The 70557-nt window shown below is 42.5% G+C and overlaps 1 protein-coding gene across 1 annotated transcript; it reads right to left on the minus strand.

The window, feature by feature from the left end:
• Positions 1-5416: 5416 nt before the first annotated feature.
• znf469 (zinc finger protein 469) lies at positions 5417-48668 on the minus strand. The gene is made up of 2 exons (XM_010797639.1): positions 48496-48668; positions 5417-18804 (listed from the first exon to the last, which is right to left on the minus strand). Exon 2 carries the CDS (start codon positions 18613-18615, stop codon positions 6859-6861), a length of 11757 nt encoding a protein of 3918 aa, XP_010795941.1. The 5' UTR covers positions 18616-18804; positions 48496-48668; the 3' UTR covers positions 5417-6858.
• Positions 48669-70557: the final 21889 nt, after the last annotated feature.

The following is a 70557-nucleotide window of genomic DNA, read 5'->3' on the forward strand; positions in this document are numbered from 1 at the left end:
CACACACACACACACACACACACACACACACACACACACACACACACACACACACACACACACACACACACACACACACACACACACACACCCAGAGACGCACACACACACATAAAGCAGAAGTGGAAAGTTTTTAATGAAGAGGAAACTGCTGTATCCAGTCCTCTGGGGAGAAAAACAGCTCTAATTATTCAAATCCAAATCAGATTAGGGGTCCCGAGAGCAGAGGGTATGACAGAGATTTTGGGATTAGAGTGTGGGGATTTTGTGCAAAGATAACCCATCACATGGTGACTTTTTCTTTTGTCTGTGGCGTCATTGTTACAGAGCTCTTTCTCTGTCTGCATAAGGGATTTGAGTTAAGCAAAGCCTTCTGGGTGACTGGTGGTCAGACAGGTGACATAGCTGTGGTGAGTCATCCTCTAACATCTGTACCCACCACCTCTGTCTCACACTTTAGATTACAGGTCTTTTAGCATGGGGATTTACGTCCACCGTCACATAAGTGCAGCCAGTCTTTAATACATGTCAAATTGATTTTATATTGCTTGGATGAGCTCTAATTGTCACAGGCGATCAGACAAAAAGCACATGCAGGGTCACATTCAATAGGCAACAAGAAGAGATGACATTGACAAAGGATAAAATGTGTCTTTGTATTAGAGAATCCTGCATAGCGAGGACCGTGTGTGTGTGTGTGTGTGTGTGTGTGTGTGTGTGTGTGTGTGTGTGTGTGTGTGTGTGTGTGTGTGTGTGTGTGTGTGTGTGTGTGTGTGTGTGTGTGTGTGTGTGTGTGTGTGTGTGTGTGTGTGTGTGTGTGTGTGTATGTGTGTGTGTGTGTGTGTGTGTGTGTCATTTCTCTTCTCTGTCTAATGAACTAGCAGGCCATCAGCCAAAAGAGAGGAGCAGGTCACAGACACATTTCACCATCCATTTACACACTCTGGCTGCTGGCATGCCACTCAATTAGTCACAGCGTGGACTACACTCCACGAGGGGCTCGGGGAGAGAATCACACTGGAAATCCAATTTTGTGCCACATCAAATGTCAGGGTAGATCCTTCACATTCTCTGTGATAACTGCAGAGACAGCGAGAGGGGAAGCTGAAGGAGCGCGCTGTGGAGGTGGAGGAGGGGAGAGGATGAAGGTTGGTGGAGTAAGAGTGAGAAAAGGGCGGTGAAGGAGGGGTGGGGGGACTCAGTGTAATGAGAAGCCTCCCTACTGGCCAGCAGCTCCTGCTACGAATATAAAGGGTCATTTGGTTGGTCTATGAAATTCTCATATGCATGATTGCATTTCGGTCCATTTTAAAATGTCATGCCAGGAAGAGCAATTTGAGATAAGACTTTCTACCTGCTGATTTTCTCTGTAGTCTGTAATTGAAAGACAGGATTTCCCTCCAAATACGCAGAGAAGGGAAATGGATCTGTATGAAAGGTATGGATATAATTGATTTTGGCTGCATGATTTGAAAATTAAACTTGCCAGCTGAACTAAGTATGTGTAAGAAAGTTTAAAGCAGCTGTGAGTCATGTTTAAGGCCGGCCGCTCTGAAGACACCTGCTGTCGGGCGGGGTGTTCCAGCCACTGCAGACACTCACCGGCAGCCTTTAATGTGTTTGCATAGCCCCTGCAGAGCAACCCCATTTATTCCTGTAAACCTGGAACATCAAACAGGTACTTTCAGCCATTGCGTACAGCCTGTTCCCTCTCTGGTGCCGACTGGATGGCAAATGGTTGAGCAGATAACGGCTCTGTTGGAAGCAAGGGACGGCAGCTTCCTGCTGAGAGGCCATTCATTAGGGAATCCAAAGGGGGCATGACTTTACTTTAATGACTCGTCTTCTTATTATCCTTTCCCCACTATGATTTATTTGTATCTGCTAATTAACTTAGGAATTCATTTTGATGTTACTATTGCCCCAGTTCCTTTGACTCCTATTTCATGTGCCAGTCGTGGGGGAATGAGGTTTACCTGTGTCGTTTTTTATCTACAAGCACGCTGCCATTAAAGTAAAGAATGCGGTAGGCAGTGTGTTTGATGGCTGACAGGAAAAATTGGTTTGATGTCTTGATTTCATAAGATTTCTTTGACCTCTTTGTTCACACCGGGGGAACGTGTTTACATTGAATTATTCATACACATTCTCACTGTCGAACACAAATTATTTCAGATATCATCCCATTGGAAATTCATCACGATCTCCCCCCTGTGTGTGCAGAGAGGGATGCTCAGTCATTCCTTCCCCTTCATGCGACAAATCCCTCCCCATCCATCTATCTAGTTATCTCCCTCCGTGGTGGCTGAAGCATCCCATTCCCCAAAGAGGTGACCTCAGTGGCCCCTCAGCCTGTGTGTCATTACCGCTGACCAGTAGCCCATCTCTATCTGACCGTGATCCCCCGACCTCCCTGAGAGCAGCAAACAGCACGCTCCACAGCGAGCGGGGGGGGAAGCAGAGGGTGAGGGGAGAGAGGAGATAGGAAGGGAGGAAAAACAAGGGGAGGAGGGTCGGGTGGGAAGGTGAGAGGGCAACAGGGAGGGATGGAAGAAGATAAATGAAAGGTGGAGAGAAACAGGGTGATATGGAAGGGAAGGGGGAGGGAAATAAGCAGGTGAATAACACAGATAAAAGGTGAGAGAGGAAAATGGGCCGAGGCAAAAAAGCAGGAGTAGGAAATTGATGGAGAAAGCAGGAGGGTAGAACACCTAGACGAAGAGAAGAAAGTAAAAGATCAGATGAGACTCGAGTGAGAGGAGACGCTATTTCAAGACCATACTTACTGATAATGTCACTCTACTTCAAAGTGCAAAGCGCTGCTGTCATGCTCCTGTATGACTGTGACTCTCTCCTCATCGATCAGAAGGATGCATGACAGGGGGGTGCGGGGGGCTCCTTCTCACACTGTGTGACACATTCTGGGTTAAATTGTGACAAAAAATAAACAAATATGACAATTCTGCTTTCATTTTCAACACACAGATGCTGCCCAGAGGACCTGGACACAATTTTAATATGCAGCGAGACCACCCACCCAAAGAGGATCAGGTAAAAGACCAAGGAGAAGTTATCGGCTGTCATTTTTGCAATAGATGACCAGTGCAATATTACACACATCGAGGAATTAAAATCTGCATAAGGAAATAATTAACTGGCAACATTTTAAATATATAACAGTACGTGTCTCTTACACTTGGCTTCTGTTATGACTGTTCTATTTGAAATGTTAATCACAGGCATTTCATTTACATTTCAAACGTCCCTGAAGTGATCAATCATTCGGCTCTCAGGCATCACACTCATCAATAAATCCTTGACCTGCAGAGATTCCTGCAGTGTTACTAATTTCATCTGGGCTAGCGAATAGACCATGGATCCTCTGTCGAACTGAATATTCAATAACACTTCATTGTGTAATGTTCACATAGAAACTCTAAATACAGTTTAGCTTTGGCATATCGTTAGACTCTAGCTACATACAGTACATTTTCTACTAAGAAGATTAGCTCCTTTTTATTCTTCACATTTTTGTGTGTACAATAAAGCACATTGTAATTATCAGTAAGTGTTATTTGAATGTTGATGCAACTGCCATTGGATCCAACAACAACAGATGGTCCTCCATCCTCCCACTGTGGCTCTTTTTTTGGTTTATGTGAATCTACAAATGTGAGGAGATTATTTTCATTATATGCTTTGATTATCATTTTGTGACCCTCTCTGATATTTCCCTGTTGAATCTCAACTATAAAGCGGTAGACATTCTCAGTAACAAAATGTCTCAGCGGGTATCACTGAGGTATTTAAAGCGATTTACCAATCTTTAGCAAATGACATGCAATCTTTACACTGCCAATCAAGGATGTCAGCACCTCATTTTAGCCGACAAATGGTCACAATCGATGCAACGTATACTGTATATATGCAAAAGAGAAAAGCTGTGAACTCTGCATACATTAACAGAACAACTAAATATTATTTTTATTCAATATCATGTGCATGCTCCATATAAATTCATATGCAACAAAAAAAGAAAAGGCTAGACTTATCAACACCATGACTATTTTGTACATCTCCAATTTTAACAGTGTACTATATTGTATAACTGTGTAGGTCATATGAGGCTAGGCAAGCATATTTCTATGGCACCTTTCAACACAAGGCCATTCAAGGTGCTTTAATATATGGGCATGCAAAGGATGTTCAAATCAAGAATACAGTAAAGTAGATCATGAACAATATTTCTTTCTATGAAACCCAAATCTAAAACAGATACCTGAATAAATTATACGTTAAAAATTATTTTAAATGTTTTATAAAATAAAAAAGATTCTACAAAAGGTGATTCCTCTAAACAAAATATAATAGTTGTAGAGTTATTAGCTTGCCAAAAGAGCTTTGTGACATCCCCTTGTCTTCCTCTCTAAAACTGAGAGTGAATTGAAATCCTAATCATGCTGATCATGGTTTTTTTAAGGACAGTTACAAAGGTCAAGATGTAACACACCCACCTACCTTCATGAATCTGAATGTTCTCCTGCTGAAGAAACTCTGATTCACAGAGAGGAGAGGAATAGAGAAGTAGACTAGTATTCAGTGGCCGTAAAGCTATTTTCAGTTGTCACCAATAAATCCAAAAATATGGTCTCTGCGGCGCTGCCAAACCAGCAGTCCCACTTAATTAATTAGAGAAGTTATTTCAACACTGTGGTTCTGTTTTCTCCACACTTCCTCTGACTGTCTGCCATGGTCTCTAAAGATGGTGTCAGACAACCCACGTTTCTTTTTATACAGCAAACACCAATATGTTCACAACAGTTTATAAACCTTTATCCAATAGGGGCAGCACCATTTTTAGCGTGTTAATTATTATGGACATGCTGTAGTTATAAGCCAATTAAATGCATTACAAAGCATTATAGCAACTTCATATGTATTTTGAGTGTTATCTTGTATATTCAATTATATATAATGCTTTTCCGATAACAACATTGAAAATGCCACATTTATATGTAGTATTTATATTTATTACAGACTGATGAATTTAGGCCTGCTGATTGTTCTTCCGGTGTCTGGCGTCAAAATGAATCTCAGTTTCACTAAGTCCATTGTATACCAAGATAAATGGTTCACAATAGTTGGTTATAAAAAGCTGTTTGATTTAGCTTTAAGTGGACAGATAAAATAACCCTTTTTTTCTTTTACTCTCTCCCCAATCTGTCATCCTCCCCTTTTCCCCTACACCTTTTTTCTCAGGTTTCATCGTCCTTCAGTGGACAGTGTGAGAACATCGCTCCTCCCAGCGTTTTACTACGTGTATGCCAATGTGTACTATGGCTTTTTATTCCTATGTGATGATGAAACATGTTCGTGTAGGGATAGAAGCCATTTTACACGGGGTGAGAGAGCTCCATGACAGAAGTGAGGGCCTCTCCTGAAGACTAGCATACGGCTGGATGAATGCGACTGTCTTCGGCTGAATGTTTCCCTGTAGTAAAGATACATTTACGCTCCTCGTTCAGTTGATGAGTGAGCTCATTTAAGTGCTGATCCGAACCATAGACTGTATATATAGATCTGAACACATCAAATGAAGACAGACTTTGTTGTATGTGCACCTGTTTTTCGTCTGCAGGCACAAGCTTCCCCTGCTACCACTGTTTGATGCATGTGGTGACAGCTGCAGTCCGCTGGGATGGAAGTTGGAACATTTGCAAAACAAGTCATGAACAAAAGAAGAAAAGAGCAAGTAGAGACCAATACAGATCTTTAATAACCATCTATAAAAGAGGCACTTAGTGAACCACTTTACATATTTTAGAGGCACTGCAATCCCCTTTCATCTCTCTCTGATTCTTTTGCACATTATTAAAATAAAACTTTGACATGAAGCATGACACCAAAAACAACAATCTACCTACAATATTATACAATATAAGATACATACAGTATAAACAAGATAAAGCACCTTTGTTGTAGTAGTAAATACTATTCATAATTAAACAGTTGGAGTTACAGACACGTTGATTGAGTTTGTGATTTGTGTGTGATTATCAGTGCATGGGAAGAACTCCGAATACAGGTCTTGGGACTGTAATGTCCTTGTATGCACCTGAAATTATACAATGGAAGCTTTCCTAATCTTGCCTTCTTTGCCTACGTATGAAGTATTTGAATGCTTTGCACAGTATCTTTAAAAAACAACAGAGAACCAGTAAAGACAGTCGGATGGATGAAGTGTAACTGCTACAGATCTTATGTTCCCTTTTGAGGACATTTTGCATTCACATTACAATTAAACACAATGCAGCACCAGAGGGTTTATACAAAAGGCTAGTATGATGAATGTCAATGCAGTACAGTAAAGTAAAAAATTAATACAAAATGAATATGTTGGAAGCATGTACAAAAGGTGCACAGACAAAGGTCCAGGAAAGTTACGATGTCATTTGGTCCTTTTTGCAGAAAGGCTTAATCTGATAAGATCCAATGCAAAATGAACATGCATTTCTTAGAAGAAAACATTTGACCATATGTTCAAGTAATTGTTCCCGTCCTTTAGGTAAATGACATATAATATCTAAAACAGATAATAGCCAACAAAGGAAAAGCAGAAAAGGAGTTCAATGATTTTCCCAACTAACATATTCATTTTTGACCCAAAATTCATATACGCCGTTCGTCCTCGCATTTGTGTAACAAAAACACATGTACAAAGAAGACATAAAGTGACTACGTAAGTATTTAAAGATAGCATTTCACAGAAAAAAGGCTGTGCAATCTCATTCACCATAATGAATTATATCTTAAACATTTATAACTGTGTCTCTTATTCACGGATCCCTCACGCCCCTCTCAGTTAATAGTTTCTGATGTGTCCTTCCTTAAAGGAATCTTAAAGCTAGTGAGTTTTTGGCCAAACAGCTGGCTTAAGAGGTGATTCTGGGACTCTGCTGTCCTGTAGGAATGGCTCTCTATTGACCTAACCCCCATCTTTGGCCTAGATTTATTCAAAGAATTGTTCATGGGAACTGAGGACACTTTTGAAATCGGGGGATGCAAAGGCCGCCCCAGAGGTCCCTTTTTGGCTTTGTAATCTCCGTTAAGAGGAATCTCAGCTTTCTTCTGTGTACAGCCGTCAAGCAAGTTTCTTTTTGACTGCAACCCCAAGTTTGAAGTCTTGCACTTGGAAACAATTTTATTGCTAACGACGTCGTCCCGCACTGAGGACAGCACGGGGTAGTCGTTGGGTCCATCTGCCTTCCTTTGCAGAGACTGATTTGCACACTTGCTGGGGCGACATTTTTTCTTGGCCCGAGAGTCAACACCAAAGTTCTCCTGTGTGGCTGGAGAGGAAACCCTCTGCAGGCTGTGGGGGGATTTCATGTCTTTCCTCTTCTTCTGTTGTCTCAACGGGTCTTTGTCCTCAACCTTGGAGTTGATGACGGGTGTGCTGTCTGTAGCCTTCATGCTGCCAGTTCTGTTTTTAGTGTTCTCCGTTGTTTTGGCAGGCGAGGCTTTGTCTTTCATGAGACTGCTACCTTCCGGCTCAGCACCTTGGGATAATGTTAGCTGTTTGCTGTCATTATTTGAAGCCTTCTGAGAGTGCTCATCATCACTCTGTTGATCCATCACAACAGCAGCTGATTCACGCTTCGCCTCAAGTGTCTTTGAAATAATTGGATTTTCTTTTAAGCTGACAAAAGAGTCTTTGCTAAGTGGAAGTGAATCTGTTTCCTTTTCAGTCTCAGTTGTGTCCCCTTCAGCAGAGCTATCCTCAGCTTTAACAGTGTCCTCCCCCACACTACTACTTTCTTTAGACGCTGACCATGAGGTTGTTTCTGCTCTAATGCAGACTGACACATTCTCTTCTTTCACGTCACATGGATCACTAATTGATTTCCCATTAGTGTCTTTATCAGGAAGAGGTGAGTTGGCTGTGTCAAGTTCTTCTTTCTTCGTTGCATCAGACTCTGGTGAGCCCATATGAATACATTTCTCCAGCTCTACAAGTAGATCCGAGTAGTCCTCAGCAACGTCCTCAGTCTTTACATTTGTGTGGTTTGTGTCACTGTGGTATTCATTTGTGATTGTCTGTGTGGAGTCGTCCGATGTGGACACGGAGGGTTTTGAAGACTCTGAGTTTTGATTTAAGTGCAGTGAGCTTACACTGGCGATGCCGCTGTCTGAGCTGTTTTCCTGCAGACTGTCAGAGAGAATTCTCCTCTTTTTACTCGCAGGCGAATCACATTCATCTTCTTTGGGAGCCGACGCTTTGACAGGTCTGAGAACACCTCGGAATTTGAAGATTTTGTTTCCCCCTGACAGGTGCTTTTCCATGTGACGATCAAACTGCTCCTTCTTTGAAAAGGTGTAGTTGCAGGTGCTGCAGATGAAAGATTTTTTAATCACATGCATGACATCCGCGCAGAGCTCACAGGTGTAGAGGGTGGTGTGTTTGGAATCCGGCTCATCCACCTCCTCATGTTCTCTCTTCAGGTGACCTTTGAGCTCTTGGGCCTCCTGATAAGAGACGGGGCATTTGTGACACAGGAAGATCTTCTCCAGATTGTGAACCACTAAATGTCTCTGCAGTTTGAATGGCTTGGGGAATTGTTTTCCGCAGTGGTGGCAGTCTCTTGAGGGGTCTTTGCAGTTTGGATGCATCTCCACACTTTTAGGTGTCTCTATTTTGTGGAGGACCTCGAGCGGGGTTAATGTGCTCTGCTTCCCACCTGCTCCACTGCTACTTTTAGTTTTGTGAACTTTTGGCTCAGCCCCCTCAGAGCTTTTCCCCTCTCCCACAGCGCTGTCTGCAGTGACAGCTTTTTCCTGTTCTTTAGTGGCTTTGCTGGATTCTCTGCTGGCTTTGCTGGGGCGGTGCTGCATGATGGAAGTGATAAAGTTCTTCACAGCTGTCTCCTGCATGAAGCAGCCTGGAATGCCTAACATGGAGCCTTGAGTCTGACCCCTCCGAGCGAACTGAGTGGCATGCTCTCGTAAATGTTCATTGTACATCCACACGTCCGAAATCTCCTTCAAGCACATTCCACAGGTCCAGATACCCGTCTTGTTCTTGGCGTGTTTCTCCCTCAGATGGTCTCTCAGCTGCTCCCTGGAGCTGAACTTACGCTGGACACACATGTAGCAGGTTGGAGGGGGGGAGGGGTTGTGGGAGAGTTTATGAAAGTTCAGCTCTCCCAGGGTGAGGAACCAGGTGAAGCACACTTTGCACTTGTACTGCTTATCTTTGACCTTTATTCCGCCGTCTTTCCGTTTCCTGCCTCGCCTCTCCATCACTTTCTTGGACTTTTCATCATCTCTGTTTTCCACGTCGACAGCTGCAATCGGAGGAGCCACTGACATATCTTTTTTCGGATCGAAGAACTTAATCTCAGGAAGTTGAAAGGTGGTGTTGATGTTTTGGATGTCAATTCTTTGGAAGGTTTGGATACTCTTTGTGACACATGGGTCTACGGTGTGGGGGGCCGAGGGCGGGGGCGAAGGGCTGGGTGGAGTTGGCTCCTCTGCTTTACAGCTGCTGGGGTCAGAGGTCACCGTTGAGCCTGCGTCCAAGCCACTGGAGCCACTCCATTCAATTGAAGATTCATCAACGGTGCTCTCGAGTGGATTCAAGGGGCTGTTGCAGACCTCTTTAACGTCCTCAAGAACATCCTGCTGATCACTTTGTTTAGCATCTGACACCTCCTTGACATCAGTCTTTAACGTGCTGTTGTGGCACATGTTCAACATGATGGCATCATCAATAGATATTGTCTCATATTCACAGCGATTAGTTTGACTCTCAGTGAAAATCTCCTCTGCTTTGTTTTCCGTGAACTGATCTTTACTTTGCATGAGAGTTTCTAAAGGAGGAGATTCCTGAGTAACATTTGTATCGGGCGTTAGCTTTTGTCTTTTGTTTCTTTTGCTGTACACCCTTGGGCACTTTTTCCTTTTTGCCTCGTCATCTCTGGGGAACAGCTGTGAGAATGTGGTGTCGTCGTCAAGTAGTGCCTTCAGATCAGGACTGATGCCGGGAGGACTGACAGGGGAACAACTCAAACAGGAGAGAGGATGTGCTTCGTCTGATGCCACCACTTTTCTGAGAATCTCTTGGGCAAGGCTGTCTTCTGAAGCTTTCTGTTCACACACTTCTTCCACAGCACAGCACAGAGTATTTCTTGGCTCATTGTCTACAGATAAAGCACTTTCCACATTACTATCTGTATAAATGTCATCATTTGCCATCTCCGTCATGCTTGTACATTTCATTTCTTCCGTATTAGTGATTTCATTTTGCTCCACAGTCTCATTTAGTACATTTGGTTCTTTTGTTAGAGATTGGGGTGTGCTGTTGAAGCCAGATTGTGTAGTCACAGCTTGAGGAAATGTTTCTGTTCCATTAACAGTTTTTTCATTGATTTCCATATGCTCTGCTGGAGATTTGCGCATTTCTTGTATTCCACTGCTTTTGAATTCAGGGGTTATAGCTTGAAGTAGGTTTGTTTTTAATATATTCAGAAGCTCATCAGAGAAAGGGTCTGTCTTGATGTTTACATCAGTGATTTTGTTCTTTCTAGCTTTGTTGTTCTTTGCTTTTGATGGTAGCACAGGGTTTTGATGGCCTGCTTCACCCACTGTCACTGCATTTGTCTCTTTTGCCATTTCCTCCGGGACTGAATCAGTCTCTGCTGCTTTAGACACGAGAGTGCTACTTGTTTCAGGCAGCCCGTGTATTTCTGTTGGGTAACAGGTCTGTGAATGATCTTTATGTCCTTTCTCTGTGGTTTGTGATGCTTCACAAATAAGCATAGTCCCCTGATGGCTTGATGTTGTGCTCTGGAGGCCAATGTGTTTTTCACTTCTGACCAAATGTTTCATCGCTTTATGTCTCTTTAACCCAGGCACAGTCCTGAAACACATTAGACAGATTTCACAGAGCTCTTTCCCCTGCTGAGCACTGTTCTGTGTCTTTTTTTGTGTTGTTTCTTTGTGTACTTTTGAATACTGGCCAGTCTGTATTGTGAGTTGCTTCTCTGATGGGTCTGGTGGAGGGGGCATTTGTTCATTTTCACAGATAATGAGTGGCTTAGAAGTGGGCAGACCATCTGAAATGTTGTTTATGAAGAGTGTACTATCTTCAGCAGAAGCCTGCTGAGAGCCTAACATATTTGGTTCATCCTTTCTTAGCGGGTCAATATTCAAAGGCTCAACAGGTCCAACTATTTCATGGTGAACCTGCAAATCTGTCTTTTCATTAACAGTTGAGGAATCACCCAATGGAAAACCTGAGGAGTCCATACCCTGCTGGAGGACCAGTGGTTCATCTGATAAAATGATTTTAGCTGCAGGGTCTGAGTTCAGTGATACCACCGCCTCTACTTCAGCTTTGTTGGAAATCAGTGCGGGGTTTACGCTCAGGTCACATGCTCCACAGTCATCTCTTGGACTCTGCTTGATGTCTGCATTCTCACTGTGTTCACTGGCAGGTGAAATGTAGTCATATTGATTCAGTCGCGGAGGTTCGTCTGAGATGCTGTTGTAGTTGAGAGGGCTGAGCTTGAAATCGCACATCGAATCACTCTTTTCTAGGCAATCTGACACTTCTGCTGGTTCTGCTGAGCTGGTGACTGGAAGTGGAGAAGGAATGCTGATTTCAGAGGTGGGGATTTTACACTCAATTACCCCCAAATCCAGAGTATGTGGGCTTATCAATGAATACTCAATCTCTGCTGTTGTGTGCAGTTCTCTGTCACTGTTCAAAGCCTCGTTCTCGTTGCAGTTTTCTTCTATTTTTATGGGGGACTGTATATTTTGAATCGAGCCTTGATCAACCGACATATCACTGGATTTGCTCTGTGACTGACATGACTCCTCTTCAACGTTCCAGTTTTCCAAGGTTGTTTGATCAGAGGCTGAAGTTAGAGGACTGGTTGGTGTGGCAGTTTGAAGAAAATCACTTTCATCATCCTCTTCTCTGCATGGTGAGTTTTGGTGACTTGCCAGGAAATCAATAGGAAGGTGTTCTTTGATGTCCTGAACATTTAAAATATCATCTTGTTTCTGAAAGCCAAGACCTGTTTCAGGTTCTAATGAATCTTCGAATGGCGAAACTTTGCAGGAAGCTCTCTCAATAAGGGCATCGGACTGTGGAATAATCAAGAGATGTCCCTTCATGGACGCCGTGTCTCTGAAGGGTGAGCAATGACTGGTGCTCTCTGTATTGGGTTCCACAAGTATTGGACTACAGGGCTCGTCTGTAGTGACGATCTCCATCGACAGAGCAGTTGTTGGACTTGCACTGTAAGTCTTAGCAGGGCTGCGGTTCTCACATGGAGATAGTCCAATCAAAGGATCCTGTTCGGCGGTTATTTCCTCGTTTACGCTGTCTGAGCATTCAACTCCTGAAATGACGAATGAACCAATGTCTTCAGTGCTATCTTGGTTTTCGGTGGAATGTTCTTTGTCTGCTGTTTTAATTTGCTCATCAATGTCGAGACCAATGTCAGGTAGAGCTGGTGATGAGGGCTGGCTAAATGATTGATCGGTGATCCCCTTCACTGCCTCTGCCTCCTCATATCCATTTGTGGTCAAATGTTCTGGACTGTTACCACTGTTTTCAAATAAGTGAGTCACATCGTACGCTGCATTACTGTCTCTGTCAGACTCTTCAACCACATGTGGGTCATGTGTCACCGCACTTGAGCAAGGAGCGGACTCAATCAAATGACTATTCTCTGTGATATCCTCCTCTGATGTGAATTTAGTCCCAGCCTTGCTCTCATTGTTTTCTGTGGGTTTACTTGGCTGTAATGAAATTGGCTGTTTTCCATCGACAGTGGGGTCAGTGCTGTTCGAGAGGGATGACAGTGACTCGTTCAGAATGAATTCAATATCGTCCTTCCGCTCATTGATATTTGGAGGTGATAATATATTCTCCTTCCCGGTAATTGCTTCTTTTTCACTGTGATCTTCTCTCTCAACTGCATCAGTTGCCTGACATTCAATTTCTTGACGTTGTTGACTTGTGAGAGTGGTGACATTCGGCTCCTTGTGTTCTGATATAATGGGTTCTTTTTTGAATATAGAGTCGGAAATCACCTCCAGGCTTTTCATGAGGTTTTCTGTGTACCTCTTCTGTTCTAAAATCTCTTCCTTTGTTTCAGTAGGAGGCTCTTTTTCAGCATCCCTCTTCACTGACTCCTGGTCATGGTGGAGCTGTCGGTGTTCAATATGGGAGGCTGTGGTGATGAAACTATCATCCATGTTTTCAGTGAGATGCTCAAGGGCTCCTGGTTCATTGTGCATTGGAGTGTTGGGACTGTGCTGCTCACCCATTAGGTCAAAGTGGAATGGGCTGGACCATGGTTCAGTGAAAGGCTCAGAGGGCAAACTGCTCACTGCTACATTCATGGTTTGCACAGAGCACTTTATATCCAGACCCCCACTCTCTGTCTCATCACTCAGACGTAAAGGTGAAAACTTGCTCATTTTCAGCTGTTTTGTGACATCCTGAGCTAGTAGGGTTGGGTTTTCCAGCTTAGTTGTTTGCAGCTGGTTTTCAAGCTCATTCACTATTCTTTTTATCTCTAACTCATCCTCTGATTCACATCTGTCGAGACTTTCACTGTAGTCAATTATTTTATCAGGCAGAGACAAAGAAACATGATTGTAATCTGTTTTCTTTTCGTTTGGTTTCTCAGAGCTGCTTTTGTACTGAGATATCTCATCTGGCAGTACAGGGCTAACTATAAGGTTCCAGTCTCTCTGTTCCAGAAAGGGAGAGAAGGGTGACACAAACTCTTCTTTTTTATCAGTCGTGTTCTCCATTGAATGGAAACCGTCTTTCTGAATCGGCATATCTGAGTAGAGGCCACTGTCAAATCCTGTAAGATCCCCGAACATTGATGAGGTGTCAAATGAAAGAGGGGATTTCAGGAGCCCCTGGTCCTGATCCAGGGGGTAGTGCATGAGGTGGAGCGTATCCTTTTGTATCAAAGGGCCTTGCCGCTTAGTTGGAGACAGGCACACCTCATCCATCAAAGAGGTGCAGAGGGATGCAGGCTTGTGTGCGTCTAGGTCATTGACTAAATGAATAGCCTCTTTCACCATGCAGACACTGTCACTCTGTTTTTCAAATGTGGTACTGTCTGATAGCTCTGGCTCTGTGGCTTGGGGCCCCTCGCCTTCTGTACCCTTTGTGTATGTGTCAATATTGAAATCAGGTTCTTTGTTGATGGTGTTAGAGTGTGAATCAAACTGTAGTGGTGTGCTATCTGTACTACTACAGTGTAAAGACAGCACGTGTGTTGGTTCTTCTTTGGTGCACGGATTGTCTTCTCTCTGTTGAGCGTTTTTGTCTGGATTTACTGTTTTGCCAGTTTCCTTCCTAGGAGACATTAGCTTCTCTCTTTTCGTATGAGAGCTTCTGCTTTTTTCAAAGTTTTTGATTATGTCTTTTGACCTTTGTGAGGATGACACTTGTTCATCAACTTCCGGATTGGACTGATTCTTTGGATCGTCTGTGCTGTCTGACAGAATGGCTTTGTCGGTATTGTACTTCTTGACAGGTTTAGAGAATGTCAGTGATAGTGTGCTGGAGTCTTTACATAGCTTCTGCGGGGAAGCCCTTTCATACGTTCGCTGCTCTGGGAATTCTTTCTTTTTGACATCTGTCTTTTTCTCACAGTCGGAGTCAGTGCGGTCAATGCTTTTGGGGCTGCTGATACCATCGCTTGAAACACTCACAGATGTGCTTACTTCACTGCTTGTGGATGACCTGCTACCCCTCCTCCTGAGTCTCTGGTGAGAAGCATGTTTCTCAGACGAGAGAGAAACCTCCTCACTCTTTTTAACCTCAAAACACTCCTTGGACTCATGTCGCCATGCTGCCTGGTCCCTCTCACTTCTTGCCCTCCACTTACACTCTTTTGTGTATGTGTATTTACACCGACTGCTTTGATTCAGCCGGCCCTGGCTTGCTATCTTAACAGGCTCACATTCATCGTCTGTGTCCGAGACGTAGTCATATTCTCCAAATGCAGGGTTCTGCACAGTGGGAGTGAGTCTCTCCATCACGAGGGAAAACTGGAGGTTTTTAGTTCCTTTAACATGGAGCTTATGAAGCTTATTTTTCTGTTGAACTATTTTGTGAATAAGTTCTTTGCTCCAGGTGCCCCCTCCAGAGTTTTTCCTCTTGCTCTCTTTCACTGCAGTTCTTGAGGTTGGAGATGTGGAGGCCTGTGCGGGTGTTGACCCTCTAAGTGCAGAGCTTTCCTGAAAGCTTTTAATGCCACAACGCTCAGAAAACTTGCTGGATAAGAGAAACCTTTGTGTACCTGTGTTTTCATCCTCACTCTTGCATAGTTTTCTCGTCTCTTTCAATGTGTTGTCTTGTTCCCTCGTCTTCTCCCTCGAGGCAATTCTTGAATTCTTATGAGAGACTTCCCTTTTTATGTTCATTCTCTCATCTTGTTCCAAATTCAGAGATATTTTCTCAAGCTTGCTTTCTGTGTACTGTTTATCAGCCTCAGGATTCTCAACATCAGAGTCATAAAAATACTTTCCCTGTGAGGAAGACCTGTCATCCTCTGCTGCCTGTTTATTTTTGCTCTCAAAGACCAGGGATTCTTTGGTTTTCAGGCATTGTTTATTTGATGTCGCTTTGACAGTGGTGAGGTCGTCATCAACAAATGCATCAATGAAACTACTGTCTATCTCTGCATTGTCTGATTGATATCCGAGTCCATTCAAAGCTTCTGTAATTAGGCTGTCTAATTTAGCATCCATTTCCAGCTCAGGGAGAGTGACAGGGAGGTGACCAGGTCCAGAGAACAGGTTGAGTTTCATTGGATCATCTTTGCTGTCTCCTTTTGTTTCACTGTCAGATATCAGTTCCCCATTTTTATTGAGGCCCAACAGAGATAGGTGAAGGTCAGATGGGCACCGTGACATCAAAACATTTGATACAGACGACATTGCTTTTGCCGGTTCTGTGTGAAACTTTCTGCTGTCTTCCATCTTTGATATGTCTTTGAGTTCATTTTGTGCAAACGTATGCTGAGCACAATATTGCTTATGGCCCAGAAAGGAAGCTAGGTTGTTGAAATTCTGATCACACTGCTTGCATGTCAGAAGCACATCTAACTGGTCAAGATTTGCTGCGGCTAATGAGGACGCTAACAGCTGATGTGCAGAGTATGGCGGCGGGGGCTGGTGATGCTCCACCCCAAAACTGTCCATGTAACCTTTGTTTCCATCCATATTAGCCTTCGGATGTGTGCTGTTTTGCAGGTAGCTCATCATGTCATCTTTGGCTCGGTCTGGCGCGTAAGGATGGTTTCGTTGAGCATCAGAATGAAACTGATGAGGGTTAGAGTTCAGGTGATCTGAGGGCAACTGTGTTTTGGGTATGGGCTGGTGATAATAAGAGTGAGGGGGGGCTGACTTTGACATTTGACTGTCCTCTGAACTGATGTTTACAGGACTGGTGGACGCTGGGGAGAGGGAGGAGCAGGTACTACTGGACGCAGCATTATGAACTGGTGAGGGCAAAGGAGATTCATAAGGTGACACCATCATTAGTCCCATAGGTGGGACCTGTAGTGGAGGATAGCTGTAGTTTCTCGATGCCGGTGCTGGAAGGGACTGGTTTAGTCCAAAATACACCCCCTTATTTTTGGATTCACATACTTGTGCGTGACTCATCTCAACTTTAAAAGTAGAGACTGTATTATTGCTATGTTTTACAGTCTCCTGTCTTTGGTTTAAAAACCCATCACTGGTTCTGCTGTTTTGAAAAGTGGCTGGGTTTTTCAGTGAGCTATGTTTATGTGATTTACTTTCCTCCTGCCAGTCAGAAGGGGAAACAATATAAGGCAGTTTCTGGTTGCTTATTTGTCTAGATAACTCAATTCTGTTTTGGTTGGGCATGGCAGGGGTTGGCCGTATCTGCTGCCAGGGCATTCTGCTATTTTTAGATGAACTGGACCTTTGGTCTGGTGCTGGCTGGTTCTGAAACTGAAACTTGTCATTCATATCAGTATACTGAATTGTGTTTTGTTCAGCTGGTGAATATGTCTTATTAGGCCCCTCCCATGATTGTGGTAACCTATTTAAAATCTTATTATTGATGTTTTTATCAAAAGGCATGGAGCCTGTGTGAATGTTACTGACTGGAATGTTGTTGAATGTTTTGCTGGGAAAGTGCATTTGGGAGCCTGGACCTGAAATATTTCTTGCATGGTGCACACTTCCTTGAATGTGTGTTCTTTGGTTGGCAGCTGTGTCTTTAGGATGACAGTTCCTCTTACTCCCTGAGGTGATGGCTGCATCCCGACTGTCTTCCAGTGCAATAGTGTCTGTGCTCTCGGGCAGGGCAGTTTTCCCCTGCTCCGACTGCTGTGAGCTGGACCCAGAGCTGTCACTACTGGCTGAGTCCTCGCTCAGATTCCTCGGACACTGGATAGAGGAAGGGACCCCCGGAATAAACTGAGACAGCGGGGGTTGAGGATAAGAGTTTCTATCCTCCGACAGCTGTTCATTACTAAACTGAGTGCTATTGTGAGCAATGTTTTGCCCTTCTCCAGTCGTAAAGGAAAAGGAGTTGTGGGGCACATGAACAGAACCCAGCGAGGAGTCTGTAAAGTCTTGGGTTTGGGGGTTCTGTTCACAGGGAAAAGAGTCAGAGGTTGATTCTTCCAGAAAATTATATCCATATTGAAACTGCCCAGACAAGAAGGCACTTGCCTTATTAGCATCTGTCAGGGAAGTGGATTTTTGTAATGACACCCCATAGTTAGCACCGTTAAAAGTCCTTTCAGGAGACTGCCATACATTAGATCCACTCATCTGAAAGTCAGCAAGGATCAACTGGCTGCCGGGCTGTGTGCTGTTGTTCTCCATTGAGGAAGGCTGCTGCTGCTGCGACAGGGGTGGATGTGGGTGGGATGAAACTCCACCTGAGGAACCCAGTGCCTGTGAGGTATAGCTTTGGGAGGTAAGATTAGATGAGGCCTCCTGGAAGCAGCGGCTATAGTTGAGGTCTTCTTGCTGAAGTTCGGCCTCCCTCTCTGGTATACTGGGAACGTGGAATCTGTAGCTGCCCGAGACTGGGCCCCGATTCGACTCCAACTTCTTGGGTGGCGTGACTTTTTGTTGTGGGTAGGCAATCCCAATGGTGGGGTTCGAGCGTGGATTTGTAATACTCAGTCTGTACAGCTGCTGCGGGTTGCCACGCTCCGTCTTCCCTGCTCGCTTCCCCTTCTCTCGGCTGCGGCCCTTTCCACTCGGGGACTGGGGGCTGCCTTTGCCACTCGACCAAGTCCTGTCAGTGGCAAATTTTGATCGGTTCTGCAGTGAGCTAAAGTCAATCTTCCCTGTCTGCTGTGGCCGTATGACAGCCTCACGCTGCTGAGGAACGTCCCTTGTCTTCTCTAGTTTGGCCCCTCTGCTGGCGGCTCTGGCATCAGTGCCTGTGCTTGAAAAGTGCTCTGAAGAATCCTTTGAGGTTTTGTCACTCTGCTGTTCCAGCGCTGTCCCTTCATCCTGCAGTTTGGACTCAGCGGCCAGCTCTTTAAAAGCATGCATCCGCTGAGTCTCTCCTGCCATGGTGCACAATGCGTGCTGTGAAGGCCTGTTCCTCAGAAGGGCTATCTGGGGGACAGGGGCATCATCCTCTGTGTGGTATGAATCACTAAACGTCCAGTGGCAGGAAGTGCAGGGACAGGGCCGCTCGTTGCAGGTTCATCTCTTCAGTTTCATCGCTGACAGCTGATGAGGCACCAGAGCAAAGCCAACCTGAAAGAAGAAGAGAACAGAGAGGATCAGTTGTCAAACGTTAACTGTTTAAGTTATACAAAATATTAAAAGTGATTATATCATGTGCTTTTCAAATCTTATCTGAAAACTATTAATATAGGCAAGCAAAGCATTAAACCACGTTCGCAAAATACTTCCTTTTTTAATATATCTTTAAAGTAAACCTTAAAAAACCTCATTCATTCTTAAATCCATGTAAGTTAAATAACAATATTCCTAGTTCATACCAGCAGAGAGCACTATTGCAGCATTTCACCGTGGTGCTGTCATTGCACAAAGAGCCAGTGTGATCAGTGGGGAGTTTCAGAATGCTGCCAAACTTATACTCCAAGTCTTGGAGATACTACTAACACTTAAATTCTCTATTCTTGACAACAAATAAGACATTTGAAACCAGTGAAAATAGTTTCTTATATGTCCTGCTTCACATCAGTGAAGTGATGGCTGTAAAAGTATCAGTCCTAATCCTCTACACAAACAGTCACACAAAGAATCCAGTTTGGTCTTGGAATGCTGAAGTTCACGACAGTATAAGGATGAGAAAAACACAGTATATGAATCCAAAATGTTCCGCCAGTAAATGAATCACAGACTCCTCTAGAGCAGGGACACAACAATGCCACAGTGTTCTGTTGCTACAGTTTTAGGTTTTCAGGCTGCAGGTTTAGATCATGGAGGAATATCAGGGATTATTCAGCAAGCCATTTGACAGTGAGAACTGTGGGCACACTGACGTTTTCTTGCCTTTCATCAGGCATCCCAGACACGGCTTCTCAGGTCCAAGTTTACTTTGGCTTGCCACTGCTCCTGCTTTGTTTGCGGTCAGACCAGATGAAACTTGGAGTTAGCACCAAAATGCAATTTCTAGGCCTGGAAAAGTTTCCTTCTATGCCACCTTCTTGTCTGTTCCCCCTGCTTTATCCACGGTATACTATGCTGGAGAGGCAGGGAGTTGGGATATACCATTATTTAGCCCGGAGGATTCAGGTTTAAGCTTCTGTTTTGGCTACCTTCCACACCGCTCAAGTGTCCATGAGCAAGACACATTCCTGACAGTTTAAGGGGTGCTCTTATAGCCTTCTCACGTGGAGTGAAAAATGTACAGTTCCATCCCAGTAGTACTGAATGAATGTGGTACATGTGAGCTTTGTATTGGCCCCCACTATCATCTAGACTGACTAAATAGCAGTAGTGGAGGAAGTATTTAGATCCAAAAAAGCTAATAACACTGTGTAAAAAATGTATTTTACAGGTAGAAGTTTAACATTAACTGTTAACTGAAGTTAATTTTACAATTAAACTAATTAAAAGGAAGCAGTGCATTCTCACATTTGTGAAACTGAAATGAATTTATTTTCAAACTGAATAAACCAAATCAGAATAGTTGCAAATGTATCAACTCATTGTTTCAGCTGTAATTGTAATCATTTGTTTGTATAGTGACTAGTTAGTTTGTTTTACATTGCCAATTGTGTTTGTTGACTTGTGAAGCACTCTGAGACAAATAGGATTTGTGATTTTGGGCTATATAAATAAACTTGAATTTAATTGAATAGTTAATTCATCTGTAAGATAAATATGGTGGGAGTAAAAAGTACATAATTACCCTTTGAAATGTGGCATGAAAAGACAATTATTGAAGTAAAGTGTCTAACATTTGTACTAAGGTAGTTACTTAGTTTCCACAACAGCTAACTAATAGATTGTGAAACACCACTACTGCACAAGGCATTGCTTCTCTGAACTATACATTTTTAGAATAGTTAGTTTAGAATAGAAAGTAGCCAAAATATAAAATACATTTAAATCCAGATTTACCCTCCGAGTCCTATGGATTCATAATTAGCGTAAAGATTAGAAAACAATGTTTTGAGCATGTAGTCTCTCTGCAGAGATGCAGTAAATATATCCACTAAAATCCAATCCTCATTAATCTTTATGGAGATATATTTGGCTCTTTTTGTCATTTTAAGATCAGCAACAGATGTTCCGATTCTGATTGCCTGAGTGCCTCTCTGCTAGTGAAAGGGATTACCCCCTATCAGCTAGTTTATGGTAATGCATTTATTAAATTAAAGGACTTTATTTTACAATAAAATGCTAAAAGAAAATGGTTAGGTAGCATAGTAGCTTTAGAAATCATTCTCTGGTTGCAAAAGACTGTCATGTATTACAACGTGAAAATGTGAAGTACCACCTCAAAGCTAAACATTGCATGCACTACATCTGCTTTTAGACAGGCGTCAGTGAATATGTACTGTAGTGACTGTGTTAACTGACATTAGTTCTCTTTAAAACATAAAGCAGTATATCCTGACTGAAGTTCGCTCTGTAGTTGAGGCTCTATGGTGAAAACACACCTATTGTAAATTCCTTTCATGGAGATCTTATCTGATCATCTCCATGTTGAGGTCATGATAAGATTGTTTGACATACCATTAGTGCTATTATCCGAGAGATGATGACAGACTGCACACAAATGAGGGTGAAAGGACCAAACCAGCTTAAATGATGGTAAATCATAGTCCTAACAATTAGAGACCACTACATGTCTTGTTGCCTTATTAATAATATTAGACTCTAAACTTGATGGTGTGTTGACTGCTTTACAGTGTAAATGAAAGCTCACAGCCGGAGTGCGGTGCACTAAAGAGGCCTGAGGGGCCCTTGCTGCATACATGTCCAAAGAGTACATTTATTCAGTGTATAAAGCCAAATCCCCCTCTCACCGGCAGAGAGATGAGGCCAGAGATATAGAAATCGGATAAGATGGCTTAGCCTATGGCATTGTGTCTTTGGGGCTATGTTTACGTCCACAGAGCAGTAGCCAATGTGTCAAGATATCGCCTGATAAATGGAGTACTGAGATATGACCCTGCTCTTTTACCCAGAGGGATCACTCTCTGCCATGTGTTTCCTTGTCTCATCCTCTGGTAAACCTCCCGGAGGTATTTAGCAGGTTTGGAGTGAGGCCTGAGACTGAGACTTGGCTGAGTTTAGGCCTGGTTGTGAAAAATCACATCCCCTCTATACCTCCATAGAATCTGAAAGCCGGAGTGTCTGCAGCTCTGCCACCAGAGGGGAAACTGGTGTGAATGCCTCTGCCAGCATCTCCACCAGGAAACGCTCGGTCCACAGAGTCAACAGTCACAATCATACAGCATATAGCCTCGACTGTATTTACACAGACTGGCCGTTGAGGTTCAGGCTTGAAGATGAATGCTTCCAGCAACAGATAGAGCAGTATGAGGATCACAAGGGCCTTACAGAAGTAGCACCTAAGCCTGAACTGTCAGTGTACAAAGAGTTAGGGGTTATTAATACCCTAACAAATGCCTTGTCCATTTCCCCTACCACCGAGCAGCTCAATAACTCTTCCCTTGCACCAAGGTCCAAACCAGAATTACTTCACACACAGACTTCACCCATATCAATCTGCCAATTTTCTGGCGTCTTTGGTACAGCTTATTCATCATGAAAAGTATAAATTGCTCTTGGATTGGGTATAAAGACAGTGTTGTGGTGACAGAATTGCAAGCTGGGCACAAGTTGATATCAAATCCTGTGAGACTGGTCTAAAATTTGTTCCATAAAAGCGAATTTTAGTGGAGTTTTACAAGTCAATTAAGGCTGTGTGTGTGTCTGTGTGTTCTTTAGGCCTCCTGTCAAATCACTAAGTTTCTCAAGCAGTGGCGCCCCATATGGCTTTACCACAACACCACCCTGATGCTTGAGACTGCTGAGTGTTAAAGAACTGGTGTGTTTGTGGTATAGGTTCACGTGTGTTTACTGTGTATGCATTACCAGAATAAAAGAGGAAGCAAAACCTCTTTTCATTACTAACACAAAGGTATGTCTTGGTTTCTGTCCGAGGGAGTGGGTAAAAGGGGCCTGAATGAAAACTCAATTTCCTGAAAGGTCTTTTTCCTGTAATTCTGGTGCAGGATGTATGTAGTGTTTGCTTGAGTGAGAATATGTTGGTAGCACTGTTAACATCCCTGTTGACTCATCACATCAGTGAACTTAAAAAGAGTAGAGGTTCAGCGTCTCTTTCTCCTGAGCTATTCAACATTTCTGTTGATAGCGCTGATGGAGTGCTGGCACCCAACAGCGAACACCTTATACTGTATGTGTGTGTGTCTTTGTCTGTGTGTGTTTATATGTCTGGGAGGGAGGGTAGGGTTTTTTTTATTTTATTTTCGTTGTGTTGTGTTTTCTGTATTTTGTATATTTTGTAAGTAATTACTTTTATCTCATTTTGTTTCTCTTGTGTACTTTCAGTTATTTCATTTAATAAAAAAAATAAAAAAAATAAATGTTGTTCTTGTAGTTGTACATGTTGCGTATTAACATCAATAACAATTTGATCACAAAAAAAAACTTTTCTGTTGATGTGTGTTTTGAAACAGGAGAGCACCCGAAGGTGGCTAAAAGGAATGGTAAAAACAGACCATAGCTACTAAAATGGGTGATCCTAGCAGTAGAGCAATGTAACACTTGCGTAAGATACCACACAAAGCAGTTAAATCCTGAAGACAATGACTCTCCAGGGACGGGAAACATTGTTAGAGCCAAGAGAAGGGCAGCAGCAGGCCGAGCGATCCACTTCTACAAACAATGGCTCCCTTTATAATAATAGAAATCAATAACTAGCCTTAGCAGGATGTTTCAGTCTTGTTCAGCTATACCAGATGCTTGCTAACTAAAATATCACCACACAGTAGTCTCAAAAACCGCTGAGGGAGAAAAGAGAGACGATGATGAGGAGGGATGAGATCAGAGAGGGTGGAGAGGAGAGAAGATCTTGAAAAGAGAAGCAGGGACAGCCAATCGAGTGGGTAAACCATACCAAGGGATGATTGTCAGGATGTAAAGAGGGGGTTGGGGGGGTTCAGTATACTGCAGAGCCCAGTAGGCTGTGTAATCAGAGGGATGCAGGGGGGAGGATCAGGTGGCAGGATAAAAGCTGTCTGGCTGCTCTCCTCACACCTCTCCCAGCACGAGTGGTCCAGTGAAGGGAATGCGCTGCGGGAATGGCTGGCTCAGGCCCATGCTGGGGCGCACTGCCAAAACTTTGGTCAGCGTGCCTGCCTACTCCTCTGTATTTTTGGAAACAGCTATTATGCAAGCAATTTGCCTTTAAGATCCCAAAGCCTGTGTCCGTTCAAGAGCAGAGTAGGAGGAGAGATATGTCAGCGATGTGAGGAGAGCTCAGCATGCTTACACAACTATACCACCACATAGTTATTTATACGCAAGCTCTGGATGTAGAAGTGTGAACAGTAGTGGTCTGTCAGTAGCTTTGTTTCTCAATGTATCATTTAGAGATAATTAATGAGCCAGTGATGTTTTGTCAGAAGCCTTCCGAATATTTGGAAGATGCCGGGATAACCAACATTCGAAAACTTCAAATGAAACAGTGAGCACAGTACTGAAGGGGGCTTGTTATACTCGTGCCTCCCTACCTCCACCACCCCTAACTCCACCCTTAACCCACTGTGGTTAGCTAGGCGGTGGGAAGGATAGAAGCAGTGTATGTGTGTGGTGTGAGTGTGTGTCAGCGTGTCTCAGTATGTGTCTGTGTTCATGCATGTGTGTGTGTGTGTGTCTAAGGTTTTTTTTGGTGTGTAATTCCAGAGGCCCCCCCTACCCCCTCCCAAGTTTTTCCTCTTTCTCAGACGGGTTTTTTCATTTATTTATTTTTTTCTAACCACTGGATTCTGGACTCAGTCTGTTTCCATATTTCTAACCACAGCATTCCACAAACATGATGGAATCTTTGTTTTAGTTATTTTTTCCTCTTTTTGAAACAATTTCCCTTTATTTCTGCATGTCAATGGAATTCTATGTGGGTCGCTGTGTGAAAAACGTGTGTGATAGTCTTTAAAGCATAAATGAGTCGAACAGGATATTAAGGACACGGCAATCTAGGCAACATTTCCTGACTCCGTGTTATTACCATGATAACCCTATCCTTACTGGACAGAATCAGTCTTTCGGGTTTTATTCCTACGGCATTCCTTATTTCATCGTATCAATATTTGCTTGTCCCTTCTTTTGCTTGGACCAAAGTATTTAATTGCCTTTCAAAGACCAACAACGTTTTATTAAATGTAAAAGAAACTTTTAGTTGGAATGGACCAAATATTTTATTATACCAAGAGAGAAGAAGATTGTCGCTTGATAAGCTGACCTGCACTGGCAACAGATATTCAGATATTTCCAAGGTAAAAGAGACTCAATAAATATAATCTCTAAAAGGTAAAAAAGAGACGTCCTGAACTCTCAGTAACTAAAGATTGGTTAGAAGGTAACTAGCAAGCATGCCATTTTAAATGAGCCTAAAATACTGAATCTGGATGTGGTGGATGGACCCCCTACAAACACAAACAAGATGTGAAGGATGAAATATGGCAGTCTTGACATCAATGGTTTCTACCACACACTACAAGGAACTCATACATCTTCTAGTTTTATTGTGCTTGAAGACAGAAGAATGGAAGCTGCCAAAGAAAAACAATCAGAAAAGTGAACAATCAATTTCACTTTCTCACCGTTTAACAGTCCCAAGCAAACCTCCTTAATTTTCAACTATTTAAAGGCTGACAAGTATGAAAAATGTTAACGAATACTTAAAAGAACACAAGTCTTAGACGTCACACAATTAAATGTTCTCTTTAAATGTGAACATCTTTACAGTAGCATCTCTAATCCGCATGCTTTTTAGTTCTATATGAAAAAAAACATTCATGCAAAACAAATACAAGAGGATTTAGCTTTATATAGAGTATGATTTTTATTTTATCTCAAATAAAGAAATGTTTTCAAGTTCCACTGTCATTCAGTAGTTTCAAAGGTATTAAGTCACAGGATCTCAATGATCAATTCAGGAACGATTTACAGGGGAAGCCTTTTCTTCATATTAACTGGAGTTTTGCTCCATTAACTTTCACATATCCTCTACCACCAGTAAGCCAGTGGCAAAGAGAGGAGTTCAGGCCCACTGCTACATAGGTGAAAGTCCTGAGGGGAGATAGGCCTGCAGAGGCTGACTTAAAAGTTGAGTGTCAGCGGCCTCAGGGGACTCATACTTTTCTTACTGACCCGTCCGTAACCCTCCCTCCTGTGAACTGACGAACAAACACACCAAAAATAACATGCACAAGCAGGCTGGGTGGTAGATAACTACACCGTCCTGTCACTATTAAGCACAGTTATTCTGACAGAATGTACTTTTTCCACATGCATAATACATTTATGGCGAAAAACACTATGTCAGCAATACACATCCCACTGTTTCTATAGCATTAATAAGGGTGCCGTGTCACAAAAGCTCAATAATGATTTTTAAAGATGGCATAGGCATTAGTGCTTCCTTCACAGTAATGTATTGAACAGTCAGGAAATTCTATAGTCCCCTCCAAAAAACCAAATGCAAACTAACTAGCATCTGGAATTTGAACCATGTCATGTGTTATTAAATAAGTACATTACAGAACACAATAAAGTGAATGTTGTTCAAATAAATTTGACAGCCTGGCTTGATTTGTTTCTCTTGTACCCTGATGTGACTCATACTGCTTCAGGGCTGATGAGTTTCAACACCACCACCTTCTGCTGAATGCTTTGTATGACGAGTATGGAGGAAAAAGAGTGATAGGCTGTATGCCCCTGAAGTGACATTTGGGAAGATAATTATTCTTAAGGGTGAGTTGGAAAGTTTTGGTGTGGCTAAAATCCATCAGAGAGTATCAGCATAAAATGTGTTTGGTCTACTGCGTACCTGCAGGCCGCACTCTTAACCTTTCACCTATAGGTATAGGAACTTTGCTTGTAAGATTATAGGGAGGTTTCTCTACTTACATCTCCAGACAAGGTGACAGACAGTCAAGTTCCAACAAGTGAAAGGGGTTTTCCTTAAAACATGGGAAAGAAGGCTACTTAAATGCACGATTTATCATTGCCAAATAAAACAAGCTAATTTTCATGAAAAAAACTACCGTTTTCCTGTGAGACTACAGAGCCAGCAGATATACAAAAGCGCATTTTTGGAATGAACCTTTGGTCGAAGTAAGCGTCTCAGGTTTTACACAAATGCAACGATAGCGTGTGAGTACAGTTGCACACTCAATTGGGTATAATTGTATATATGTGCATCTGTGTGGTTTTACAGTATTTAAGTGTGCTTTCATGTATCATTTCAGCATACATTGTGTGACTGACTGATTTGGTAGTTGGCTTTTATAGAGTAGTTGGTATAATGTTACTTTCTAAGCCCCAGTAGATGAAGTAAAGGCTTTCAGTTAAATGTATTTCTGTTTTGCCGGGGTCACAGCCTGGCACACAGAGGTTTGAGTCAAAGGGAGAACACACTTGTGACAGGAAGGGATTAATTTCCTATAGTCTTGGCAGAAAGTAATACATAATGAATCCTGGGAGAAACCGCTCCAAAATAAAATCAGGAGGGTGGAGCTCAGCAAAGAATAGGGCTTGAACGACAGCATCAGTAGTGGGTTCTTAAATTCCTCTGCTTCAAACCAGATTGCCTGATGCACCATCCTGCCTTTCCTTTATGTTTTTTTTTCTTGCTTTCATTATTTCCTTTGCAACCTACATGTATTAAAGCATATATCTTCAGTTTGACATTAGGTCACAGGAACTGAAATGAAAACATTTGTCTAGGATTTAGGATGAACCTGAGTAGAGCAAGCCCAGGATTGACAGTCAGGGAGTAATGCTAGAAGCAACAGGGCTAACTCAAAGAATAAGATCACGAGCTTAGGTAATTTTGAGTTAAGTGTTTTGGGGAAATCTGAGAGGATTTTTCTTTCCCAGCATTATTCCAGTACATTCTGTATGGTAAGAGAAGGGTGGAAAGGGTAGCAAAGAAGAAAAACATTGAGTAATATTTCTCTCTCCCTTTTATTATTCTTCATTTCAATTTGCACCAATGCCAAAATCAGTAGTCCCCTGGCCAATGGTAAAGAGGGAATTCCAGGCAAACTGTGTGTGAGTCAGTACCAGCCTTTTCCAAATTCACCCTGCTTGCCTCCCTTTAAATAGGCCACGGAAATGTCCAAATGACCCAATTACGTCTCAGGCTTTCCTAAGTAGCCTGTGTCAACGCGTGACACGGTATTCAAAATACATATATGTAATATACATAGTGACAAAACTGCAGGTCTTTGGTGGCAGTGAAGTATGCTTTCCTTCTATTTGGTTGTATTAGTGTTATGATGGGACAGGATTCTGTCTTTGTCTATATTCCTCTCTGTTGTTTCTCGGTTTTCAAAGCTTTCAGTGGCTTTGGCAGACCTTCAAAGGCTCACTGGAGTTAAACGATTTGCCAGAGATGTCCATCTGACAGCTTTATCACACTTTAATATATGTCACAATAATATAAACTGTAAACTAATGTAAAGACAAAATACATAGTTTCTACTCGGGACATTGATGGACACACACACAAAAGCTGCCCTGCCTGAACAAACACTATTAAATAATTGTTTCTATTTTAGGGCCCCGACACTTTGGTCCACTTCAGCAGCTTAGTAGCACCCAAAGTAATGCTTGGAAACAATAACAACGATAACAAAGGCTCATTCATACCTAGTGAAGCTCAGTTTAGCTGTCATTTAGTGACATCTCAGCAGGATCCTAACTTTATCCTTTTACTGTGTTTGTTTATTTAACACTGTTGAACAGGAGGTGGTATGCATCCTGCTCAAAACCACTTTTAGGTAATGGTTTGGAAATAGCCACGAAAATTACAGCAAAACCAAGGGGAACGTGATGGACTGGTTGAAGTGCCTAGTATTCCTGCTCAGTGTTTAAACTAAGTGTTTTGTCAATGGGCCACATTTGTGAGTGAGGCCCTTTTATTTGCAGCTGCAAAAACTATCTATAAATACATAGGAGGGGGGGTGGGTGGCCGGATAACCTTGGGCAGTTGCAGGACCTGAAACCAGATATTAAAGCGGAGTTCAGCTATTCACCTACAACAATTAGGTCTCCTGAGAAATCCAAAAGTCCAAAATAGGGAGGGAGGGGGGATATAAGGAAGGGGAGAGGAAGTGAAGGAGACAGATTCCAGCTCCCGGGGCCCTAAGCTCTGACTGCCAACCTACTTCAGATTCAGAATTGGATAAAACAGAAGCTTTTCTGCTTTAGACCAATAGCCTACAGTTCAGCAGGTTTCTCCATAATGTGCCATGACTAAATGAACCTGCTGTACACCTGTAGCTTGATCTTCCGTGTCTGATTTCAATAAAGTAACCGCATTATCATTTTCTTCATTCCTTGCTTTGCAGTAATAGAAGATTTCATGGATAAAAATTGTCAAGCCATGTCAAATTTTGGCAGAGAACCTAACAACGCTCTTATAAAAATATGTTCCTATCTGGTCAGTGACTAGAATAGCAGAAGCCCACACTGTCATCTTTCCTTGCAGTCCCTCCACATTCTGCAACTGGCCCAATTTTTGGTTTCCCCTCTCTCTGTCCACTGTCCTATCTTCTCCTCTTATCTCTCCCCTAGTGGTCACATGTGGGCGTTGCCTGTGTCTTGCTGTGGCTGCAGCAGGAGGACTACCTGATGTGTCGCTGTGCAGGGACCAAGGGGTCTGCTGTTGAAAAGGGGCTCTGTGCAGCATCTGCAGATCGCCTTACACAACCACTTCCTGCTTCCGACCCACTCCTCACAGGCAGCCCTGTGTGCCAAGGCCCAAAAAAGCGCAAACAGAGGGGTTCAGTCCACCCAGGGGCTGAGCACAGGACCCTATTCATCGTCTCCCCAATGCTCCTCCCTATTTCTCCCCTGCCAGCCTCAGGATGCCTTTATTTTAACATTTACAAATATTCCTCGTTCTGAGGCATTGAGATCCACTCGATGCTCATTCCCTCTTTTCAGTGGTGCTTGACAGACGAGCTGTGTCAATGTTGCCCCAGGTCTGGGGAGGTGAAACATGCTTCTGTTAAGTATTCGTGCGATGTCCATCTGTCTGCTATAGCCACACCTCCTGCATCTGCCTCATTACATAAGGGAAGGGAAAGAGAGGAGTGAGAGTCATAGATAAAGGAAAACACTTTGAGCTTAGCAGAGTTAAAGGGATGCTTTATGGGTAAATGAGTCCTTTCGTTTCTTGTGGAAAAACTGCTACTGCCTGGGAACCCTCACAGTCATAGACAGTATGGTCGGGGTACAGGGTAAAAAAAACACAACATTCCCAGCTGAGGGGGAGGGGAGCAGGTGGGTTTGTGGGTTGGAGTCGTGTAGCTATTCCTGGAATGCTCACTTTGTCCCATCTAGACCTGGCTACAGTGGGAAGGACAGGAGCTTTTGGATAGTGGATTCCCACTGAGTTGGACTATTTAAACAGGGACCCAATGATGGCCAAGCAGGCAGAGGTATTTAAGATTCCTGGGGAAATGGCAAAGGGGGCAAAAAGCTCTTAAGACAAACAAACCTGGAGCATTAATGATGAGTCTGTTGCTTGACTGGATGTTTTCGCTTTCCCCCTGTATACTGCAAGGGGGAGGGCAAACAGCCGGAGCCACAGTCTGTTTTCACTACTGTCCTTGTCGTTTCTACCTTCAGTCATAGGACACTGCCTTGTTTTTCTACTTGAAACGCATTAAAACAGCACCCGATACGTCCATTCCTACCAGGGGGATAGAAAAACATTTAGCCTGCCGGCTCCCTGGGCTTCCCCCTCGGATGTCAGCCTCAGATGAGGGTGAGAAGAATGACGCTCTGTACGGCCACTGCAAGAAGCCATTCATACATCCACAGAGAGTGTGCAGCACGGACCGATCCTGGCTGGAACAGAACCAGTACTGATCCAGTCCTTGCTGTCCCAACACTACACAACACCAGTATTGATCTAATCCATCCTAGACAGGACAGCACCTCTGAGACAACATGTCCACTGATTCAGCTGGATCTCCGCTGGGTCCTACCAACGTATACAAAACAGCCCCTGATTCGGCCAGAAAGACAGACTTCTGAAGGATCCTGCTCAAAAGACTCAGTCAACACCTGATGAGAAAGGTACGTCAAGATACTCAACCCTCTCCAAGAGCGAACCACTACAGCCTGTCAGAAACAACATTTGTATTACTGATGGAGCTCTCTTAAGGCTTTGCAGAGTATCTCTCTAATAGAACAAACCTGTGTTTACAGGACTAATCTTCGGTTGATCAACAAACTCAGTCAACCCGTGCTGCTGTAAACTCTTTTCCACTCTCCCCATTGCCTTTGCCATGTTGAACAGGAGGCCTTATTATAGGTCAGTGGCTAACTGGAGTCTGAGGAACAAACCAAAGCCCCTGGCAGAGCTCACGTTGTTCCCCTCATACCTGCTCAGGCTCACTGGAGACCGGTGCAGGAGGCAGGGATAGAGAAAGTGGCTTCTGTGCTTCATCTGTGCCCAACCTCCCCGGCTTCACATGCCTGCGTGAAAGCTGGACGACCGGGCCAAGCCAAAGAGGGACCCAAAGAGAATGCTGTGTGCTTTGGGGTTTCTACTCAACCCAGGTCTTATGGAAAATATACCATCTCAGGTGCACTTAATAGAGTATTTATGTAAGATTTAAAAAGATAACATTTTATATAACTTTTAAGGGAGTATATAGGATGAATGAGTGGCATTTATTCCAAGTCTGTCAGACCAGAGGTTCGGAACATACTAAAAGCACAAAACTGCTTCTGAGACTTACACCAGTAACGGCCAATTGACTCTGTCGATTTGTCAAATCTTTCCTGGATATTTGTTCTTATATCAGTTAGTGAGAAGGGTAGGTCGTTTTATAGTTTGCAGTATTTAACAAAAAAATTCAGTTTTTAACTACATAATGAAAGGTTTGTGATACAAACAGAAAAGTGAAAAGGGTTTTTATTGAGAACATTTTCCAAATGCTTTTGCCATTCCACTTCCTGTCCGGCTTGTGCCTGCGTCACCTTCAAAAATAGACTTGGGTGTGTAATGTTAGCCGACAAACTCACTACGTCACGTCTGGTGGAATCACAAGAATTGTCCGTAGTGACCACGCTTCCTTCAGAGGAATCCAAGGTATAGTGCAGCAACACATTAAGAAATTCTCTGGATACTAGTAAGGGTCTACACCTTTTTTTGCTAATCTAAAAAACACATTCAAAAATCCTCTGAGTGCATTATTCATAATACAAATAAATAATGGGAATAGTTTTTGGGGCATGTGTTTAGTCAGTTACATAATGCTGAACCCTTATCAAACTGGTCTTTCCTACACTCCACCCCTCCTGAGTCACCGTGGGAGCGAATTGATAAGGCCTGACTTGGGCACATTATTTGGATCCTCTTCATAGTGCAGCAAATCAGTATATGCAAGCTGGAGTAATTCTCTCCCCCATCACATGAATCATACTTTCCCTCTCCTTCCTATTTTTACAGCTGCTACAAATCTAGATCTGCTCAAACGCTTTGCTCCTCTGTGACTGAGAAAGACAAGAAACCCAGTTCCAGACTCAGGTTCTCACAGTCACTCTGCTTCCTCACACTCGCTGCATAAACAACCACCAACGATCCCCTCTTGACCTTCAAACGCACGCAAGCATTCATGCCCACAAATGTGTGTGTGTGTGTGTGTGGGCGTTATATTGCACATTGCACGTACATTTCAGAAAAATCTAATCTGAGAATGAGTAATGAGTTACAGGCTCTGTTTTTCCAATTTGATCTAGCCAATTGACTTTAAACCACAGGAGTTATAACCGCAAAAATGTGATGCCATATCAGACTGTCACACCATCTTGTAAAGCATTAAACAAACATTAAACTATGTTTTAACATTGGCCAGTACTTCACTCGGAGACAGGATACAATATATGACTTAAGACTAAGAGACCATTTGGGATAACCAGAAATGATAGCTTCTGAAATCAGAAATAAGGACAAATCAGGGATTATGATAAACAAAAGTTTAACAAAGACTTGAGCTGGGAACGGATGTGTATCTTTTTCACTGTTTATATTTTTTCCCTATGGTAATTCTTATTTCTGAAATCTTGTTTAGTCAAAATCAAATGAAATGCCTGCTTTCAGAGCTTCGTGCATTAATCAGATGGAAACATTGCCATTTGCGCAAGTCGAAATAAGGAGCGCACACTGACACATTTATGTGCCAACCGCTGTGTGCACCAAACGTGCTAGTGTTGGTTGCACCCATGAACAGCTCTGATGAATAAACCATTTGGCCAGGCTGTTAGGATCGGAAGTCTTGTCACAGCCCATTTAAAGACTGAGACGAGGGACAAGCTAAGGTCTGTAACCTGCACCTTTGACCTCTCAGCTTAGCATTGCTGCCTAATGCTGCCTTCATGCAGCTCCCAAAGAAAAACTGCCAGTCTGAGCTGCGGTCTGTGTTTTGTCCTTTTGCCCTCACTTCAATTTGTCACGCCAACATCGCGTGCCCAACCATTTGTGTTGGCACAGCTTGCATCTCTGGGGCAGGAGGAAAGCCATTAATCTAGGGCTAGTGGGTCTTTAGGAGCCACGTGAGGACCACTGGTCACCAAAACATACCCTGATCTTGGTCAAAGGTGCAGTAATGAATATGAGCCTTGATTTATTTAAACAGAACTATGTTTAAATATTGAATATCTAAAGAAAGACTTATTCTAAATAAACAATACACTTGTAAAATGGGATGACTTTACATGTCTTTGATCCTTTTTTCCTCTTCTGTTTCCACTCACTGAGGACCAGCTATGTCTGATTTATTTTGAACTCACATTGGATCAGCCTGCTTTGCATGCAAGCGTTGGACATCACAGACATAACATAAATGTAGGGTTGTCATATCGTTTCCTCCTCATCTGATGCAAAAGGAATGTCAAGACTAAGAATTACATCAACTTTCTTCCTTTTTCCTGAAAAAAAGACATGAAGTTCCTGCTCTGAAAACTATGTGGACGAGTTGTATGCAAAAGTTTGAGGAAAAGAATAACAGATGATACAGTTCCCAACTGATTGGCAATCTGTATCCAAAGAGTAGATTCTCTGTATCCCATCGAGTTTGTGCACGCATGAGAATTGGTGGTCATTTAAGATGGAATATAAGGTGTGTGTGTGTGTGTGTGTGTGTGTGTGTGTGTGTGTGTGTGTGTGTGTGTGTGTGTGTGTGTGTGTGTCCTGCACACTTGGCTACAATCTAGGAGGAATTTATGAATGGTGTTAGGCTGGTCAACGGCCTCGCTAGTTCTGAGCTGTTTCGTTTCTTTCAGACGTCTGCTGCTCGAATAACCTCAGTGATGCAATCCCTCCACAGACGCCCAGCTGATGTTCCATTGTTAAAACGGTGATAGCGCCCCTCTTTTAAATTCGAAAAATGACATCACAGTAGTAAAAAGTCACCCCTGATAAGGTTCAGTATATTTGTGTCATCCTGCGTCCATATGTAGTTTATCAGCTATGTTGGGTAATTGCATCACTGTGATTGTATACTTGGCAGCCTTTGTTCTTTATGCCATCTGTGTGAATATAAGAGCAATATTTATATGCTGACATTTGCAGTGTGAGTGTGTTCATATAAAGAAAGGAACTCAAGCTGCCATATGAATGATGCTTATTCTTCATCAGCCCGATTGTCAAAGTTCAGTTGGGTTTGTACAGTAGGTCAAATGAAGGGTGCTTCTATGTACAATACATTCACCATAAGATGAGCACAGTGAGCCACCTGGTCGCAACTTTGCAAGATTTGTTCCAAATTATTCAGGAAGACATAACCATGGCTTTGTGCAGTCTAGAGTCTCCTACCCTTGGGCAGATGTTAGTAAAAGGATTGTTTTAGTTTCCGCGGCAGGACCTCAACATCATAGAGACTGTCTAGTATTTTTAGAATCTGTTCCACTCTTTGTAAGACGCTTCTTGTAAGTCATTGGCTTAAATAACAAAGTCCCAGTGCTCACTTAAACAAACCAACACCCACCTGTTGCTTTAATTTCCCTTAAAGTAGCGGAAAAAAGAGATAGAGATGACACATCAGGCTGGGGGGCTGGCTAAACTAGTACAGTAGCAAGTTGTGAGTCAGACGCTCAAAGAGGAAAGCATTTGTAGAATGGGTTAGTGTGTGATGTGTGTGTGATTCACAGCTTGTGAGGTGAACCTCTCAGAGAAAGGCCATGCCACCGGTCCCTGTAAAAGGTTGTCTGTTATTCCACATTTCCAAGCACTGGGTGCTTTTATTGCTGGACCAAGACTCACAAAAGCATTGAGGCCAAATAGGTGTGTAATGGCATTGCTTATAGCGTGGCTGTCTGACTGGCTTGGTGAGAGGGAACAGTTGACAACATAGTAGTCTGATCCACTCGGCAGTCTCTAAGACTTCATTAACTCATTCTCACTTTGTAGAAGATTCATCTATCCCACATATTTCCCAGCACTCTGCCTTCTTTTGCTCTCACTCTCTCTTTTTCCCCCTCCCACTACAATTTCCCATTGTAATCCCTCCTTCTTCTCTTGTCCCTTTTCTCTCTTATTTTAGTTTGTTACTCTTCCGTACTTTGACGCTGGCTCACTATGGAGACAGACTCTTTAACAAGCATGCCCCAGTGGGCAGTCGGCAGAATGGGGAAGTTATTTTTAGATTGCACACAGTTTTAAAGAGGAATGTTTTTCTCTATCCTTGTAAAGAGTCCTCTTCCTTCTCTTTCCGTCTGTAGCGGAGTTTAGCATCTCTGTGGGGGATCTTGTGTTACCTCCCCCTCACATACTCTTCTCTTCCCCTCCACCAGACTCATCTAACTCCCTACCACCAACACACTCATCCTCTCCAAACACTGACATCATCTGACAGACCAAACTCCTTCCTGTGCCTGTGGGGGCTGTTCTGTTCTGTCTTTACGGCATGGAATGGGTAAGCCCCAGCTCCTGTCACAAATCAAGGAACGGGTGAAAAAAACAAGCTGTCAGAAAACAAACATCTGCTGCAGGAAAACAAGCCTGATATATCATTACATAGTCAGTGCAATTCTCCTCACATGACCTTTTCTTCAGCGTCACTGCCACATTAGGCTGGTGGTGGCCATTACACACGCATGCGCACATGCACACTTAATAGTGTTAAAAGAATAAATCACAAAACTACATTAGGCATAATTAGGCCAGTTCTTTATCCAGGAGTCTGGAGGGTGACGGTGAGCTTACTTCAGAGTTTTCCTGTCTTGGACCAAAACCAAAGTCTGACTGTTTCCTTCTGTCTCTACACGCCTACATACATAAGCACACACACTTCCCCACCATGTGGATCACCTCATCTCTGGCCTAAATTGGTGAAGTGAGAGGGGGAGACATGGCCCTCTGGGTTTTACTAGTCCCACTCTCACTGACCCATGCCGGGGTCTAGAGTCGGATACAGCTCCTGTTACTTTCCTTGACTACGGTCCCGTTCTTTTGAAAATATTCTGTTTTTAGCATTGCAGCTTTTCCCTCACCCTTAATTTGAAGGAGCGAGCTCTTAAGGAGCAGGGGATGTTGCGTGGTAGACGGCCTGGCAGCAACCAAGCAGGAAATCTTTCATTAAAACTCACTCAAGGTCCATCGTGACTTGAAGCTCTGTATTAGATATTGAATAATAACAGGAGCTCTGTTGAAGGGTTTATAATGCCCTCAATCACAGACTGGCAAATGAGACCTGGAACTTAGTCGAAAACTAGCAGTACAAATAAATAATAGACTTAGGAATAAAGTTTAAACTTCTGATTGGCAGCTGTGTTTGAAGTCATCTGTGGGCATGTGTGTGCTTGATCAAGGACTTTTTGGTCATGAACTTTCATGACATTGTCATAAAGCCAAAAGAAGAAAGAAAGAGTGCAAGCTCACTGTTGTAAAAGAGTGAAAAAATGAGGAGGGAAAGTGATAAAGACAAACCTAAGGGGAAAATGAAGTCTAATCACAGAGCACTCTGGTGAGTTACAGCACATCAAACCACTTCAAATTGCTCCTTCTCAAGCAAACTTTATTGATGCTTTGGGAGCTGCTGTCAGAAACAAGGAACACATTTGGTCTAATTGTCGATCACACGTAAAAATACATATGCGGTATATGTTGCTTTATTCAAAACACATGGCACACTGAGAGAAGCTGCTCTCCAACAGAAATAGCTGTATCCAACTGCTGTACCAAAACACTGCCACCCCCGCTCATTCTTATCCTTCCCTTCATCTCAGTCACTAGAAAAAATGATGGAAAACAAAATGTCAGCAATAATGGGGAACTTCTGTGAAATCGAATAGCTGAGGCAAATCATGTTATTTCATAAGTAGAATACACATGAGTGCCTCTGGGAATATGAAGAGCCCTATGGTAGCTCTGGCTCGGGCCCAGTCTTTGCAGTAGTTAGAGGGTAACCTGATAGTAATACCTCTGCCCTGTCCACCCTCTCTCCCCCCTCGCTGAGTATGGCATTCTAGCATCTCAAAGAGCCATGCAGATTAAAAAAAGGCCAGAATGAGGTGGCTTTCAACTGCATTTACGTCTGAAGACAAGAGTAACAGAGATCGACAGAAAAGGTCCTTCAGAAGCAGGTGAAGAGATAACATCAGTGCTCTCTGCTGATAGTGAGACGGGGGATTCCCTAGCCCCTCTCCCAGGTGTACGCCAGTGTCTACAAGACAATTAAGCTCCTTCAATGTGTTTAAGCTTCTCAAATAAAAGTACCCGAGAGAAAGAGGCATTTGTGGCTCTGGCGATGATCTGCCTATTAGGCTTTCTATTGTCAGGAGAAATCTGAAAGCCTTAGGTTTCTTTTTTCAGACCTGCAAGCAGGAAAAGCTTTTCTACTCCAGGGCTTCAGAGCATTTATGTTGTTAGCATACCTGGAGCTGTGCCTCCTGCAGAAAACATTCTCATTGAGCCCCGGGTCTCTGGGAATTATAGGCAGAAGTATTCCTTCAGTGGGCCTGTCTGCCAACTACAATGACTTGTGAAGTTGAAAGGTTAATGGCTTGATCTGCTTGAATGTAATGTCCTCTTAGATAGAGCTACTCTTCATCAAACAACACACTATACAGTACATCTTTGAAATTGCCATACTTTAAAGCTAAACCCTACTCTAACCTGTCCAAAAGATAGCTCTTAAATCCTACTTGGATTTGTATTGGATACACTGCTTCACCACATGTATGCTTCATAAGTTATGCTGTAATAAACTGTAGCTATGCAGGGTTTGCCTGTTTGATGGATTCAGAGGAAAATTATCAGCAAAGAAACAGATGTACTTTATATAGTTACCTACACAGCTATGGCCAGTGGCGGTTCTAGAACATTTTACATGGGGGGTCAAAGGTGGGGCAAAGGTGGGGCAAGAGGTCATGACAGGGTGGCATGGGAGGGCGGACCGTATGTGCTATTTTATACTGTATAACCTATTTATTGTTAAATATAGTATAAAAAAATACTCATGATACCCTAGAATTCTGTTTACTGCAAGTACATAAGAGTACTTGGTTATAATGAATTACACAAATGACATCACCCATCTCTTAAGAGAGCTAAAGGTGACCCTTGCAGAAACACATTTCAATACATATTTGACAATACTAAGAGCCGCTAGATTGTGCTGCTGTGATGGAATATGTATGTAAGGAGAATAAAACCATAACATGTGGTCCAGCTGGAGTCTCATCTGCCTCCTGATCCCTGCCTCTGTCCCTCTTTCTGACACTTCATCTTTATTCCTCACATACATTTCTTCTTCTTCACTAATGTCTTCATCTCCTCCTCCTCTTCCTCCTGCTCTGACCTTCCTAGTCTCTTCAGTGAACTCTCTTTTCCTTTTCCTCTTTCTGTTCGTCCTGATCACTTCTCAGATATGCCTTTGTGTTGTTGTTGAATCGCTCCAGCTACTCTGGGCTGCAAGCAAGAGTCTACGTGTGAGAAGCACTGGTACAAATGCTTGTATAACTTTCCACGTTAGGGCCAGCTAATAAGTAGCTAAATATAAAATCAGAAAGTATTTATCAAGCGCACACAGGCAGCTGCGTTTAGATCCAGTTTGACGGTAAAGGATGTATCCTGGTTTAATTTATCTGGCCTCATTGCTGTGATGTGTAATATACGTGGATTTAATAGTACCGCATAGTTTAGCAAATAAAGTGATCAATCTCCCAGCTAGCGCTCTCTGTGTAGTATTTTGCAGAGGTGGGGACTCGAGTCACATGACTTGACTCGAGTCGGACTCGAGTTGCATATTTTTGGACTTGAGACTTGCTTGACCTGAGCAATGACTTGACTTGACTTGCTTGACTCTCACCACAGTGATTTGGGACTTGCTTGATACTTGTAGGTCAAGACTTGAGACTTGCTCATGACTTGCACATGTAGGACTTACTCCCACCTCTGGTGTTTTGTAACAATGTCCCAAACAGCGACTGTCTGTTAAACGCTATCAATTCAAACGGCAGCGTTTTATTAATATTTTGTTTCAAGCTCTCTTCCTTAGTAAAAACAAAACTAGTGGAAGGGGGAATGATCCCAGGGGAAGCTGATCCACCTTCAGGTGCTGGGGCAGCTCGCTCTCTCTCTGCAGCGGTGTGAGCCGCGGTCTGTGTGAACGCCGCTCTGCAGTTTAATGCAGGGCCGTAGCTACGTTTTTAACGGGCCTAAGATGATATTTAAAATGATTCACTTTTAATTAATAAAATGCTTGTTTCGTTGCTTGAGAAGCTTGTGGAAATAGTGTAGGTTTGTTTCTACAAGTACAGTTTTAGGGACACAAAAGTTAGGGGGGCAGCTGGGGGGGCAAGGCTCTACAGTGGGGGGGGCAGGGGCAGCTGCTCCTGGCTGTGGCATGATGACACTTTAGGAGGAATCTGAGCCATACCTAGCTTTCCAGAGTCGACATCCTTATGACAAAACTGTCAGCGTGAGATGATATAATACTGTGTTAACATGTAGCAGGATAGCCTTCCCAGGGCTACATAAACACCACACAACCCAAAGCTGCACAAACCCACTGCACCTCTCACTGATGAGGCCATTGTTAGCCCACTGCGAGTGGATCACTCCCATAATCTGTGAAAACATCCGCCTCCACGGTACACTCTCTGCATCTGTTGGATTTATTTGTAACATCACTGTGGCTCAAAGGGAGAAGCACTGTTAGCTTAGCACAGCTGCACAAGCCCACTCACCAGGCCTGGAAGCTTTTGAAAATCAGCCCCTCTAAATAAAGCTTGACTTTACAGAAAAACGTGGGATTTAGGAATATGAAATTACAACACAACTGTTTTATCAACAACAAAAAGACTAGAAAATACACTTATCAATAGCATCAGTGGCTATTTTCAGCCTCAGTGGCTTTTTAGGAGCTGATAGCATCTCACAAACTGTCAATATCACGTCTGACATCAGTTGGAAAGGGAAACCGATTGGCAGATGAAGCAACACTTTTTGAGTCTCCCGCTGATTTAACCTCTCCCATTTGCGTCAGCAGTCACACATGGTTCACATAACAAATCCCTTTCTTCTCCTTGGCAGTTTAGGGGTACATGCAAACATGGAATTGAGATATACACTACTGTGCTGAGGGTAAATCTTGAGGGGTGGGCACCAACCTTTACTGCAGAGATATAACCAGCAGATAGCCAAGAGAAACCACAAGGGGCCATTTAAACAAGGGGCCATTTAAACAAAAGCACATGTAGATGTGTGTGTACATGGCTGCACAAACACACGCACACACACAAACACAAACATACATAAATTCTCTCACACATACATTACATACTTACTTACAATCTCAGTCAGCTGTGTTGACAAAGTTGACCATTCTGTAAAGTCCATAACAGATGCTACACGAAACAGGATTAGCAGGAAGCCAACATTTGTCTCCATAGCTGTTTTTGTTTTTAAAATAGATGTTTTCCTTTGATAGATAGATAGATTTTCTGGTGAGATCTGTGAAATATTGTTTTACTGCCTGGAACGAGAGAATGCCCATTGACAAAGAATGGTACATTTTCGTATGAATAACCTGATTTAGTACTGCCCTTTTACATCCCTTTAGATTGATGACTTACCGAAATGTAGAAGCAAAAGGAGAATCCGTCATACAAACAGCAGAACTGAATAAAAATAAGACTAAAGCAAAGTAAAGGTCAATTTCAAGCAGCCTGACACTCCCCTCAAATGACAATGTTTAACTTTAATTTATACTGAAGTTTGTCATTACTCCACCCCACTCACTTCACCCATCTGCACCTCCCCATTTCTGCAAGCCACCTGTTTCAGCCCTATAAAAAGTGAGTTTAATAACCCCTCTTTTTCTGTTTCCTGACACCTTTTAGCACAAACACATCTTGATTTACTTTCACATCAGTTGCAAACTGTAGATCAAGATCGAGAGACTGCAGATTTTCTATGGCAAAGAGAAACATGAAGCAATCAGCCTAATATTTTTGCCAAAAAGATAAATACATCCAATCTGGCTAAATGTGTTTCCAGAATTAAAAACAAATTATAGGAGCCTACATTCCCATGCAGTTAGCCTACATGCCAATCTCTGCATGAGTTTGAGAGTTTGTGTGCTTGCACGCATTAGTTTTTGTGTGTGGGTGGCGGTTGAAGATTTTGTAGCAAGTACACAGACTGATACACACAGACACACACATCCACACGCACGCACACACCCTCCCCCTTCCCTAAAACCGACTCTGTGAATGTTTGGCTGTGCCAGCTGTGTGAGCTCGAGGCAGGGTGTGGGGTGTATACAATTGTCTGACAGACTGCATGGTGTGTATACACATAGTCATAAACAGTATCTGGAGCGGAAACGCTGATCACCTAGATGTGCTTGACCTTATGACCCAGGGGCCGAACTGTTATGCTTTCACCATGCGTTTTCATGGCCAATACGCCTGGAAGAAACCCGGGATGCTGGGTGTTTGTGAGTATGTATTTGAGACAGGACACACATGCTAGAGAATTGCCTCATTTTATCTTTAATGTTTATGTTCTTGTATGGAAGTAAATATAAATTATCCAAAAGTCTGTTTCCATGTCTGTGCATGCAAGTGTGCAATCTGGTCTGTGTCCAAGCCTCTGATGTTGACCACAGAGGAATTGCAATGTGGGGAACTTCAAGCTGAGAGTCAAAAGAGACCCACAAACACCCACATTTCTGCATGAAAAGCATCTTAGGTTTTATATAACTACTCTCAAACACAAGAGGATTATTATATATGTGCTGCCAAAAGTGGGAAAACGTATTCTTCCAACTTGTTTGGAAAGGAGCTTCTTAAATATTCTTGCAATAAACTGCATCAACTATGGCCGTACATGTGAGGGAACAGAACAGCTCACCTGGATTTGTTAAGACCGTCATTCCACAGAGGTGAAGCAAACAATGCTTTAAAAACATTCTAGACTCTGTTTTCATAGGATGACAGTTGACTTTATTATCCAAATGCTGTCTGTATGTGTGAGAGTATGTATCATGAACGAATGGAAATACGCTCATCGTCTGCAAGCACTTTGTTTCATTCCATGTTTCAACTCCTAAAAGGACCAAAAAGCCACTGTGAACTCCTTGAACAAACAAGGAGAGGGATCAGTGAGGGGTGAAGATCTAGCAAACATGCCCGTTTGAACCGGAAATATTCAGCAGGGTTGGAGCTTATAGCTGTTTGAACCAGGGACACTAGAGAGGACCTGGCAAATATATGTGTTTGAAGGCCAAACAGTGTTGAAGGCAGAACTCCCATGGGGAATCTAACAGTAGATCTTCATAGTCGGCTGCTGCTGACTCTCTATGCTGACAGTTTAAATAAAAAGGCACAATAAGCTCAGTCATCGAGGAAAATATCTGCTCATCCCTTCTTCTAAGAAAAGGTGCCATTCCTAACTCCCACTAACAATGGATTCTATCGTATTTAGAGTGGTGTAGAATAAACTATACACATACTTTTCATGCATATACCCCACACACTGAGAGGCAGACAGAGAAAGAGATTCATTATCCCATTCTTCAATGGCATGAGGTGCCAGGTTCATTGACTGACAGAGTTAATTAGAGGGGCATGGAAGTTTGTTCAGCATGTGACTCCTCTCAACCATAAGAAAACCCTGCCATGTTTGTTGGTTCAATCGAGGGCATCATCTATTCATTTCATCTAACTATGGTTTTAAGTTTCACTCGGTTATACCACAAAGAACTACAGTGCAAACTTCAAATAAAACTAGGGATTGTTTCTGTGTTTGAGTATTCCAACATTTTTGAAATTCAGTAAACCCGGTGGGTGATTTGAGATATACAATTTTTTTACTTTACCTATCTTGCTTTTGTGAAAAGTGATGCCTCCTATATGAACCTTTTCAAAATGACATGTCTGTCAACACTTAAAATGAATGTGGTCATCTGTCCATGACACAGATCGCTATGCCATGGATGACAGTCATCAGTAGTCCTAGACAGAGGCTTTGAAGTGAGACCACAGTGCACTCATTTCCACCCAGTTCTCATGGCTTTCCCTTTAAATAGAGCATGACATCACACCCTGCACAGGTCTACCGGCCCAAGCCCAAAACAAATGTGTCCAAACAATGCCACATCTGGAGCGAAACGCAGCAGTGAGAGGGGAAGAGCAGGAATGTAGTGGAAAAGGATTTGAAAAGGGAAAGCAGTTCTAAAGCTGTTTAGCTGGCCAAGGCGTCTGGGGATGTGCCTGACCTATAATTTTATGGTGATTTCCCTTGCTTCCCTCCCCAAAAAGATCTGATGTCACAACTGCAGACCCAAGCATCAGGAAGAATTAATACAATGATGTCTTGTTTTTTTATTCCAGCGCATTGTACGTCCAGACAGTTCAACCAATATCAAACAAGTTTTAAACTTAACCGCCAACCACTGCAGTACTTGTATGCTGGTAGCCCAACTTTAATACTTCAACCTCTAAGTTCCAGAAGGTTCTCAAAGAAGTTCAGAGAGAAAAGCAATTTCTTGTTTGGTTTGGCTGATTCTTCTGACTTTTCTGAGCAGATGCAGGAGGTGGTCTTCAGAAAGTCTTCTCAGACAGCCTGTTCTTGTTGTCACTGTCAGAAGCAATCAGCGCTGCTGGGTCTGCATTCACGCAGCAGAAGGAGCAGAGGAGCAGGAAAACATTCCGGCCAATTTTCTGCCTGTTGGATAAAGTGTCTCATAAAGACGTGGCGGCTTATCCAACAGTTATTTGTCAGCAGACACATAGTATACCACCTACAATCTGATAGAAATGCTTAGATTTTTTGTTAAGAATTCTTAAAATGAACCCAACAGCATACTTAAACTAATTTGTACATGCACACAGTAACACATATTCGTCAGTGTGTGAGTGGATGCGTGTGGTAGCTCAGAGGGTTTTTAAGATTGAAAGTGTGACCTGACAAACAGACATACGGTAGGATGGAAAATATGCTTAATGTGTTCAGTTTGAGGAGGAGGACACTGATAGAGAGGAAAAGGAGGTGGAGAAAGAGCTGAAATGATGGAACCAGAGGGACTCTCTCCTCCTGCAAGTTATGTGATTTACATCTGCACTGCGGTGAATCTGCTCATCTTGAGTAACCACAGCCTCCAAATCATATCTACAGGCACAATTCTAGGTGCGGGTACACTAGGCGGTCAGTCAGAGCGCCACCAGCTGGAGAGAGCACCAGAGAGGAGAGGACAAAGTGTCTGGTTTAAATTGCTTTAAAAAGGCAATTCAAATTTGTGTCAGTTCAGGCAATTGATGCTGTAACTACCAGGTGCTCAGGAAGCTGCCTGCATTTGAACAGCATCCTTATTATACCCAATGACCTTGTAACAAACTTTACTTTGAACTTACGAGTCATGGAAAATGCAGCAAAAGGAGCAGTGTGTCAACAGTGTGTTGTTGTATTGAGAAATAAAGCTTTTGTTAACACTATGGATGTTTCCCTCATAAGCTCTACAAAACCCATATTTATTTAATTCATACCACAATGTATTTTACTGTCACGACAAGACTATAGCGTATTTAATTTTGTTGCATGATGTCAATCCAAACAGAAGTGTATCCCCAACACCAAAATACAAAACATGTGTCAGTAAATTGCTTTCACTTTGTGTCACTCTTAAACTGACAGAACTCAACCTTATATGGTCTCCGATACTTTTAAAACTTTATATACTTATATTAGTAAAGTTTCAGAGAATTAACACAGAAAACCTGAAGGCAACTCTTCAATTATGTATTTCAATTTAGATGAAAATTATATGGGCAAATCATGTAGTTTGGCCTTCGAACGTGTTTATTGAAAGGGTTGCACCATAACTCCTTAGAGTTTTAGTGACTGGGAGGAAATCTGGGTACACTGTCAAATGCAATCCAAACTGGATCATTTTATACATTTTAAACTCAGGCATTCAGGTATGAACAAGATAGGACAGCATCTCTTTTCTTTGTTTTTCCCCTTGCTGTTGCTGTGTTCTTTAAACACCTTGGCAGCACTTTCAAACAACCATTCTCTAATCTTTAAGATGGACAGAGGGAGAAGTGCCAATAATTGTAGTGTGGCGTGTGTTTCCGAGAAGAATATCTATGTTAAAGCCAGCTATTTATTTAAATATATGTTAATAAAAAACAGTATGGTATGGCAGGGAATTGTCAGTTTTATAGTCACACATGCTTTTCGATATGTCACTTTGACAATACTGTATGCCTCATTCACCGCCTATTAGAACTCATTTTTACCATCAGAGAAAATGTGTACTAGTTTTTCTGTTAATGAGTATATCTATGTGCAAAATCACAAATCAGGATTATGGGATAAACCCCAATGTGTCTGTAGGCATTTTTGTCTTTCTCGGTAGGACGCCATTTGGTGATGTCCCTAAGTTTTGTGCTTGTAATATGATATTTGTCTAAGTCAAGATAAGCAAAAGTGTTGCTGAGGGACAATCTATGTGTCAAAGACTCATATGGTGGTTATGATGATTGCCAGGGAATCCCCACACACCATATAATTGAACCCATGAGAAGCACTTTCATTTACTCATCATCTCCTTAAAATACTCCACCAGCTATGTTACACTGGTGATGAAGGGAATATTAAACCACCGGGGCAGAGTATTTTCTCATAAGGTCAAGTTCACTGTTCAGCTTTGACTATTGAAGCCCAATGAAAGTCAGGAGTGGGACAGAGGTCAGGAGTCATGACCCTATCACTCCACGTGGGTATTGAGGGATGGATAACCTCATCTTATGTTACCTCAGTAACTTGTCTGGAGAGCACCTGCTAAGCTTCTAATAAACCAACCTTACGGCCATTATCAGGCCCCTTGCCACTGAATTTAATAATACATATAAATAGTCACGTAGTCAAAGAATCTAGTTGGGGGGATTATGATGAATAGCCTTTTAAAATGAAAATTCAAATGTGGATTAATCAGAAAAAGGACTGTTATCTTTCAATTCACATTTCAATCACCACACACTCTCTCTTGTTACAGTGAGGTCACCACTCCTGCATACAATTTCATCACAGAATCCCAGTGGATGTATCTTTAGAAGGCTGACTTTAACTAAGACCTACTGTTGCAAGTGTTGATCTTTCCATATTTCTCTCTCCAGGTAATCATGCATGAGTGTGGTGGAAGAGTGGGGGCGTTGGGGCTGTCAGGGAGTCTAGAGTTACATTAATGAGCAGTGGTGTGAGAGGCAGGAGGTGGTAGCGGGGTCAGGGGTCACAGTGCCCTGACAAACAAAATGAGCCACCCAGAGAGGAAGTCAACAAAAGATGCTTTACCTTGCAACCGTAGCAACAACAGCTTCTGGCAAACATGTGTGTGACAAATGTGCCATGTGAACCAACGGCTTGGTCTCAATCATCGCCATATGGGGTTGCCACACAAACACGTCACACAAACACAGCAGGGGGCGAAGACAGACAGAGGAGGGGCAGGAGAGACAGCAGTCAGCAACAAGATAACGAGGCAGATATTAATAGGATATGTCAAGTATTTTTCTTATGGGAAATGCATCAAGAACAAACTTCTCTAAAGGCTCATGGTGGTCTCATTGCAACACAGACTCTCTCACAGCAAAGCAGACTGCTTCAGTGGGGTTACATGTTATGATGACTCCCTGTTGGGAGAATCATGAGGAAGATGCTGCTGTTAACTGCAATCCAGCAGGTTTTACTGTGGGCTCTATTGTTTCCCTTTGGGGCTTAATGACCAGCAAACAGCCTAATGATGGCCTCCTTTCCTTAAACCCCCTTTTATACACACTTTCCTGACCAGATGAGGCCACATGAAATGTTCACACAAAACACTCCTTTCTTTTACTTCTGAATTCCTTCATAATAGTTTGTACATAATTGAATCCCCCAATGTCTCTGCATTCACTTCCAAACCTTTAGTGTAAACTCCAATCAAAGTTTTCAGTCAGTCATTTCGATTTTCCAACTTTTTATTTCATAATTCTACTTGCCTCGGCACTCTGTTTGTCTGTACTCTATCTCATGCTTTTTTTGTATTTTCCTCCCTCTTTTTTCTCCCACACGCCAGCTCTGGAAAGTACATTCGCACAGTTCTGCAGTGACACAAGGACCGTCTCGTCCATGGCAGACCATGCTTGTGTTTTTTCAATTAAGCCGGGCTTCTGTACACTATTCATTTGGGAAACCATAATTCTCATGGCCCAGCAGAAACTAATGGAAAGTCGCTTAGTTTTTTTCTCTCCGGGAGAGGTATTGGAAAGACCCGTTCCCTAGAAGTGTCAGACTAGTGGAGAATAAAACAGTAGGAATACTTTCTATGAGAACACAGAAGGTGTTGATAGGATGGAAGGGCTCACTAAGGGGTATCAGCATGCAAGAACTCATGGGGTGAATGGGAGCAGGAAGGAGGTAAGTGAGAGAATACAGATGGATGGATTTCCAAGGGAATGTGGATGAAAGTGAGTGAGTAGCAGGCCGGATCTGAATTGCCCAGCGGGGAGGAGGACAGATCCACTGAAATCACTTCAAAGCCTGGTGTCACTGGGTTGCAGATGAGTAGAGTCTCCTGTCCTTTTTTATTTACAGAGACGAGCCTGTTGCATCCATCTGACTCAAACAGCAATCAACAACGCAAATAAATAACTCAACAGATGTTACCCCCTGTCAGGATCCACACACAATTTTATATTTCAATAAAACTAGCACAAACCAACAATAAAACAAAACAAAGTGTAAAACAAAACAAAGTGATCCAAGATCCAGACAACTGTTACTAAATTTCCCATCCTATTAATGATGTCCCATCATTTCCAGAATGTTTTAGCCCCAATATGACCCTCTTACTTGCCTGACTAATAGGAGCCATTTGTCACTATTAGCATAAACTTTTCACTGAATGCTGACTCAGTCTGCATTCATACATAAACAGTGTCGAAAATGTGCAAAAACACATGTACAGTACACTCATGTGTGCATGCTCATACATGCACAAACATTCACCTACCTACCATTGCACACTATATGTGCACACACACTCGCACATTTAAAGTGGGAGGGACCTCAATTGGACAGCCCTCTTTATAGCCCCCACCCCCCACCACAACAATCAACAGAGACAGACAGACAGTAAAGTGAGAGCAGTGAGAGAGAGAGACAGGCAGGAGCAGAACACATGAAGGAGTTTAAAGTCTTACCTCAAGAGTTTTTCTGTAGAGCCAATACAATGGAAAGCCTCATGACTGTAGCGGTCTCTCAGTCTCTTTGTGTTCCAGCTGTGGCAGGCGGGTGCTGACGCACAGGCAGCACAGCGCTGAGCGGAGGGGCGGTCGGCACACTTTACAGGCAGAGAAAGCTGTGGAGCCGCGCAGACCCCGGGCCCGTCCGCTCACACTCTGCCTTCTGAGGATGAAAAGAGAAGACTTCATTACCAGCTGCAAACCACGCCTCCACCCCTCCAGTCTCCCTCCTTCTCAGCCCTCACACCCCCCTCTCCCTCCCTCCCCTACTCATTCCCTAACTCCCCGCTTCCCTTCCACACTCCCAGCCAGTAGCACGTTCCAGGCCTGTCCCAGCCAAAGAAGGGGGAGCAGACTTCTAGAAAAAAACCTCCCATTACGCAGCCTGCCAGCGCTGTGCAGTGCACAGACAGAGAGGGACAGGGAGAGATGAGGAAGGAGGAGAAGAGAAAGAGAGACGGTATATAGCATATGGTTCAAATCCACACGCGGTTACTTATTTGTTTTCACATTTTACATTGAATACACAACCTCAGAGCTGCACTGAATAAGCAGTATGGAAAGAATACGTTTGTGTGTGTGTGTGTGTGTGTGTGTGTGTGTGTGTGTGTGTGTGTGTGTGTGTGTGTGTGTGTGTGTGTGTGTGTGTGTGTGTGTGTGTGTGTGTGTGTGTGTGTGTGTGTGTGTGTGTGTGTGTGTGTGTGTGTGTGTGTTGAGGTGAGGGGAAAAAAACGAATAAAGGAAAAGCAAAGGGAATAGAATTAAAATTGGGACCAAGCGAAGAGTGTGAGGCAGCAGAGATTCACTTAAGAGAGAGAGGGAAGCACAGAGACGGACAGGCAGACGGAAAGAAAAACACAGACACACTGAAAAAGAAACACAGAGTAAGGCCGTGATCAATTTGACAGTTTTTAGAGAGAAAAGTTAAAAGAGGAGAGACAAATCTAACCAGGGGGTGTTGGAAGTTTTAATTAAGACTTACTGTAAGACATAACACATCAAAAGACTGTCGCTTAAGAAGTATGTGTGTTGAGTTCTAGGGGGTGGGGACAATGTCTGTGTCTGTGAGTTTGTATGTCTATAAACCTGTCTCCAAGTCTCACAAACTCTTTGCAAACGGCTAACAGGGTCAACACCCAAAATAAGGGTGACAGTTTTTGTCCATCTCCAGTCTTTTTTCTCCTCTCTGCCTTTTCTTTTTATGCCAAAGTGAACTCTCTCCCATTAGACGAGGGAAAACAGGCATAAAAGCTCTAGCTGTTTACTGTCTGTAATTATGAGGGTATGCTAAACCCAAGCGAGCTCTGCTCCCTGCCCCCAGTGCCACCACACACAAACCTAGCTCTACCAAGAGTGCCAGTTAAACTGAGCCCTGGCACAGGCAGAGAGGTGCAAAGTAAAATAAAAGAACAGTAAAAACAGGGAAGTTAACAGTTTCGCATCAACTTGTAATTAGGAAAAATGTGTTGGCAAAGGGAATTCCCTCCAGTTCAAGAGTGAAACAGACATAGTAAAGAATATTCCAATCAGGTAACAGTTATGGGTTTACTATAGGTCAAACTGCATTGTAGGTCCTTGGCATGAAAATGCAAAAGCTGAGGCTCTAAGTTTTTCAAGAAACTGAGAAAACGTATTTGCTTGTAAATGCTGAAGGTCAAGTTCCACTTCATAAAAAGTCAGTTTTGCCTTGATCCTGCAACAAAAATGGAATGCAAACCACAGCAGCACACCACTACATCCACTTGGACCACGATGATATGGTGTCCCATTTGAAGAACTTTAAAGAAAAAAAGTAAGCCCTCATTTTAATTAAGTTCAACAAGTCTTAGAAACAGCGATCGTTTTTGGACTACTCCACAGGAATAAGCTAAAGAACACTGAAAGAAACAGAAACAGAGTATTGAAAAACAACATTCGGGGGATTGCTAGGAAAGATTTAGAGCAATTCAAAACATCACAGACAGAAACAAAAAGAACCAAAGCTATGCATGATGTAATAAAATACGGAGCAACTTTTTTGGCAGCACATTATGAGGTAAGCAAGGATTATACACATCTCTTGGGATCTCCCACACTAGCATTAACACCTACACAGACCCTCTCTGTGGTATAATGGTGTCAAATTTACACGGGTCCACAAAACAGTACTTAAGGTCACAGGCTGCCTTCATTGTAGGCTTTGAAAGCCCAGTCCTGGGGTTTGGGCTTGAGACTGTTGGAGGGGGTTGGTCCAGGGAAGGCAAAGAAAGGGGATACAAACGTATTGCAGTGCTCTTTATTACTAACAAACACTAATCCTCCAAAACCAGAGCCACGGACAGCCCTTCTGTGGTATTTTATGTTTTTAATCTGGGGTTTAAATGACGGGAAAAAAACTAATCCAACATCTGAAAGCTGTTGTTTGTTTACCATCTACTATGTCATTAAGTCTTGTCATTACCATTACGACAGTAAATAGATAAAAATAGCACTATGGGTCCATATAATAAGGACAATTAGAACAGTAATGACAGGCTGTCAGCCACATTTAGTAGCAAAAGATGTGATTGTGTTTCAAGATCTAAAAATGGGATTTAGGACTGAGGTGGAATTTACTGAAATATTGTCTCCAGCCACTAGGGGCTGAGTTGAGCTGTAATGTACATACAGTCCATTTACAAACAGGGATGAGGCAAAGTTTGCACTTTTTTTATACATCTCTCACTCTGCACCCATTTCTGTCCCTGTGTCGATGATTTTTAGGGAGGTCCTTTTTCAAGATTAATTCCTCCAACATTTATTTCAATTTTTCATTTAATCTGTTTCACCACACATAATTTCTGTTGAATTCCGTTGAAAAAGAAATTCAGACCAAGCCCCAAACAAACACAGCCTGCAAATGTAATGAGAATGCCATGTGCTTCTGATGCAGAAATGTGCTTGTTACAAACAACAGGTTTTAATGAGAGGTCTTCAGATGTCTTCCTGACTCCCTTAAATAAGGGGGTATACGGGTGAATATCTAAACACAACTAGGGTCAGGAACACCACCATCATCTCGTAAGAAATGTAGGTTACAGAAAAGCCAAAACTGGCTACTTCTGTGATAGGATTTTAAAAGCCACAGGTAAAAGTCTGAGCGCCAGGCATTATACACATTAAGCAAAACAACAAGGCTGGGCCAAAACGAAATACGATATTATAGTACAGAGTGAAACTTCTTAACGCCAATAACTCCAAGAATAGTTTGTGGTAAAATCACATAGGCATGCAAGTCAACGAGATAAATCAAAACTTCATACAATAGGATTTCATGTTATTTACTGCAGCAGAGACAACTTGCCATTGAATGGCAAGAGGAATTACATTAGGCTTCAGGATCCAATCATAGGTTGTTGTGAAATTGAAATGTTCCTCTTAACAACCTGAATTGAAAGCAGAGTCAAGGCAGATGTAAAGAGAGGGGACTTTCTGTGTTCTCAACACAGAAAACCTTTGTGGGATGTATCAAAGTAAAGCAAAACATTAACTCCTCAACATTTCCAGCATGAATATGGAGATTGTTTAAACCCAGCCCTGGGGACTTTGCATATCAAGATACCAATGGCTTGTGTTATACAGTACTTGTCTAAACAAGTCATTTTAGTTCATGCAGTGCATTAAAAAAAACACAGCTGTAAACGTTACCCTTAAACTCATATCCTCACTCTGCCAACCATCCAAATAGACTCTTTCTCTCCCTCTCTGAGGAATAAAGAGTCATATAAAACACCAATGTTAAACATATAAAGTTTTTAATGACCTTGGAGAAGTCTAACTTCCCCTCAGGGAGTAATACCCGGGTCACAAAACGAATTAAACTTTGATCTTTTTAAGGCAACATGCAATTAGAAATTCATTGAACTACTGTATTTAATACTAAATATAATTGACTTGAGATAAATATAGCCATGATTCATTTGCTTTCCATACATCTATACAGCTCTGAAACTTGTATTTTCCTCTGAAAAAAACAGGAACCAATCCTGGACTTTTTAGAAAAAGAGGATGAATCAAAGTAGCTATGGCAAGACAACAGGCGAATCAAGTGTTGTAGCCTGGCTGTGTGCCAAATTGTGCACCACAGCAGTTGATGCACTCTGAAGCACACACAGTCATTACTGTTTGATAACCAGGACTGCCTTTTGAACTTGACAGACTTGACAATGAAGTGTCTAAACTGCTAAAGAAAAGATTAAGCATCAGGTCTTTGTTTAATTTAATATTAACTTCAGTTCCACATGCATATACAGTATATTTCTTCAAAATGAAAGCCTAACAAGTACAAAACAGCAATGTTTTGTTTTTTTAGATGCATGATAATATCTGCAACCAGATTTTGCCAGAGTTGCAGTAAGGTTGTACAGCAGTGCAAGGGTCATTCCAGGTCAGAGTGCTGACACACCCAGAACCCCAATGAAAGGCCTCCCCATCACCACCCACAGCTACGCTCCTGTAACTGTCAATTAGGGAAACTGAGGGCGACTACATGTGGTGACTGTACTCCATGACTCCCTGACTGCTGCTCACCTGAAATATATACTAGTATTAGGACTGTACAGCAGGAGTATAAAGCCTTTTACAAACTAGTTCTATGGGTGTATTGTATTTGTGTACAAGAAAGGGCCCCACTAAAAAGAGACTGTGGGTTTGAAGTCAGACACGGAATGGTGGCTAACCAAAAAGGTCTCACAGTCATCCACTCCCTCTGTCTGAGCAGCTTTTGGGCTCCAGAGCTGCCGGACTTCGGCTATGGGAATTTCACACCTATGATGGCCATTACCAGAGCAAAGCCCATCACACCCTGGTGTGCCATTTCTGACCCAGAAAGCCCAGTGGCCACGAACGCCCAGGGCAAACACCGGGCACCCCAGCTAGTGTGGACTTAGCAGCTCGGCGATGTGTACTCGCCCAGCCATGTGGACCAGGAGTGATGATGTTCCCAGGGAAACAAAGTTTGGGGATTTGGACTAGCAGGAGTTGATGTGGGACCTGGGGGGTTAGAGGTGAAAGAGGAAGAGTTGAAAAAGGAGGAAAGGCCCACTCTGTATGCCTAAAAAAATATCAGATACAGACAAGTAGCAGATAGCTTCAAAGGAAACATATAACTGGAAAAAACATAATTTTTGGAGGACTGTTTTTGATTGAAAACACATTAAAATGTCAGATATCATGTGGTGAAGGTTAGATAAGGATTGGGGTTATAACAAATGGTTGATATATGTTTGATACCAACACGCCTTTTATCCCTAAAAGTAATAACTCTGTACTTCACTACTTGCTCACTATTTGGCTGCTCCTTGCTAGACTGGTGTCTCAGGCTTAACTGTAGCTAATTGAAGGGTTACTGACTCAAAATGTCATTTATGTCTGGAGCACAGTGATAACGTGATAGAGTTAAATACTAAAACACATATCAATATTTACCCTTTGGGTTGCATTTTCTGGTGCCTTTATTTTACTTTTATTTAAGGATCTAGGTTGAAATAGAGAAGGGATAGAGCTGCCATTGAACTGTAGCAGAGCCACAGCAAACCAAACACAGAGATGCCCGGCCCATCATCTGCACAAATAGGCCTTTCAATCCTTCCCCTCACTTTTGTCCCATCAACACTTCACTCTTCATGGAGACCAAAGCCACCAACTCCAACCTTCCCTCTGCCCCCTCCAAATACACAGAGAGGTGAATGGTGTCTACTGTACCTCCCATCCCCTCTCTGGGGGGTAGAACACATTTCGACAGGCCTGTATTTATGGCCGGCGCGAGTCGTGTTGGAATGAACCCTGAAAGCGACCAAAATCATCTCGCTGGATGTCCGTTTATATTGAGCGTTGGTCAGCTGTGTGGGTCTGTGTGTGTGTGGCCTATGTTTAAAGAATGAGGCTTGTGTAAGTGAATGTGTGGGAGCATAGGATTAAGATAACCCTCTAATGAGCAACAAAGTGTGTTTGTTATTCTGTAGAATATTTTATAATCTGTGTCTGGGTGGATGAAAGTGCTATGTGTTTTCTCTGTTGAGACTGTGTTCTTCTCAGACATTTTAAAGCCTGTGTGCTTGCTAAAAATATATTTTGTAACAATCGCACTATAAACCACAACAATTACAACTTTAGAATCTGAAGATATGTTTAAACAAAGTTGAGATGCCCATACTAACATCGACACAATTTGAAAATCCATAAAATTGCAGGTACATTACAGACTTTATGAGACTCAGGCAGTGTGAGTTATTTAAATTAAGTAGGTATCTTCCAAGTGTAAAATGTATTTATTACAAAACTTACATTTTGGCTCTGGTATAATGTTTGATGTTTCTTTCCTTGTAATTTTGTACTGCAATTTTAGAAAAATAGATACTTGGTTTAACTATCTCCGACTTTTAGTAGCTGCAGCTCAACTTCAGAAGGTCCAACAAAAGAGTGGCTCTCAACTGTCAATCTTTCTCACTGTACTCATGTTGTCACAGTACTGTACATAGACTGTATGGACAGGACAAACTTTTTAATATTTTCATGACCGTAAGTGGCTGTGAATGTTGCTTTTTATGACAGACTTGGGAAAATGTTAACCAGTCCTTTAATTATAAACACTTTAAGTTTCATGCAATGTTAAGCTTGCAGAAACCATAACATTAAAAAAAAAAAAAAAAAAATAAATAAATAAAAAGGTAACAGTCTTAAAGCAAATGCCTGTGACTCATCTAATTTGAGACCACTGTATGGGAAATGTCATTTATAAATTGTAGCACTAAACTGTCCTTCCATTAACAAGTGGAGTGGCTATGTTAGCCACAACATAACATTACATTTATGTTACATGTGTAACTAATGTCCTGCAGGTCACCCTTGAAAAAGAGATCTTTTGATCTCAAGGGGCTTTCACCTGGTTAAATAAAGGCTACAAACAAACATTACAGACTCCACAAGAGGATTGTATTCACTGACTTTTACCTCACCAAATACATAAATTATCCTCTTCACAAACAAATCAATTTTTATCTATCTATGTCAATTTCTCTTTTATTAAAAAAACCACACCCACACGCTGCACGCATCACCCCATGAATCCTTCAGAGTGCAATGTCTCAGTGGGTGTGTGGTAACAATGGGAGCTGGGGTGAGCTAAGGCAGGCTTCTCTGGGCCTTCTCCACATAAACCTTTAATATGAGGCCTCCTCAGCACCAGTCGGTCATCTAAAGGCACTGTACCCTGTAATTGACCTTAAAAATACTTTCCGAAGAGGTCGGCAGCCATGTCATTGGCCTTCGGCCCAAGCAGCGGCCGCATCTCCCCAGCCCAGAGGAGCCTGGGAAGGCCTCGCAGGGTATATTTAGTGGCCCTCTCCTTTGAGCAGGAGATGCAGATAATGCCAGTCTGTGTATAAAACCACTCCGCCGCCCACGAGTGGGCCTCTCACAGGCACATTTCCTTCTCCCACGGGGATGCGTTTCCTGAGGTCAGAGGTTGCATGCATGCCAGGGGACAATGACCAGTATCCACCTCTCCTATCAAGTGCAACAGAAATCTTTGGAATCACATTGCATCAATTGATCCAAGAGCATTCAGACATTTGCCAATCCTGGAGCAGATGTGATGAAACAGCTGGCTTCTAAAGAGTTCATATGCATTGACACTGGGAAGGATTTTTTAGATGTATGGTGACAACAGTGTTTCCGCCAGAACAGGGCTGAGAGGGCGTCCACCCCTAGAGCCTTCAGGGCGTTCCGAGCTGAATAAGGCCGTCAAATTAAGGCAAGACGCCCCCCTGGCGGAAACACTGAGTGACATGTTGATTGTGATGACATTCATCATGACACCTCCACTGTGCGTTGCCATTTCAAACGTGTACCACTTGGCAGATGTTTTTCTGGGCTCCAAGGAGAAGGGAGGGAAAAGTCTGAAAAATACAAATGATGCTATCATCAGCTGTCAGCAGGGTGTCCTGAACAGCTCGGACCAGCTTAATTTAAATGATCATTGTATGTGAGGTTTGTGAAGGTTTAGTCTTTTGCAGGTAAATGAAGTCCAGCAATGAAAAACTAGGTTATCAGAGCCAACATGTAACATTTTCAGAAATGAAGGAATTGTATAAGACATTCAATTCTATCCCAGATCATCTAATCTCAGCTATTGTACCTTGTTGTGATCCTTCTGTCAGTATGGCAGGTCCTGTGTGTAAGGCTTTTATACTTAAAGGATATTGAGCAAGGTTGAGTCTGCAGGAAACCAATTAAGGCATCTGCCACTTAAGACATGCAGACTATATAGTGCCAAATCCACAATGATCCTTAGATAAGTGTAATTAGTTCTACTACTGTACCACAGCTGTCAAATGGACACTTGACACACTATTATGGGCATGAAAAAATGCTGGTGCATAACATCTCGTTATAATGCAACGCTGGTTACCTGCAGTTCAAATTGCTTGTTTAATAACATATGTTTGCACTGTGTAGTTGTATTATGTAAGTAAATATTCATATCAAATCAAACCTTTGTATGAGCAGATACTTTTTATAAAACAAACTCAAAGTAGGATAAGGTGGAAATGCAATGTGTTGCACACATTCTGGGATTTGCCCTAATTTGTAAGTGTTGGACACAAAAACTGTGAGAATCACTTTGATTAATACTTTTGTGTCCTTTATCATACATTTTACTCACTTTCACGATTGATTGGATTCATTATAAAACAAATTATTATGTCAGCTAGTTGCCCATAAATACAATACCTGTACAGGTCTACAGTGTTGTATGTACTAATGTGTTTAGTGGTTGTTATTGTGACTGAAGCATGAGGCTTTTCATTTGCTGTGACTCATAACTGCTGTTACCTTCCTGCTGGTTTCTGTCAGGGGCATCTGCAGCGTGGTAATTTATGAATTCTTTCATGAAAGATTGTTGCTGGAGATAAATCACTGCTTTCTGCTGTCTTGTAATTCTTTTTAAAGGGAAAAACTGGAATTGATTAAAGAACAAAAACACACCTGCTGCTCCCCCTTCTTCAATGACCGCTGCCTTCTGATTGAGAAACACAACGACAGGAAGCCTCTCTGTATCTCTGAGGTCAAGCCCTGTTAAGCCTCAACTTGACATAACACGCCTTTCATCTGAGGAAAGCGGGTCGTTTTAAAACTTTTCACCTTTACCTCTGACAGGTGGAGATATGAGCAACCATAGCAACAAGCCTTGCTTAACATGATGCCATTGGCTATTGATATTACGTAAGAGTGATATATCTATTTCTTGTTTTTCTGAGGCTGCTGTCTATTTCACTCCATAGCGTGGTGACATTTTTGTGTGTCAGCTCTGCTCAGTTATGGGTGATGGAGAGAGCAGATGGGCCAGTGTTTACTCGTAGCTTGTGCGATCACACCTTTAAATTCCTAGCAGGGAGAGAGGTTGCAGTCCCTTGTGTCTGCCTCTGCTCCTTAACAGTGGAAAACACAAACCTTTACAAGCTTTAGCCAGACCATAAGGCAGCTTATCTCGTGTCACCATAGATTACATGGCCTCCAGCAATGTGCATTTAGCTCTCACACAACAACAAAATGACTCTCTTTAATAATAATCTTAATTGTTCCAATATTGTCATAATCTAGAAGGAAATCCTTAATATTTTACAACAGATCACATCCTATTATCTTCTTCCTCTTCGTTACACACAGAAGGCCACATGATGGCAGGAAGCAGGACAAAGAAGTCTCAAAACTTCTGGATTCTCTTGCAGAGAAGTTGCACCTGAGTATAAATCTGAGGCCAACAACAACAAAGAACCACTTTTGATCCACTGTATAAAAGGCCAGCTACAGAGCTCCACAGACCAGGGGTTCATGTGCTTGCCATGGTCACGGTGACAGATCTGCCGACCACTCCTTGCCCATCTGGGCTGCCGGTGGCGCTCTGCCTGCTCTCCTAGGACAGCAAGTTCAGACCAGTAATTTAGTTCAGATGAGGTAAAGCAATATTTCCAGATTAATACGAGCCATATTCCTTTAGAACTGTCCTTTCTTCTTTTTCCTGCATTTTTTTTACATCTTAAATGTCCAAAAACTTCTGGCTGAGGATGAAAGGAGAAGTTGAGGAGAAAAAAACAGAAACATAAAGAGAGGGAAGATGAACACATTTTACGCTTTCTGAGGCAGACATACAGGAGCAAGTAGCGGTATGACAATTGCTTCTTCCACTGTGTTTCTTATGATCATCTCCTAAAAGGCCTAATGGTGTAACAGCTTATTCCATAAGGCGAAGGGATGTTGTTGCTTGTTCTTCTCTTTGTTCCTTTCATGGTTAGTTTCATGTAATATAGCAGAATGGATAAATGTACATACTCTCGCTCATCCGTCCATCATTGTTAGGTCACCAAGAGATGTTGAATAACTTAAACAAACCCCTCAGGGGCACTCTTTGCTACAAAGGACGCCTCTCTGAATCCTAAATTACCTGGAAAGGATTCAACCAGCTGTGTAGTACATTTTGAAATATGCTTAAAACAGCCCTGATCCCCTTTCTTTACCCTTGATCATAAAATGTATCTGGGTTTCTCAAGAACTTAATGTAAGCTGCTTGATACCAGAATGAAATTGCTCCAGCTGTGATTAGTCTGGCTTGGCAACAGTTTCAGTAGTTGGGATTCAGGAAGTCACAGCTGTCCCTGTCCTGCAGCTGTTGCCTAAGCATGTGACTAGCTGCATAATTGGCCCATCAAGATACAGCGCTATAAATCACTAGGCAGTCAAAGAGAAGCATCCAACTACAGTATTTCTGATATGAGCTCTGATAACGTTAAACCAGATTTCAGCTGGCAGGAAGGAGCTAACACCACAGATTCATTGGCAAACTGTGCATCTGGCTAGCTTAGTAGTTGGGGCAAAGCCAGCTGTAGCAATAGTACCATTGCATCAGCTGGTCATTTTGTATTTAAAAAACTAGAGGTAAATTGGCCAAGAGTTTCTTAAACAAAAGCCTCAGAAATATAGTCGCTGTGTAGTGCTCCCCATAGTCTTCATCTATACTCGGAAGGACGATACTTCATTTACATGATATACAGCGGATCAGGCAAACAGACAATTTGGCTCTGATTCTTATGGCCTCATAGCAGAAGTATGCAGATGAAGGACTGTCAATCAACGCACAACTATGGCACACCCCATGGCTGTTTTATGGTTTTCTTATCCAAGCGTATCCGCAGAGTGTCACTGTGTTCCTGTCCCGTAAGTAAGACCCCTGGCTCGATGCCTTCCTCTAACCAATTCTGCTGATCATTGCTGGGCCACTAATGAAACAAGAGTTGAACTCTGGCTTCTGCCGCAGTCATTCTGATGTTGTTTCTGGAGCGTTTTTCCCCATCCATCTGCCACACTGTATGACTGTGATGTAATGACTCGGCTTTCTCATTGGCTGGGCTTTCAATTGTACCGTTCACCCGCAGTGCTTGAACGGTACAATTGAACAGCGGGTTTAAAAGGGAACATGAAATTAGTGGTGACTCATCTCTGGCCGCTATGTTATTATATCATTCCTCACCAGCAATGATTTCAATCGATCTTAAGTTCCATGAAATCAGACCAATAAAGCCAAAAGTATGTGTCTCTATCTGAAAGATGGAAAATATGATTTTTTTTCTATGACGCCGTTTCTTATACATCCTGGAGACATTTTAAGTGGTTACAGAAAGCTGAACATGGAGACAGGCTTCAAACATGTGCAATATTTCACAAAATAAAATCCCTTTTTAACCAAATCAAAGTTGATAATCCTGTGCCTCTAAAGACATTATTTCCACAAAACTGTAATAGGTAATATGAAGAGTCATCAGAGACAATAACAAGGACATTCCATAGTTATTGGAAAATTGAAAAATATTGGGTTACTGGGTTCAGAAAGGTCACACTCACTCACACATCATATTAGAGGATTACTATAGCAATTCTGCATATCCTGCAGAGAGACTATTAAACAGATAAGAAGAAGAGAAGAACAAATGACAACATTAAGTCTGCACATTTGTTTGTATTCTTACAGATTAATTTTTACTGCACCCATTTTAACTGCAATGAACTTCTGTAGAATAACAAACAGTGTATATTTTTTATAATGTTCAATGCATAGTTAATCCCAGAAAAGTAAAGACAGTGACTGAAGACTGTTATTTGTGTTTCTTTTGCACAAAAAGTTCCCGCTTCCGGGGGAAATGCATATGTAGAAATGTTTAATATAAGGCATGTTAGATTATATTGGACAGCAGTGGGGCTAAGGAATGAGATGTGACATTGAAGCTGTCAAACACGCCCGCATTACAGCACAGCGGCTGTAATCAACATTGCAAGTCTCCAGCCAATCTGTAAAGCACATGAAAACGCAACTCACACACCCCTCTGCTTGAGCTTGACTTTGACCTCAGTGACTTGTAACTATCTGTGTGTGTGCGTGCTTGCATGCGTGTGTTCGCATATCTACTGCTCTTAGTGTAATAAAGAGCCAAGGGACCACACCAGAAGAACAGAAGAATTTTTCCTTTATAAACAACTTTTATAACCATCACTGCCTAGCTGCAGTATTTTTCCAACATATCTCTAGCCAATACGTAGGAGCTATAATTCATATATCTACTGTGACAGTAGCAATTTAAAAAAAAGATTACGTAAAGGTTCTACCAAGTGTGTCTTAATTCTCTACAAGTATTCAAGTTGATAATTACAATTACATCCAATTCACTTTCTAACACTTCTCCCAGTCTCCTGGTCAATGCATTGTGATTCATCTGAATCCATTTGGCTACAGCATATATACTGAACGTATGGCATATGAGCTGCACATTTCTGTCGAGGTAGCTAGCCAGTGCATGTTTAGCCTGGCGGAATGCAGCCTTGCATTGCTGAGCTCGGCTGAGATTTATGTGACTGCTGTGGGGTGTGCATGTGGCTAACAGATGGTGGCATCCTGCTCCTCTTTCCTCCCTCTGCACATCATTGCTTACTCAATCCCCCCACCCCGTTCCTATGTGCTGTGACTTTCCTCTGCAGCATCTGCCACCACTCGCTCTCTGCCACTTCAACGCTCCAAATTCAACATTGTCAGTTGACGTTTCAGCAGTTTTTGGAGACTTCAATTGCTCACTAGGTCACACACACTTTTTAAAACAAATGTATATCAAGCAGTGAGTCAAAAAACATTAAGCCTGTGATGACCATCTCCATCTGCTTCCCCTTTATCTAAAACCCCACGAGGCAGGGCAGCCCTGAAGAATAAAAGTTGGTCTAATGATTTTGATTAAGCTCTTTCCTCACATTCATAGATAACAATTTAAAACAATGGTAAATAAATATCCTGGTGCCACTAGGGTACCCCTGACATATACAAAGTGTAATGCCAATCAAAGAAACCATTCAGTGTAAGGACTTTGAATCATATACCACGCCACTCCTCCGCTCCCTTCACTGGCTTCCAGTAACTGCTAGAATCCACTTCAAGACACTGGTACTTGCGTACCATGCTGCGAATGGATCTCGCCCTTCCTACATCCAGGACATGGTTAAACCATACACCCCAGGACGTGCACTCTGCTCTGCATCAGCCAAACAGCTCGCTGCACCCGCACTGCGAGGGGGACCCAAGTTCCCATCAGCAAAAACACGTCGAGCTGTTTGGCTGATGCAGAGCAGAGTGCACGTCCTGGGGTGTATGGTNCCAGTAAGCTTAGCTTAGCATAAGGACTGGAAACAGATGGAAACAGCTAGCCTAGCTCTTTCCCACAAAACAGCATCCACCAACCATCGCCTTAAAGGTTATTATTTACATTACATTACATTGCATTTAGCTGACGCTTTTATCCAAAGCGACTTACAATAAGTGCATTCGACCAACAAAATACAAACTTGAAGAAAACAGAATCATATAAGTACATCAGGTTTCATAGAGCTAAAACATTTCAAGTGCTACTCAACTGGCTTTTAGATGTACTTATATGATTCTGTTTTCTTCAAGTTTGTATTTTGTTGGTCGAANCCCTTTGAGACTCGAGGAGCGGACAGTGTGAGCTGGATTACTGGTGTCGTTTCCTGGTTGCTGCGTGGGGTCTGAGAGACAGCGAGACACTGCGGAGCTCAGCCTGAGCACACACACACACTCACAGCCTGAGCACCGAGTGTGTGTACGGAGCTCCGCGCAGCACCGCGGCTGAGAAAAGATAAGGCTGAGTGAGTTTGTGTGTGTGCGGAGCTCCGCAGTGTTACGTCACTGTGACCAGGAAGACAAAAATGGAAAAAGAAAAATCTCCAACGAGGAGTTCTGGGCCAGCATAGACAGGTATTTTCTGTGTTAGAGTTTTACTCGCTACAGAGTGTGACTTTGCAGACCGTTTACATGCATAAAAAGCTATATAACACACAAGGGGACGGTTGATAATCGGAAAAGCATGTCATGGGACCTTTAACACTTTAAAAAGGCATTTACTAGATGGTTTGCACCACAATATACACCACCATTAGACAGATAACATCAATGGTGTGTAGCATCCCATTAGCGCCAAGTAAGACCTCTTATGGTACTTATTGGCATAGGTTTACATATTCCTATCGATAGTGTATTTACATGTGCATATGCAGGCATTCAACCACACAGAGACAATCACACAAAACCATAAAGACTAATAGACAAAGACATAAACTGTGCACGCAGACATTTGGGATAGCAGCCTAAATATGTGAACAGTTGTTAAGTCTTAGCACATTAGTGATCCGTGACGAGCTAAACCCCTCTTTTGAAAATTTGCTGAATGAGGGCTAGATAAATGGGAATGTTTATAACCAGACAAGAGGGAATTGGGGAGACTGTGGGGGAGTGAGGGATGACCATCCAGCAGAGAGGAAGCTGTGCCAGATTCTCAAGGACCACTGTATGACTCATAGGTCAAGGCCCCTTGCCTGTAAACAGGATTCTTCTCATAACTCGAGCACTGAATCACATGTTACACTCTGCTTTCCTGTTATAATCTCCATTACTTTGATTCAAGTATTAATCTCCCAGGGAGTATGGGAAAGATCAGCAGAGAGTCCAAAATGAAGCAAGGGCTAGTAACCCAGTTATCAGTGCATTAAGGAGGACGGGAGGGCGTGGGAACAAAGTTGAGCATGTTGAAGATGCGGCTAATGATCATTGTTGTAAAATCCCACAGGTGATGATAAAGCTTGGGCCAAAGTGTTGAATCTGATCATCAGGATGACTCAAATAATTTGGTCTTCCAGGATAAATTCCCGCAGGTCTTGGATGTGTTGTGAAAGCTGTTGAATGTCAAGTTCATGGTTATGGTGTCAGCAGTGCTCTGGTTTATCTCCTGATCTGGTTACGTGATGACCAAAAAGCTGGACTGGATATACTCTTCTCCTTTTGACCTGTAACTTTCTTCTCTAAGATAAGAGTAGATACAGTCAAAAAGATGGTGGGGATATTATTGTGAATGTAGCACAGGCTCTTGCTGGTATCTTGGTTAGGTCAATTCAAAATCTGGTCAAATGTTTTGTTTTGTTTGCACTTTTTCCTTTTCTTCGAAGAGCTCATGACCTCTCAGGAGACTCCCAATAGGCTAGCCCTCTACAGACACACTCGCCACCCAATAAGCGTTGTGCATTCCTCACATTCTGGAAAAACAGTGTCATGGCTATGAAAACCCTAAAGTGAAAGGTGTGTGTGCGCATGTGTTGCAGGTGGGAAGGCCATATTACACACTGTCACATGGAGCGGCCGGCCAGGCATCAATGAGCTGACCTATGCATTTCTTCGAATCATCTATTCAGTATTCTTCAGTAGACCAAAGATTTATAGTCTCAGTTTAACAGTTCCTTGAAACCAGACTACAATTGAAACAGTATGGAATATCCCAAATGATCTCTAACTCTGCCTTACAGTGAGCTACCTACTCTACACACACACACACACACACACACACACACACACACACACACACACACACACACACACACACACACACACACACACACACACACACACACACGCGCGCGTGTCTCCCTCCTCATACAGCTGCACACCAGAGTGAGGTGTGTGTGTGTGTGTGTGTGTGTGTGTGTGTGTGTGTGTGTGTGTGTGTGTGTGTGTGTGTGTGTGTGTGTGTGTGACAGAGAAACAGAGGGATTTAGATAAACAACAGACAGACTGCAGCAGGGAGAAAGTGAACTAGAGAAGAGTAGTTTGCGAGTATAAGAAGCAAAAAGAAGGACCCAAGATGTGAGAAAGAGAGAGCGGTTGGTTTTATGGTTGGCAAGGAAGCAAGAGTGGTTTTAAGAAATGTTCAAAGTTAAAGGGGAAGGAAAATGCAATGGACAAGAGTCTGGTAAAGAGACATCGGTGGAAACAGAGCAGTAGTGCGAATGTACACATTTTAGTGTTCTAATCTTTTTTCTCCTGAGGGCGTTTTTGGAAGCCTCTCTCATCAGTCTGGGCAGGACTCGGTTGTCCCCCTATACCTCCCTCCCTACTCTACTTTCCTACACTGCAGTAAAGCGTAACTAGAGCCACGCGATGAAGGCAGGTTGAGAAGTGAGTGAGAGAAAGGGAGACAGAGATCAAGGAGGAGAGACTGAAACACACCTCACACATTGGAGTTTGGAGTGACAGTCCACAGAGTTGAGGTGAGGGGACAATGCTATAACAGTTTGTGAGCTTTCCCTCTGCATAAGTGTGCATTTATGTGCATGTTTATCTTTGTGTCTAAATGTAAACATGTCTGTAGGTGAGAGTGCGACCATGATTATGGTTGAATTAAAGCTTTGAGCAAGCATCTGCATGCAGTGGATCTGTTTGGGCAGTGAGTTTTCTTTGAATCCACCTAAATGAAGGCTGTTGTTCATTATGTTGTTTAAACAATCCTCATGTCAGTGATCAGACTTTGAAGCTTGTGTGACCGGTTTACTTTTCCAAGATCACAGTTTGGTGTGTGTGTGTATGAATCAGCCAGTGAAGCAGAGCAAAAGACCCATTGTGGAAGTCTAGGGGGCCACATGTATGTATCTGCATTCTTGTTTGTTTCTCTTTGATTTAGCTTAGAGTTTAGTCCCTCAGAGGTCGGTGGACAACAATGAATTGTTCAGCTGTGTCAGCAGTGGACACCTAGTGAAGGACAGAAAGAAAGACAGAGTCAAGCTCTCATCTGGCCACAATATGGGCTCCTTGCACATTTTGCTGTCACATTTTAAAATTGCTGGATTCCTTTTGTAAAAAGACTTGTATTTGCAACAGACATCAGATGTTTTTGAAGTGATTAGAAGCAGAAAACCGTTGCGTATATTGATTTAAAAGCATTTCTGCAAAAACTGATGTGTGCATGCATTGTTTTCAGTAGACTTTTAAAAGCTAAGAAGTAGCTGCATTGGTGGTATTGCCCTGCCCATACATGCATGCTTTAATACTGTTTACACTTGTACATGCTCCTACAATATGTTCACAACTAACACAGTTTTTTCCTCTTCTTTGTTTCTCATTCACCCGCAAAGTGATTTATCTGTGAATTGTGGTTGTCTTGGTTTGCTTCCAGCCCACTGGTGACAGCTCAGCGCTAAGAGCTTCCAGGGTGTGGTTGGAGGACCTAAGGGTGGGGCTCAGGTTGAGCAGATAGGGAGGTCATGCTGGAATGTTTGAGATTCCTCCACAGCTCTGCTTCTGCTGTTAAATAAACCCGGCCCACCAACCAGCACGCCCCAACCCTCCACCCCACCCTCCGCCCTCGCCCACCACTTCTATCCTCTCTCTGCCCTGCGACTTGAACCTGCTCAGTCATGCCAGTCTGCCTTTTGTACCAGCCTAACTACCACACATATTTAAAAGGTGGAAAAGTGTCCTCAGAGCTTACAGGTGTGGCAGGCATTCCCCTTGGAGTTTACTGGAGTATGTTGCCAGGTGGGCCACTAGCATGTCTGGGTTAAGGAGACAACAATATTACAGTTTGTCATTGGTGGTCTTTGTTTTCAATCTCTAAGTTATCGAGAATCCAACAGCTACCAACATATTTTTCTTGATGTTGACCTTGTTTACCTTTGCAGCACCAGCACCATGCAGACTGAATCAGTATGAATGACAGTAGCAACAACATTACGAAACACAATTATAACCAATTACCAGATTTTTCCATCAGTCATCGATCACAACCATCTGCCCATTATCCAGGGCTAGCCAGGTATTCCCTTGAAACTTTTATTAGCGAACTGATTGATTTAGGAGATCGTAGGCGGCAGTGAGGTCAGGAATCCAGGTGTACCATGCTGAGAGCCGAAGGTGCCATATTTCACAGAGAACAATAGGATGGCCGAGGGATGTTTGGCATGAAGTAAGTGTGCACTGGAGGCAAGGGTTGAGAGAAGCAGAAAGCTAAAGGTGCCTTTGATAGAAACATGAGCAAAACCTCAGGCCATTAGGAAAATAAGTGGGGAGGATAGAAAGTGAAGGGTGTGACAGAAGAGGTAGACAGCTAAGAAGTGAGAGAGAGTGCCTATCCAGATGTATGACAGCAGTGTTTGCCTGGTAGAGCTCTTAAATGGCCCAGTTAATGCTACTGGAATCAAAACCATATCAGTGCTGCACACTTTTGACTTCATATTACCTTCCTTGCGTTATGGCCTCCGTGGGTCTGCGCGGGCAACAGTATGTTTTTCATTAGTCAATTACGACCTCTGAAGCTGGCCGCTTTTCTCAAACACTCTTTTTTCCTTTTTTTTCTGATGACTCTTTTGCTTTGCTTGGTACAACAAGCTTTACAGTCTTTCACCCTCTGCATTTCATTGTATATATCAAAGTACAACCCATCACAGCATGTTATGGACTCAGTTTTTTTTTTTTTTTAGATTGTAGCTTTCACCAATAAAACCCCTATTGGTCTGATCCCAATTTAAATATTTATCGTATAAAGGGCAAGTCAATTCAGAGTAAAAGTAATACACATACCGTCCTATTACATATTAATTTGCTGAGATGTACGCACAGAGGAAGATACACCGTGGATTCTCGCAAAGCCAAAACATGCATGCCCTTGCTTGCTCTCCTGCATTTATCAATGCATGGAAGAAGAGAATAATAAAATACCTCAATATGTCTTCAGGAAATTAATGTTAGCAAACATTGACTAAAACCTGAGTGGGAAATGCACTGACATGCAAAACATTTCCAAAGACACATTGAGAGTGTTGCTCAAAGATTTATCTTTGTTGTAAAAGTGCAGTAATTAGGCCTTGGCCATGAATTCACCCAAATAAGTACAAAGTGGAAATATCTTCCCTATGGCGGAAAATATTTATCAAGTTCTAGACTTGTAAGTACTTGCTGATTAGTTTCTCCCAACTAATTTACTTTAATATATGGGAAAAATGCCAAATTCCATTATGGAGGTAAGCACTGGCATGTAAGGATGTACATAACAAATTACTGTGAAACATTAGCAGCCAAAATCTGTGAAATATGACATGAATTATTTTTTACTGCAAATACTCTGTTTGGATAGCAGTATAAAAACATTGGCCTACAGTAACAGCCAAGTGTGTTTGAGCCAGGCTTCCAAGGGTAAACAGCTGTTGGCAATTTAGCTCATTGGATGTAAAGCACAGGGCACTGGGCTGCAGGTTGTTTGTTCACTCTCTGGCTGGGATGTTGGGTGTCTTTCCCGTTTTCCTCACTGGAAGACATCAGATAATTATGCTCCAGCCCAACAAATATAGTGCTAATCTTTTTAATTGTAAGAAATAAGAAAAAAATGGTATTAGATTCCACAAACATGGCAGGAGTGCTAAGCTTCTCATTCCTCTTGGATAAGTGTTTCCATTTGTGTAGCAAAAGGTCTGAACCTATTCACTTTGCCCAGGATCTGGCTATTCAAATCCATTCAAAAATTCAGCCATTCAAATAAACAGTTCATACCTTTTTGTTGTTGTTGCTGTTAATGACAACATCAGCTACTGTACCTGGCTTAGTTTATTTCTCTTTACTGTCATAATCTCTTTCTCAGCATTGCATAAACCTCCCACTCTCTGTTGGGATTTGTTAAACATGTTGTTGCTTTGGTTTAGGAGTAAAGATCACTGGTAATACTGCAGAATGGACAACCATTCCTTTCATGTTCAGGCTTCTTCACATGACGAGGAATGATTTAACGATTTAAAAGTGTTGAACATGTTGTCTGAGTTATGAGTGTAAAAAGTTCAGGAAAATGCTTCTCTAATGTCAGGGTTGCTTTTGAGTGTTCTGTCCATGTGAATCATACGCATAAATAACAATGATGTTGACCTTCTCGTCATTACTTTCTTCAAGGATAAAGCAATGTGAGTGATACTGAGTGCAAATAGACTAGATATGTTGTTTGTAAAGAGCAGTTTCAAGAGTATGCAAGCACTTCAGCCTTTAAGCCTGAGGCACCAAACAACCAATTGCAGATAACCATGGGCGGATGTGTGGGGATAATAATGTCCTGTCAACTGCCATGAATTTCAGCTCCTTTTGAAGGCTCATACCGAACCTAATGACCCAAAAATGCCTGCCAAGGACTTTAGCCAATCCATCTTATGTATCTGTTTTTGTTTATAATTTTGTATGGAAAAATACACAATCCTCACCCGGTTCGGTGTGAAGAACACTGAGGTACAACCTGGCCTGCAGATTGCCTCCACCACCTTACCTGATTTAGATGCAATCCCTTTGAGATCATGAGAACTCCCAGCAGGGAGGGTCAGTCAAGATCCCAAGAAAGGATGAAGTCAGAGTTTACACACACCAGGTGGAAAGTTCTACCACACACTGTGCAGACACACAATCATATACGGTACAAATGCAAGGGCACACAGGCATAGCTATACAATCTTAGCTCTACAGTTGGTTTAAACAACGAAACAGGACTAGTTTATACTCAGCTGTAGGTTAGTGTTCAGAATGCACGTCAGCTTAGCACTGTTATTTACTCAACCACTGCTGGATGAAGTGTCATCCTTAGTAAACATGTAATATAATTGTGTTGCTTTGGCCACTGAAAGTCCTGCAGCATGTTTTATCTTTACTTAGCAAAGCTGTGTTGTAGAGCAGGTTGCCAATTCTATCAGACAGGAAATGGGCAAATGCTTTTTAGTGTGAGGTTGGGAGTCTTATCAGCAGTGAAGCAACATTGGGAGGGTACTTACTAAGCATAGATACAGCATTAATGACGAGAGGAGAAACCTCTATTTGATTTTATTTGGCCATCATCCTAGCCTAGGAGTTAACTCAAGGGTACCAGGATGATTAGGTATCACTTTTTTCTCCCACTATGTTCTTCCATTAAGAATAAATACAGCAAACAACAGAGTTGCTATCTTTAGTGACGATGAGGTTTCCTTCCCTGTGTGTATGACAACATGTGTACATGTGTGGGTTTGTGCTTGTATGGATTTGTGGTTGCATGGCTGCGTCTTTGTGTCTGTTGCGTGCGTGTATGCATGTGTTTGTCACAATGGTAAAAGTCCTTAACCCATTGTGGGCACGTGGCTCTGTGGTCACATGGACTTGATTAACTTAAATGTCACACAAATACAAACACATATGTGCAAACACACACACACATGACTCAGATGTCGAGGTGACTCCCTATGGCAGGGGGCCCAGTGTGTCACACAACCACAAAGCTGTACATTCCCAGACTCTGAGAGTGGGATTAGTTTAGCAAAGAAGAACACTTGCAACTGTTGGAATGGCTGTTTTTTTGTCTGATTACATCTGTTTGTTTATCTGTGTCTGCACATAAGCAGGGTCTGTGAGACTCGTGCCAGCCAAAGGTGTGTGGGAAAGAATACTCTTAGAACTGGCTGGCCCTGTGTGCCACATGCCCAACTTAGCTGGTATATTACATTACATTACATTGCATTTAGCTGACGCTTTTATCCAAAGCGACTTACAATAATTGCATTCGACCAACAAAATACAAACTTGAAGAAAACAGAATCATATAAGTACATCAGGTTTCATAGAGCTAAAACATT

The sequence above is a fragment of the Notothenia coriiceps genome, unplaced genomic scaffold (genome assembly GCF_000735185.1).
Source record: "Notothenia coriiceps isolate Sejong01 unplaced genomic scaffold, NC01 NC01_scaffold00038208, whole genome shotgun sequence".
Lineage (NCBI taxonomy): Eukaryota > Metazoa > Chordata > Actinopteri > Perciformes > Nototheniidae > Notothenia > Notothenia coriiceps.

Bases quoted from the DNA above. Each gene is read 5' to 3' on its own strand.
- znf469 (XM_010797639.1), bottom strand. From the start codon at position 18,615: ATGGCAGGAGAGACTCAGCGGATGCATGCTTTTAAAGAGCTGGCCGCT.